The following is a 72,089-nucleotide window of genomic DNA, read 5'->3' on the forward strand; positions in this document are numbered from 1 at the left end:
AAGACTAAGACACCCCCACCCCCAAGAAACAGGTTTTAAACATAGGGAACAGTTAGTTAAAACTTTCAAAATGTAATGTGTTTTGGACTTTAAATATTTATCTATGGGTATATACACAAAGGCCAAAGCAAGTTGCCAAGTGGCCTCTGTCACTCTCAAAATACTTTGAGACAGGGGCTCATGATTTATTGGTTAAGCTGGAAGTCAGCAACCTTCAACAATCCTGCTCCCCTCAAAGCTGGGTTTACAGGAGCATGCTAGATAACCAGTTTATTGCCTAGGTGCTGATGTCTGCGCTACAGGGTAAGCACTCTTTTAATCTCTGAGCCCTCTTTTCAGATTATTTTTAGGTTTTTGAGACAAGGCGTCATGGAAACCTATGCTGGCCTTGAACTCAAGGAAATCCCCCTGCTTCAGTCTCAATACTTGATTACATGTGTGTACCAACACATACAACTAAAATGCAAAGTTTTAGTGTAACTCAAAATATTTATCCTAAAGCCTTAAGCACCACATTATAACTTAATATACTACAACCAATCATTTATTTTACTGTTTAAGAAGAAAGCAGTGGGCAGTGGTATTTCACAAGCCATCTTTTATTAATGCAATATATGTTCATAAACTCTAGACAGTATTTTAAAATATACAATCTCTCAAAAGAAATATTCCACTAAGGAGAACATAGATAACTTTAGGGTCATCAGAGGTTCACAGCACGATGCACAGAAATCTGCAGGTATCCTGGGGAACAGGGGCTTCACTCTTGAGCAAGTCGCTCAATGACACGCCGGTAGTCCTCCACCAGCTCCTGAAATCGCTCTTCCAGCTGCTCATGCTGCACACTTATTTCTATCTGGTTCATCTGATTTGTCAGCTCTTCTGGTCTCAGGCATTTCTTCATCTTGGCAAGATCCCTCTGCTTTTTCTAAGTAGGAAGCAATTATAATATTTTAGACAAAAAAAAAAAAGCACTTGTTCATATAGCTACAATTGAAATCTTTAAGTAGTAGGGGCTAGAGATGGTTCAGTAGTTAAAAGCACTAACTGTGCTTAGGAGGGCCTAGGTTCAAGAGGATCCATGCCAGCTCAGCTCACCTGTAACTCTAGTTCATTAACCCAGACACATAAACATAAAACAAATTAATTAAAAATATTAGTGATGCCAGGCAGTAGTGGCGCATGCCTTTAATCCCAGGATGCAGAGGCAGGTGGATCTCTGAGTTCTGCTCTACAGAATGAGTTCTGGGACTTGGAGAAGTTCAAGAGACAGTGAACTAAGAAGCTAAGATCCAATCTCAGACTAACAATCTAGTCTGGTTGGAATTCTGAACTGTTAGTCTGTTTAGTCTTTCAAAAGGCAGAACAACTCAAACTACATTAAGCCCATTCTAGAACTAATAAATGTTCCTTAAAGAGAACCCATTTATAATTTCTGACTACCAGGCAAATATGCAATACTCATTACTTTAAATCTATAATCATACATTCTAAGACAAAGTGGAATAAAGTACCAGAGGTAAGTATGTATAAACCATCCACCCACCCAACTGAGACAAGCTCTGTTTGGCTGAAGTTGAAGGTACGTAAGAACTCTGTTGGCTGGAACTGCCATCTACCACCTGCCTCAGCCTCCTCCCATGAGCTGGGATTAAAGGCACACATCACCATGCTCGACTTAAGAGATAAATAAGACTTTATCTCACCTCCCAAATCCCACACAAACACAACGAATTTGATGCTCAAATCAAACTGCCCTTTAATATTTTAAAATATACTAAAATTATTAAAAACAGCATTTTAATATTCTTTAAACCATGTATTCTACATTGTAAATGTATGTATGTATGTATATATATATATGAATGTTTCACAAATTAAGGTTTTGAGACTTAAGGTTTCAAAATTTCCGACCTCCTGTTTCTACTTGAGTGCTTAGATTGTTAAGTATGCACCACTGCTCACAAGCTATGAAGTGCTGCTGGTCAAACCTAGTGCTGCACGCTAGGCATGCACTCTACTAACTGAGCTACATCCCCAACCAGACTCTGAACTCTTGACCCACACTGCCTCTACTTCTTAAGTGCTGAAATCATAGGTACGTGCCACCTCTTTATAGCCCTGGCTGCCCTAGAACTTGCTCTGTAGACGAGGCTGGACCCCAACTCACAGAGCTCTGCCTATCTCCACCTCCTGAGTGCTGGCATTAAAGGTGTGCACCACCACCCAGCTTTGCTTCTCTCTCTCTGTTTTTGAAGTGTGTGTCTATGTGAGTATTTGTATTCAAAGATGCCCAAGGATAACATGGGCTATCCTCCTTAGAAATGCTGTCCACTTCCTTTGAGACAAGTCTCTCACTAGCCTAGAGCTCACTAATTAAGCTACAATGGTCAGCTAGTACGTCACAGGTACCTTGTCTCCAGATCCCTACCATCTTCTATTATTAAGCACATAGCACCACACTAGCATTTTTTCGTGGGTTCTGAAATTAATCATGCTTGCACAGCTTTACTGAATGAACCATTTCCTATCCTGTACAAATTAAAGTTTTAAAGAATGTGTTTAAAAAAAAAAACCTTCTAAATAGACTTTTAGGAAAATACATGCAAAAATATCTGACAAATTGAACAAGCAATGTAAGATAAACTAAGGATGTGTCTGGCCATTCAGATTTTTAAAGGATATATATATATAATTATATATACTTATATATTTTATTATATTTATATATTATTATATATTATTTATGTAGTTTTATATTATATCTTTCCTTTCGGAAAGTCCTAGCTTTCCTTTCTTAAACAGTGAATATAATATAGCCAAAGAACAAAATGGTTAAAAGCCTGGAGGGATGGCTCAGTAGTTAAAAGCACTGGATGCTATTGAGGACCAGACCCCATGTGAGCAGCCTACAATCTTCTGTTAACTACAGTTCAGGAGACCCAGCACTGCACTTCTAGTCTCTGTAGGCATCTGCAATCATGCTATTCATATCCCCCCAACACATACACACATAAAGAAATCGGTATGGAGAGATTATCGGTGGCAAAAAGCACTTGTTGCTCTTCCAGAAGACTCAGACTCAGTACTTAGCAGCCACATGGCAGCTCTCAACTGCCTGTAACTCCAGTTCCAGGTGATGCCCTATTCTTGTCTTTGCTGACACCAGGCATGCATGTAGTACACACACATGCTGTGACTCATAAATACACTCAATTTTCCAAGTCACACGAACACCAGGGGTACCAAAAGCGTCTCAAAGTCTGACCTTGTAAGGACTAATTAGTCTTCTTTTAATATCCAGTCTGTAGCTTCTGTATTGCTCAGCATCACTCATGTCAGTCACCAGCAGTCGAAGAATTTCATAAACCCTTCTAGCATGTTGCTAAACAAATGAAACAAGAAAAATATGAATACTTTCATGTTATAAAACAAGTTTTTCTAAAAGAACACATAATTTACTTAATATCTGTAATAGACAAAGAATTATGAAAACCAGCAGAGAAAAAAATAAAAGACAGTCTCTGCTCTCAAGAAATTAGTAGCCTTGAAGATAGTAACAAGTGACCAACAGCCGGGCGTGGTGGCGCACGCCTTTAATCCCAGCACTCGGGAGGCAGAGGCAGGCGGATTTCTGAGTTCGAGGCCAGCCTGGTCTACAAAGTGAGTGCCAGGACAGCCAGGGCTACACAGAGAAACCCTGTCTCGAAAAACCAAAAAAAAAAAAAAAAAAAAAAAAAGTGACCGAAGTGTTATAGGACACGGCGGTAGACAGCTTGGGACTGAGAAATGGCCGAAGAGGATTCTTGTGAGAATGAAAAGTAAAATCTGCCCTTGCTCAGTCTCTCTCCCTCTTTTGCATGCATTAATGCTTGTGTGCAGCTCAAGATCTAACCCAAGGACTAACATACCCTAGACAAGTGTTCTGTCAGTGAGCTATACCCCCAGCCTAAGCTGAATCTGAGAAGAAACATTATCCTACAAACGGGAAGGAAGGCACTACCTGTAAATTTTTGCACGTGCACATAGAACATAGCAGCTTGTTACTGCTGGAGCATTTGAAAACAAAAGCAATAGAAGGAAGACACTGGTGAAGACAGACAGGAGTGACAGACAGGGTTAAAGAACCAGCCTCCAACCTAGTCGCTATCAAGTTTTTCAATAGAAGCAAAAGTGATGTGCACAAATTTTTGCTCTAAGTAAATAATTTTTTTTTAGCTGCATACAAATGGTACAAAAAAGAGAAACCAATTAAGTCACTAGAAGCTGCTCAGTAGTGGACCACTAGCCCAGCAGTCTTAGGTCAAAGTAGGGAGGGGTGGAGGCAGAGAGGGAGGGGGAAGGAGGAGGAGCATAGAGGTGAGAGGGAGGAGGGAGAGAACAATTGCTTGCACAAACATTCAGCTAAGCTGTGAGACAGGGAAGTAACTCTTGAAGAACTATGATCAATTCCCAGCACCCACAGGGGCAGGCAAAACACTACCTATGATTCTAGTTTCAGAGAATTTGATGGCCTCTTCTGAACTCTGAAGGCTCCTACACACACAGCACACCTATGATCAGGCATACACATGCACATGCACACAAAAGAGAAATATTTTGAAAAAGCTACACTATTAAATAAAGCAACCTTCTCTTTCCCTTAAAAAAAAAAAGCAGTAAACACAATGAAGACATACACAGACACACACAACACACACACAAGAAGAACCTTAAAGGGACAGGGACTCTATAGAGATGCATAGTAAGTCGGGGAAACTATGAAATGATTGGATCTTTATAGAGCAGAGAACAGAGAACTTGGGTTTAAAGGTTGAAGATTTAAACAGGTATCTGCACCTGTAAAAGGTCCTATTGTGCCTGGGGACAGTTAAAAAGACTGAAGGGCTATGGCTGAAGTTAAGTGGTAATGTACCAATCTAGCATTTGATTCAATTCCCAGATGGCAGGGAAAATGGTTTGAGAGAGGGGGCGGGAGGAGGGAGGGAGGGAGGGAGGGGAGGAAGGAGAGGGAGGGAGGGAGGCAGAGAGATTGATTGGCAAGTTTTGGTATACTGAAGCCAAAGAAGTAGTGCTCCTTTTCTGTTTATTACTTCGATTGTGAATTTATTTTGATGGGAAGTAGGCTATAGGAAGGCTATTTTAACTTCTCAGAAGTGTTTTTGAGGGGAGTCTGAAAAACCGAATCCCATCTGGTCAGGGAAACAGAGGAAGTGTGCCTGACAAAAGGAATAATATTTATACAGGAATGCAGAAGTAGTACGATTTGGCATACTTGACAAACTGCAAGTTCAGCAAAGCCAAGTGCAAGCAGAAAGTTGGAAGAAAGCAGAAATTAGCCAAGTGGCAGATCCAGACACAATGGGCGCAGCATGCCCTACTTAGCAGTTTCCTTTTTGGTTAAACCATCAATTGTTGAAAAATATGTTCATATACACTTTGAAAGCTAAGCTATTAATTACTTAATAAATACAGGTTTACTATAGTAAATCGATATAAATTATTTCTAAATATATATTCTCTATTTTAGATAGGAAGACATTAAAGGGCAGAAGATAGGAAGTTTCAGTTCTTATTATATTGTTGAAAGTAATCAGCAGGTATTGGCCTATAGTTTTAAATGAAGCACATGTGGGAAAAAAATCTAGATTTGAAGATTTAGATGAAAATTATCAAGTAGAATGAGAAAAAAGTGAATATGAATTAGTCTGAAGAAGTTACATTTAAGAAGCATCTAAAGGAATAGAAGCTAAGGGAAATCTGCAATTAGGGCTGAAATGGCACATGGGAATCCAAGACCTGTGTAGCTCTCAAAGCCAAGATGGCCACCAGTGTCAAATGGCTTGTCCTTATCAGGAGCACTCTGAAGCCATGCATTTTCATAATCCAATTCCTACTCACTCTTCAGTTTTTATTAAAGGCTATCTTGGCAAGTTAGTTTTATTAAAGGCCAATTAGAAAAGAAGTGCAAATCACTGGGCAGTAGTGGTGTGCACCTTTAATCCCAGGACTCAGGAGACAAAGGTAGGTGGATCTCTGTGAGTTCAAGGCCAGCTGGTCCACAGAGAGTTCCTGGATAGGCAAGACTCTTAGAAAAACTCTCAGAGAAACTCTTAAAAAAAAAAAAAGAAAAGACAAAAAAGAAAATTTCATTAACTTTATTAGTTACAATAAAAAATTCACAAAAAAAAAATTCACATTAAAATTCATTTGAATGTGGGAAAAAAAAATCCACCACGATGTACCCTCTCATTCTTGAATGTGTACTAACATGTATAACTTCTTTGATATGCCAAGTTTTTGCCTATCCCTATCTTGGTTTTTTTTTTTTTTTTTTTTTTCTTTTCTAGACAGGGTTTCTCTGTATAGCCCTGGCTGTCCTGGAACTCACTCTGTAGACCAGGCTGGCCTTGAACTCAGAAATCCACCTGCCTCTGTCTCCTAAGTGCTGGGATTAAAGGTGTGCGCCACCACTGTTCGGCTCCTAACCCTATCTTAAGATATCTATGATTTTAAAATTTAAACAAATATACAAAGCATAAAGAATGAGGACTGGTGAAGTGGCTTAGTGGATGTTATGTGCAGTCAAGTATGAGTACCTGAATTTTGTAAGGAACCAAACAAAGCATTTTGAATAAAACTTCCATTTTGAATAGGGGTTAAATAAAGTTTAAATTCCCAAGACCTCTCTGAACTAACATCCTGCTTAGCAGAAAAAATCACATGTATGGGTAACTGACATTCTGGTTGGCAACTTCCCAACCAATGGGAACAGGCTAAGTGTACCACAAAGACATGATCTTAAGGAAGTCCCCTATCTCTAAATCCTGACTGGTGGGAAAATATAACTGTAATTTGGCACAGTTGTTGATAGATTCTAGGCTTATAAACTATGTGTGACATTCTGGCTTGTGGGGGGGGGGGGGAGGTCTCAGTTGAGCACCTGAGTGTGTTCTGGGACTCTAATCTACAGTAGCGACCTGAGTACAATAAGCTTTTGTCATCTGCTTGTGAATATTCAAAGACAGTCAGCTCCTAAGTCTGTGCTGCTATCCCTGACTAGTCAATTTTTACTACTCAATTCAAATCAAGATCTTGCTTTGTGACTGCTTGTGTTGTTTTGGATTTTCAGACCCCAACAATTTAGCCCCTGAAGTCCATGTGGTAGATAGGAGAAAACCAACTCTAGGGAATTGTCCTCTGACCCTCACACTCACACAGACACATATGTGTTCTTCAAGCCCCAAATGTTTAAAAAAAAACATTAATGCAGAAAATGAAGCTGGGTGGTGGTGGCATATACCTTGAATCTTAGCACTTGGGAGGCAGAGGCAGGTGGATCTCTCTGAGTTCAAGACCAGCCTGGTCTACAGAATGAGTTTCAGTACAGCCAGGCCACACAAAGAAATCCTGTTTTGAAAAAGCAAGCAAACAAACAAACAAAATGAAAGTTACATGTTTTCTTAGCACCTTTCTACCAATATGTCTCTAAAGACAGAACAATTTCACAGCTTAGTGCTATAGGGCTGGAGAGGCAGCTCAGAAGTTAAGAGCACTGGATACTCTTCTAGAAGACCTGGGTTCTATTCTCAGTACCAACATGGTGGCTCACAGCTATCTGTAACTTCAATTCCAGGGGATCAGATGCCTTCTTCTGATCTCCTCAGGTACCAGGCACTCACAGGGTGTAGAATACATGCAGGCAAAATACGCACACCCATCTATGGCCCACCCCAGCTTTATTTTTATTTTTAAAAGATCTTACTGCATTTCCTTATGGGTGGTAGTCTGAGGACAACCTTCTGAAGCTGGCTTTCTCTTTGACTATGTGGATCCTGGGGACTGAACTCAGATATCAGGCTTAGCACAAACTACCCACTAAGCCATTCTGCCAGCAGTTTATTTTTTAACTCATCTTTGATCTGCTTTTTATACTTAGTACAACATACGATGTACTCTCTTCTCATTTTATCAATAAGGAAAGTGAGCATGTACAGGATAGTATGTATTCCCTTGTTAGTCTATCAGTTAGGAAAGTAAGGTACAAAGCCACAAACTAAACTGCTACGGATGACAGAGACAAGTTCTAGACTTAGGCTTGAAGGCAGTCTTGACTTCAGAGCCTACACTCTAACTACTGTTGCTTCCACACATCTTAATGTCCTTACAATATAGTTACTTCAAGATTTTTTCAGTCTTTTTCTCCTACAAATAAAAATAAAAATACCTTATTTATTTTGAACATTTGCTGTGCCTGTATTGCCATATCTTCACTGAATCCTTGCAGTAATCTTTCCCGGGAGAAACTGGGCAAAAATTGACAAAACTTCACAAGCACAAAGTCTCTTAGTTTCAAATAGCTTCTGGATGGATCTTCCGCTAAAAAATGAAAAAACAGTAGTCTTTACCCAACACAATTTCTCCATCATTTGTAATCCCAGTAACATGCTTAAAAAATAACATTCCTAGCTGGGCGTGGTGGCGCACGCCTTTAATCCCAGCACTCGGGAGGCAGAGGCAGGCGGATTTCTGAGTTCGAGGCCAGCCTGGTCTACAAAGTGAGTTCCAGGACAGCCAGGGCTACACAGAGAAACCCTGTCTCGAAAAAACCAAAAAAAAAAAAAAAAAAAAAAAACCAACACATTCCTAACAACTATTATATCAACTAAAATTCACACTCACACTATTGATGAAAAGAGAGCTGCTCATTTTGCATATCATCTTTTGTTTTGTTTATTTTTTGAGACAGGGTTTCTCTGTGTTACAGTCCTGGTTATCCTGGAACTTTCTTATAAGGAAGACCAAGCAGGTCTCAGAGATCCATGCGCCTCTGCTTCCTGAATGCTGGGGTTAAAGTCATGTGCCAGGACCACCCAGCAGTATATCAACTTTTTTACTGGAATGTTACCACATGCATCTTCATTTTAGCTGCAGTCAATGTGGCCATATAAATGAAATGTTTAGATTCGGACAACAATTTCCAATGCATTCACTTTTTGGTAGCTAAGAACTCCAAGGTCAATTGTAACTTTTTAAGAGACTTTAATTTATTGCTTGATAACTTCATACACGCACATGTGTTTTAATCACATGTGCTTTAATCAACCCCCTCCCTCTTTGTTCTCCCCTCCAATTCATCCCATATTCCCCAAATGTAATAACTTCTTTAATCCAACAACTTTTATGGTCCTTTATAACACCTCCTGGGGAATATGATAAGGACATAATTTTGATCTTTCCTTAATCATTTCTGAATATCACAGATCTTTTATGTTTCCCTATAACTACACTAGGCTAAGTAGCAGCTGAATTAATATTGGAGCAAGAAGAGTAAAAATAATACTGAACAGAGTTGTTTCATTCATAGACATAGGATCATGGAGAAGTTATCCCACTTCTGTGTCTCCACTTCCTGACGAGTTGAAAAGTTAAAATAATCAATGCCAGGCTGAAGAAGTGGGGCTTCAGGTACAGGCACTTGTTACACAAGCCTGGCAACCTGGCCTCAGTTCCTAGATTCCATTTAAAGGTGGTCACAGTTATTAACTGTGACCAACACACATGTCCATGCATGCATTCACGATTAAAAAAAATGTGGGGTGTGTGTATGTGTGTTTGCTTCCATGCATGTCTGTGTACCATGTGCATCAGTGCCCAAAGAGGCCAGAAGAGGGAATTAGACCTACTGGACCCAGAGTTATAGATAACTGTGAGCCACCTTGTGGGTGATGGGAATCAATCCTGGGTCCTCTGGAAGAACAGACAATTTCAATGTTCTTCACTGCTGAGACATCTCTCTAGCCCCTCAAAAGACTTTCTGATGTCACTGGGCAGTGGTGGCACACACCTCTAATCCCAGCACTTGGGAGGCAGAGGCAGGAGGGCTTCTGAGTTTGAGGCCAGCCTGGTCTACAGATTGAGTTCCAGGAACAGCCAGGGCTACACAGAGAAACCCTGTCTCTGAAAAAAAGTCTTTCTGATGTCAATATTACCTCAAAGCTACAACAATTCAACAGTATAACACCAAAATAAGGACAATAAACAGCCTGATGAAGTGGAGAATCCAAAATAAACCTATATATGATGGCCATTTTCTGACAAATCTGTCAAGACAATTCAATACAGGAAGTCTACATCAGGGATCTCTACAAGCAAGGGCAGTAAAGCTGGATCTCATCTCCTCAAGCCAGTAAAACCTCTTAGAAGAGAGGTGTGCATAAAGCTTCATGACTCGTCCTTAGGCAATGATCTCTTAGATACAGGAACAAAACCACAAGTGAAAATAGGGAAGCTGCATCTTAGTGAAAGGCATTGCAAACAATACCATTAGGAGACAAGATCTTTAAAACACATAGGATAGGGACCATGTGTTCAGACCATTAAAGCTTTTTACTACTAGGTAAAAAGATAACCCTTCTATAAAAATGGGCATAGAACCAAAATAGTTATTTTTTAAGAAGACCCATAGACAGAATGGAAAAACACACATCATTAGCCACAGAGGAATGCCAATCAAAACAATGAGCTACCATTTACTATCGACCAGGATGAAGAGAACTAAAAAGTCAGTAACAAATCTGGTAAAATGCAGCGACTGAGACTCTCGCGCACGACTGACGTTACTGTAAAACACTGCAGTCGCTTTGGAACACAATCCAGTGATTTTTTTTTTAAAGGTTTGACACAAATGTTTTTCAAATTTTCCATCCTTAGAGATGTAAAACAGAAGTCCATATAAATGCACGTACACTTGCCAGGCATGGTAGCACACACCTCTAATCCCAGCACTGTGGGGTGAGTAGAGGTAGGTCTCTATGCATGAGACTAGCCTTGTTTACACAGTGAGTTCCAGGCCAGCTAGGACTACATAGGACTCTGTCTACAAATGGCAATTTAAAAAAAAAAAAAAAAACAAAAAAAACAAAACAACTTGGTCACAAATGTTCCCATCATTCTTATAAGCCAAAAAAATGGAAACAACTCAACACCCCTCCCCCAACTGATAAATAAAATATAATACATTCAAACCATAGAATATTACTTGGCAATAAAGAGAAATTAAGTACTGATCCTCATACTGTCAGAAACATCACAGAAAATGAACAGTACTTTCTTCTTTTCTGTAAATGAGCTACTTATATGGTAGGTCAATGAAGCTTATAAAAGTCAAAGGTGGGTAAATATAATATACTCAATCCATAGGGACAGAGTGCCTATGCTACTTGGTTATTAGCATCACACCCATGTAGGTAATAAGTAAATATTATTTGACTATGGCTTTAAAAAACATAACTGAGACCCCATCAATTTATTAGTCTGATGATAAGAATGAAGAAACTGTAGTCTTCCACTGCTGGAGCCCCCTGCCCCCATTCTTTGGAGTTTTCTCACTTTTCCCTAATAATCTACATCTGAGACACCTCCCAGTTCCCCTTCTCAAAAAGTTATTTTCAGTAGTTGACTCTGGAAGTTATATTTACCTTATAACTGCACTGCATTTCAGATTAATACTAAATTCTGAAATGAACCACTGTTTTCTTTCTCTTCTCCTTTGTGTTATTACTGTTTTGTCTTTGAAACAATCAAGTTTTCTTTGCCCTGTTTTGTTGTTTGCTTTGTTTGTTGAGGCAGGGTCTCTAGATGGCCCAAAACGTCCTCAAAGTTATGATCCTTCTGTCTCAACTTCCTGAGTGCTGTATTACAGGCATGCACCAAAACCTGGTTAGCTCTCTTAACCTCTTCACATCAACCTTTACTGCTATGTTCTTTTGTTCTATAGAACATTCCTAGGGCTTCTTATAAACCATGTCTGCTGGCAACAGACTTCCTTGGTCTTCATTTTATCTTTTTGTAGGCTGTTTTTTCTGAATATAGAAATTGTATCCTTTTAGATCAATTGTGAATAAAGTATAATCAGACCCAACGAACAGTCATGTTCTTGAAGCCCCAGAACTGGGAGGTAAGTAGTCTCTTTAAATGCCAATGCCTAGAGTTATGTTAAAGCAATAGAATATGGACCACGACAGCCACTTAACAAAAGACAAATTCCAAATTTGATCATGGCCATCTATATTACTCATTCATAATGATAAAAGACAAAGTACTTTCCTGGTTAGACTGGGAGCAAGGAATAGGTACTATCTGCCCCTATTTATAGTCAGATTTTTATTGGAAGAGTCTTAGCTATATAATAAGACAAACTAAGTAAGTAAATAATGCAGCTAAGGACAAAGAACTTTTATCTTTATATGTGGTTGACATGATCTTGTATATAAAACATACTAATCTAGAACCACTACTAGTAATGAATGAATTTATGAAGAAAAGATGCAAGCTATAGGATCACTTTACAGATCCAACTACAAGCCTTGAGTGACAGTGCAAACCTATACTCCCAACACTTGGGAGTATAGGCGGGGTGATCATGAATTTAATGTAATCCTTGACTAGTTACCAAGTTTGGCCTGGATTATGTGAGAACCTGCCTCAAAACACAAAAACAAACAACCAAACTCATTTACGTACACTAACCAAACAAAATAAAATTAAGACAATACCTTAAAAGAGAATAAAGTATTTACAATATAAGAAAAAGCAGACTTGAAAACTACAAAACTGTGGAGAAATACTTGGTGTGGGGCACTGGCTACTGAACCCAAGACTTTGTGAATGATGCATGTTCTATTATTTACTATAGCCACAACCTGCCTAAAAGAAATAATAAAACTCTAAATACAGACAGACCTTTCATGTGGACATTTGAGGACTCTCAGTATTAAAAATGGCCACTCTCAGCCGGGAGTGGTGGCACACGCCTTTAGTCCCAGCACTTGGGAGGCAGAGGCAGGTAGATTTCTGAGTTCGAGGCCAGCCTGGTCTACAGGGTGAGTTCTAGGACAGCCAGGGCTACACAGAGAAACCCTGTCTCAAAAACAACAAAAAAAAAAGGCCACTCTCTTTAAATTGGTTATTCAATGAAAGCCTTATTAAAACTGAAGAGCCTTATTTATGATTTCCAAAATTTGATTAATAGACTCTGTGGCTTTTATGGAAACATTGTATAAAGAACATTATATAAAGAAAACAATTTTAAGACACAACAAAGTTGGAGGACTTTTACTTCTTACTTCTAAACTCAATGTAAAGATCAAGGCGCTGATGTCGCTAGAAACTCTACACCTAAAGAAAGAGACCACAGTGGCAGGTGGTACCCACACTCCAAGGAACCCAACGAAGGTTGATAAACAGGCTAAGGGGAGGAATAAAGATGGTTGAATTGGGGCTGCAGGAGACCTTCCCCTCTCCTGAAGAACTCTAGCTTCAGACAAGAGTAAGAATATGGACATCTGCCAGCAAAGCTGTAAAGGTGTGAAGGGTTCAGCAGCACTGGCAACTACTTAGCACAACCAGAAAAGCTACTCATCTGGATCAGAGCGCTCAGAACTCGGAAGTGGGTACCACTGCAGCACTCACTCCTTCCTGCTGTCAGGAAAGTCACTTAGGGAAGCTAGGAGAAGCTAGGAGGAGGGGCAGAGATAGAAATCTGTAGACTATCTCACATATACTGAAGACTAAGTTTCAACTTTTGTTGTAGGATGATGAACTTCTGGTATAGAGTGCAGGTCTAGATGAGGAGCAGTTTCTGACAGGTCTGCTGCACAGTAGAGTGTGACTACTGGGATATGCTCCTGTCTGTGTTGACTGAATACTCAGCTCAGATATAACAAGATGATATGGTTCTAGCATTAAGGACAGTCATAGAAATTTTTACAGTATTTAATAAGCTATCATATTTATGATCAACCAGTTATCAACAAAGGCCACCACAGCAATTCAACAGGGAAAAACACCTGTCAATGAACAGTCCTAGAACAACTGGATATCTTGGTCAACACAATTTCTAGGCCAGCTAGGGCTTCAGTGAGAGTCCATCTCAAAAAAGAAAAGGAAAACAGACAAAAAAAATCAGAATAAAACAAAAAGAAAAAAAAAAATCTAGCCTTTGCCTTCAGATGAGAGTACCGTTATACTATACAAACAAAAAACAGAGGAAACAAAAAACCTCCAAACATATCTAAGACTTCAATGGTGTGAGGAGACTGACCACAAGAGACATGCGTTAGAGATGCCGGCAATATTCTAGCACAGGGTTATAATGATGGCTCAGACATGCTAGACAGCTTTAGTGAACTCAAACTGTATCTCAAAAAAAACCAAAACTGTTTTAGTTAGAAACTAAATTACAAGCATCTTAAGCATACTGTTGTACGTGGAGAGGGTTGAGATCCATTATTGGCTATAGCCCAAGATTGAAGGATTGACTGCTTCCCTTCCTTCCTTCCTATCAAAAAAAGATTTAAGACAGAGTGTATCTGTGTAGCCTTGACTGTCCTAAAACTCACTTTGTAGACCAGGTCGGCATCTAACTCAGAGATCAGCCTGCCTCTGCCTCCTGGGTATTAGGATTAACGGTATACCACCATGTTGGCAGCCCCAGCTCTTAATTTTTTTTTTTAATTTATGTGTACTGATGTTTTAGCTCACGTGTGTGTCTGTATCACGTTCATGCCTGGTACCCTAAGACACCAGAAGAGGCATTAAGATCTTCGAAACTGAAGTTACAGACAGCTGTGAGCTGCCGTGAGTGCTAGAAACTGAACCTGGATTCTCTGAAAAAGCATTCATTGCTCTTAACCACCGAGTGATCTTTCCAGCACTGCTAAACACTTTAAAAACAGAAAAAAGAACAAAACAAAACTGGGTATGGTAATGAAAGCCCATAATTTCAGCACAAAAGGCAGAGGTGAGAAGATGATAAATTTGAGTCCTGCCTGGGCTACACAGTAATTTCCAGGCCATGTAGGACAGAGGTGGATCCTGATTCCAAAAAGATTAAAAGACACACTATTAAATAAGTTTATCCAGTACCCAGTGGCTGTTTTCCAAGTCAATCCTAAACTGGTTTAAAATATCCTAAAACTAAAACTGCATTCCAACTATCAGTTTAAAATATATTTAGTATGAATAAAAACTTAAATAATGTATATTCTTTAGGAAAGTTTAGGGAAAAAATATCAGAGCAAAATCAATTAAGAAAAATTTTAAAACTCACCCTATAGCATCTAAAAATTTTCACTCACACAAAGAAAATCAAAAATTTCCAACTTGTTTTAACAAATGAGTACAAACTGATGTTTTGTTTGAAGCTTAATAATAAGGGTCACAACCTTTAAGCTCTGTAGCTACAAATATCAGCTGAAAATGTTCCTAAAAGCAGTACAACGGGCTGGGGTTTGCTCAATTGGTAGAGTGCTTGCCTGCCCAGCTTATGGTAGTACATGCTTATACTCTCACCATTTGTGAGGAAGAGGCAAGGGCATCAGGAATCTAAGGTCATCCTGGGCTACAAGTTTGAAGTCTTGTCTCAAAAACAGGGGTTTGGCGACTGGAGGGGTTTCTTTTTTTTCTTTTAATTATTATTATATGTAAGTACACTGTAGCTGACTTGAGATGCACCAGAATAGAGTGTCAGATCTCATTATGGGTGGTTGTGAGCTACCATGTGGTTGCTGGGATTTGAACTCAGGACCTTTGAAAGAGCAGTCACTGCTCTTACCCGCTGAGCCATCTTGCCAGCCCTTGGAGGAGTGTCTTAGTGGGAAAGAACTTGCTAAATAAAAATCTGAGTTCAGATCACATCCTGGGTGATGGCCACATGGCTCCTAGAACTCCAATGCTTTCGAAGGCAAAGGCAAAATGATCAGTGGGGCTTGCTAACTGTCAGTTTTGCTTCAGAGGTTTGGTAAGAGATTGTCTCAAGAGAATAAGATAAGCAATGATGAAACATGACATTCAACATCTTCCTGTCCTCTGAATGCATATGCAAAAGCACATGTACCCTCTGTATATACACGTGTATATAGCATACATACACAGACCAGATACACACACAACATATTTGAAGATAAAATTTGCTTGAATATAAGCCGGGCGGTGGCGGCGCACGCCTTTAATCCCAGCACTTGGGAGGCAGAGGCAGGCAGATTTCTGAGTTCGAGGCCAGCCTGATCTACAGAGTGAGTTTCAGGACAGCCAGGGCTACACAGAGAAACCCTGTCTTGGGAAAAAAAAAAAAAGCTTGTATATAAATCTATAGATATATGTAGGGTCAGCTTATAGCATTAAGTGTTCTATCATGTCTTAAAGTCTCTGTATAATTAGATACATTATTAAAAATATTTTAAAAAGATGAGATAATTCAAACCAACTAAGTATATAAAAATTAACATTAATATTTAAAAAAAATCTGTATAACATGATTTCAGAACAAGGGGCTTTAAAGAACAAATATATTAGCTGTTAATATACTATTGGTAGATTAATTAATAATGCTGATATATATATATATACACACAATATATATATATATATATATATATATATATATATATATACACACACACACACACACACACACAAACATACATACATACATATACACATACATACTCTAGCCAGAATCAATTTCTACTGTATAATGAAACAAATTGTTGACTCTATGTTCTGAGAAGTATTCAAATGTTATATGTCTAGAATCTGACAGGCTCAAGAAGTACATATAATAAGGCACTGTCTGTCAATAAATCTTAAGCTTAAAAAAAAAAAGGAAGTGGATTGAAGTTTAACACCAAACATGTACCCACTGAGAATAGAACCTAAGCTACCAATGATGAAGTATTAACTACAATTATTTCTGCCTGTATGTAAGGAAGCAAAGGCCACCTTAACTTTAACAGCCATGATTTCAAAGGGAGACCCAAAGCTTGCAAAAGAGCCATTAGGTTGATACATATAAAATAATGGAGAAGTAGACAACCAAAAAACTAAAAGTACAAAATCCAGTAAGATTTTTCTTTTTTTAAATGCTTTTAAAGACTGGGTATGAAAGCTAAGAGAAATATATTAATGAGAGCAGCTAATGAAGCATTTTTAGCATTTTGCTATGCCAAGAAACGTGAATGCTGAAAATAAAGGTCGATCCTCAGTTGTCAAATTCAGACGTCCTTTTAGCATGTTTAGCCTTTTCTCTTTCAAGACTTCAGGTTCTAATGAATCATAGCAATGAATAAAGGGTACTATTATTAATGACTCTTCACTGAGATTTAAGAAAGAAAATTCTTTATCTGCTAATTGGTGCTAAGTATCAAGGCCTTTATTGGCTAGAATAGACAGAGAGAAGTAGTTAAGAGGCTTCAGAGAAACAACCCTGCTGGCACATTACCCACGACAGCAGACAAAGACGACTTACGTGAACTCCAGATTCAAATCACCAAAAAATGTCCCCTCACGGAGCACCAAGCCCAAGCCGTCAGCGAACAGAGGCTGGCAACTTTGGCTCAGCTCAGAGCAGTGATGTAGCTGTGTCGTCTTGATGAGCATACAGGCCAGGAAAAGTAGTGAAAGTGTCTGTCTACTTACAACTAACTGCTGATAGAAAGTGAGTGAGTAATGCCTTATCTCTCAAGTTTCAACCCGTTTTAACAGCAGTGAGTCAGAGACAGGGGTAATTCAACACTATAAAAGTGGGATTCCCTGTCCTAAAACAGCTCAGTGGTAGAATGTTTGCCTAGCATGCCCAAGGCCCCAGGCATGATTCTCAGCACAGCACAAGCAAAACCCAAAACCCCAACATGCTTTTCCTCTCGTGTATTAAAGCACTTAAATGGCACCCACGTACTACTTCTCATGCAAAGCAGAATTCTCTACACCATAGTGGGGAAAAGGCATGTCTTTTTTTTTTTTTTTTTGGCTCTTCAAGACAGGGTTTCTCTGTGTGGCCTTGGCTGTCTTGGAACTCACTCTATAGACCAGGCTGACCTCAAACACAGAGATCCACCTGGCTCTGAGTTCAGAGTGTTGGGATTAAAGGTGTGTGTCACTACCTCCCAGCTGGTAAGTAGTTCTTAATAAAAGACAATTCACTATTCTGGAAGCTCTATTTTTTTCTTCTTGGGCAAATAAAATCAGCATATTATACAAAAAAGAAAATCTGCTCATCAGTGTATTTTATAAGCTTGTCATCCCATTGTCAGTAATGTTTTGTGGTCATTTCTTTAAATAATTTGATAAAATTCTAAAAAATCATTTTTAAAACAAATCAACAGTTTAGTACATATTAAATATTACTTTTAGAAACAAACTATGTCTAAGCCAGTTGTGATGGTACAGGTGTTTTTAATCTCAGCACTTGAGGTTGAGGTAGGAGGTTCTCAAATTCAAGGCCCACCTAGCTTACATGATAAGCTGGAGGACAATCTGGGTAATAAACAATCAGCTCAAATAATCCAAAATAGATATTCAAATTCTTTTATTTACTTATTTTGAGACATAGGGGATCAAATCATCCAGGCCTCCTCATGCATCTTAGCCAAGTGTATTATACTGTTGAACTCTACAAGACCCCAGCTCCACATTCAAGCCTTTGTAAAATAAATCTTAATATCTAACTTGGATGTATCTTGTACAGAGTGAGCAGCTTTAGCTGAAATGGGAGGACCAAAAATGTTTCAAATTTTCGAGGCTTATTTCATTAATGTTGTTTTGGAGTATTTTTATATACTTATCACTTGGAACCCTTAATTTAAATCTAAAATGCTTGAGAAATCTGAAATTTTAGTATCATGTTGGCACTCAAAAAAATCTTGAATTTTGAATTTAAAACCCAAACAAACATCTTGGGGGAGGAAGGCACTGGAGAAATGGCTAGTTGGTTAAGAGTAACTGCCACTCTTGTAAACAGTGAGTTCAGCCCCCACACTCATGTAAAGTGCTTATAACTACCTCTAACTCCAGCTCAAGGGACGCAAACACACACCCTCCAGTAGTCCTGAATCTGCACTGAGAGCCTCAGGTTGAGGATGTTCTACCCTATACACTAGACATGAGGGAAAAGTGGCTTTCAAGGTTGTTTTTTTTTTTTTTTTTTTTTTTTTTTTTTGGTTTTTCGAGACAGGGTTTCTCTGTGTAGCCCTGGAACTCACTTTGTAGACCAGGCTGGCCTCGAACTCAGAAATCCGCCTGCCTCTGCCTCCCGAGTGCTGGGATTAAAGGCGTGCGCCACCACGCCCGGCTCAAGGTTGTTTTTTAAGATCTATTTATTTTATGTATATGAGCACACTGTAGCACAGATGGCTGTGAGCCTCCATGTGGTTGGTGGGATTTGAACTTAGGACCTTCGGAAGAGCAGTCAGTGCTCTTACCTGCTGAGCCATCTCTCCAGCCCAATTTCTTTTTTTTTTTTTTTTTTTTTTTTTTAATTTTTGTTTTGAGACAGTCTCCCTATGTAGTCCAGGTTGACCTGAAACTCTCAATCCCCCTGCCTCAGCCTCTTGAGTGCTGGGAATAACTATAGGTATAAATGCCACTACACCTGGTAGTGACTTTCAGTTTAATTAACAACTTTATTAACTTTATTAATTTGAACATTACCCAGGGTAAGAAAATGACATTAATGTTCTTCAAGCACTGTTTTTGTTTTGGCAGTTTAGTCACATACTAAGAAAACACCTAGAATATCATCTAATAAGGTTTTTTTTTTCCTTTTTGTTGTTCATTTAGTTTTGCGAGACAGGGTTTCATCTGTGTAGCCCAGGCTGTCTTGTAACTCTCTCTGCAGTCCAAGCTGGCCTGAACTTCAGAGATCCACTCTATAGTCCAGACTTCTCCAGAGCTGACCATGTAATACCATGCTGGCCTGAAAATCATAGAAATCCCCCTGCCTCAGCTACCCCAGTGGCATGAATCCACACTCCACATATCCTTCTATTTCTAAACACTAGTTTCCTTTCTTCTGAGCATGCTACTACTTCTACAGCTGATTCATACTGGGAGAGGTTTCCACACATGACATTTCATCTTATCTACTACTGGGATGGCATGCTTATCAAAATATGAAAGACACTTTAGAGACTATGTCTTCTGGGCTGGAGGTCAAGTCAGCAGTCAAGTATGCATATTGCTCTTGAGAGGATCTGAGTTCAGCTCCCAGGGTCCAAGGCAGGCATCTCCCAATCTCTCACTAACTCCAGTTCAGGCAACCAGAGTCCCTCTTCTGTTTTCTGTGGGTGCCAGAACTCATATGCACACCCACATAGACACAAGCATTGTTACATAATTAAAAGAATAATCTTTTTAAAAGTATCTTCTATTAAGGAACTACTCTGCTCCCCCAACTATGGTTTAAAATTAACACATGGGTATCTTCTAAATGATGTAATCTTTGCCAAATAAGTTAAATAAGTTACAACATACTTATCACGTTAGGGATGCAGCCTGATCTCCATAAAAGCTTAGATCTAAAATGTACCCTAAAAGAAATCTTCAAACAGTCCTCTAAAGTCCCCAGATGAATGCTGACACTTAAGACAGAAATAAAACTAAGATATTTGAGGAAGGCTCTTCTAGTAACATAAAATTTTACATACCTGTAATATCAAGAACTGTAGGAAATGAAATGTAGTATCTATGAACTGTTTCAAGAAGTTGAGCACCGTGGCCCTGACCTTGAAACGGAGTCAGTATCAGCATCTGACTATAGTAAAAATAAATAAATAAATAAATAAATAAATAAATAAATAAATAAGTCTAAATTAAAACATCCTATCATGTCCAGTTGGAAATTGTCAAATTATTGTCGTATGAATGTTGGTGCTTTTTAAAAATCAAACTTGAAGAAACCAAAAAATTACCAACATACACAAAATTAGTCTACTCTGCCTCAGTTTCAAAGAGAATAAAATAAATCAGTACATAGCCAATGAATGGTGATTTAAAAACAAAAAACAAATCAACATTACTATAACAAGTATTGGAAACTTCAGCAGTTCCTTCTGAAATAAAAGACAAGGCACGTGTTATACTGCCAATTACCTTACACGTGGCCGGGTTTTGTCTGGGTACACATAGTAATTATAGACTGTCATGTAGCCTACGGTCGCAAAGAGCGTAGCTCCATCCTTATTATACTTCTCAAATCTGCAGATAAAACAGAAAGCCAAGCAGGTCAATTACAGTCGCGCTCCCATGCAGTGTCCATTTTCTTTTCCATTCTCTGACTGAATTTTCAGTGTCAGCAAGCTACTCTGTGAGGGCCCAATGGGTACACCTGCTATGTTCTGAATGTACAATTCACTTAATTGGTGTGCAGCAACTTGGATAAATCAGACCTCTTTACATCACTTCAGTGCACTTGCCTATTATAAAGATGAATAGGTGGCAAGTAAAAGAAAACACAGGCAAAGCTCATTTTACTGTTTAAGCCTACATTCAGGGCCTTAACGGACAACAGCATTTAATTCAGTTCTATTCTCAAGTTCCCCAAAGCATAATGAAGGCAAACTCAAGCCCCATAAACAATAGTTTTTCTTTCCTGGGAAAAATATCATTATACTGCCCCAATAATTGGGCTGCCACAATTAAAATGCTGGCTTTGTGGAGGTAATAAGGTCCACTGTTGCTTTAGAACTGTACTTACACTAGAAAGTAGTGCCATCTTTCATCATCCACGTCAATAAAGCTAGCAGTTTCAATAAACCACATCAAAAAGGTCTGAAGCCTTTCATGATATTCTCGAAAGCCTCTACATGTCATGTCAGCCTAGGGAAAAAGCCAGGAAAAGTCAGGTGAAACTCATCACAGAGGTAACTGAAAGTCTGTAGAACACAAAACTATCCTGTGGGAAAATGGTTAGAAGTCTCAGATTAAATATGTATACAAACAGACAGTCAAAACAGATCTGGTTTTAGTGTCAATAAAACCTTTTTATCTCACACTACATTTACAGACTATAAAATCCTATACAGGTTCCATGCAAAGGGAAAGATGTCTTTTTACCTTGTATATCTGGAAAGTAAAGGTCTCCCCTCCTGTCTGACTAGGAACTGTGTATGTATGGAGGAGGGCTCCAAAAGGCTTGAAATTAGTTTCCTTTTCCAGCAAAGAAAGAAAATCATTTGTGTTTGTGCAAAACCCAGGTGGAATGATTTGTCTGATTTTGCCTTCAACGTCATCTGCCTGAGGAATAGAGAACAAAGGATAAAAATTAATAAATTTAGTTTTTAGCTGTAAATATTTTCTTTTTTTTTTTTTTTTTAAGGTTTAGATGTAGTGATTAATCCCAGCACTCAGGAAGCAGAGTCAGGTGGATCTCTGTGAGTTTGAGGTCAGCCTGGTCTACATAACAAGTTCCAGGCCAGCTAGGGAGCGACCCCATGTTTGAAAACAAAACAAGATTCTTTAATGGACAAACCCAACAGGTATCACACGTTTTGTGATTCACAAATAAACTATGTAAGTAAACAATGCGGTGAAATGGGAAAGGATGTTTTATATAAACAAACTACTCTCGCACAAATTTGAGATGAACGTTAACAGGAAAACAAATTTAAGAGGCAGGTAGTCTAACATCAAGTACAAGAGTAATAGCTGTTCCACTGAGATTTCTACATCATATAGAAAATTATTATTACCTACCACCCTTCTGACAATCTTAATAAGCCAAAACAAAAGGCTGCTTGTTATTTTGCACGTGTCAAAGAAACCTTATTATTCAAGACATGAGAAGATAAGCAGCAGTAAGTAAGTGGTAATGCTAGATAGTCTGACCAAATGAGTAGCAAAGCAGACAGATGACACCTTCATGTGCTAAACTAAGATGGGAATTTTTATCTTCACTTAGGAAATAGGAAAATCATATGAATGGTTATATTATCCATTCATCTCCACAATGTGACAACTTTCATAGACTTGGATTTGTGATCGTATAAAAGAGAAAAGACTGGACAACAAAATTAAACTCACAGATTAAAATCACCCTTGTTAAACAAGCTCAATGAATGAAAACTATCAGCTGAGCAGACTTCATAATCCTTTTCAAAACCCCAAAGACCACTTGATTGAATACATTTACTACTTCTCTTTAACCATGAATATTTGATGAGGTCTTACAATAAAGTATTACTCCTTCTCACCAGGCAATAAAACTTAATGAATTGGTCTCAACTTAACAAAACCGTATCCTTCAATACAGCCCCTAAAAGCCTGACATTACATTCAACAAAATGAGCTTGCATTCTATTCAAACTTTTTCCTGAACAATGAGGCCAGGTTTTTACTTAATGGAGTTTGCCGTGAGTTCAGCTGTAATGTTTGTATTGTATCTATTTCCACAAGGACTGACACAAGAACACTTTGTGTTAACTTACTAAGCAGCTCTTTCATACCGTTTACATGCATGATGGGTATTAGTTCTAAACCAAGACCCTTGCTACTTAGCATTCAAAACAGGGAAATTAAGATGCTTAGGACAAAATACACTACAAAAGGCTAATACAACATGCTACTAATTCCTGTCCTTTCAACCATCTTTTAACTAAGTAGGAGCAATGCACCTGCAGATGAATAGTACTTTATTATCATTCAGTTACATTTTAGGATAGAGATAAGGATGGAGCCTATCACAAATGAGTTTTATTTCCAACATTTATATATGATTTATTTATGGTCATAAAAATAACCTATTACTTAAAATAATGCTTTTCAACATCCAGCCTGACTAGTTTTTCTAATGTGCATATCAGTACTTGCAAGTCATCCTCAATTGCAAATAAACTAAATTTAATAAATACTATTTGATAAATATTTTTTGCCTGAAACTGTGAATGTGGAGACATCCAGTTTTCAACAGCTGCACGAGGAAATAGATAATTGCAATAAATTTATATGTAGTGATTTAAAAAAAAAAGGTCATAGGTAAAATACCACAGTATAATTGTAATTCTGGTATTTTAAACCAAACCAAAACCTAAAAATTACTCCAGGGCAATCTCACCATCGTTATTTTAACCTTTAACTTTCCTTATGATCTATCTCCTAAGCAAGGAATATTGAAGCGTGATGAATCACTTTACCTGCCCATCTTGCATCTAGAAACTGACTTCAAAGGTCTCTGGAACTGCTAGGTTTCAAATGTCATTCTGTTGAAAGGCAAACCACTCTCAAATCTGAGTTTAAACAAACTGAAAGAATGTAACTTTTAATCTTCAAAGATATTTACTGTAATAAACCTTCCAAAAAAACCCTTTGCTCTGAGCAAATATATGTATTATTTTAAGAACTCTTATGAGGGAAAAGGGCTAAATTTAAAAGCAGAGAATTTGTATATATTTCTATTCATATTAAACTAAAAACAATCTTTAAAGCTCTTTAATGGGCTGAAGAGAAGGCTCAGTGGCACAGGCTGCTCTTCCAGAGGACCTGCATTCAATTCCTAGCAACCACATGGCAGCTCACAACCAATTTGTAACTCCAGTTCAGAGGATCTGAAAAAAGGCAGGCTCCTGACCTCCACGGGCATATATGCTACACATGTACATATAAACACATAGGCAAAACACTCATAAATATAAAAATAGGAACTTAAGCAATGCTGTGGGGGCACACGCCCAGAACTTGGGAGGCAGAGGCAAGCAAATCTCTGTGAGTTCAAGGCCAGTCTGGTCTACAGAATTAGTTCCAGGACAGCCAAAACTGCAGAGAAATCCTGTCTTGAAAAACAAATAAAATACAAAACAACAAAAAAGCCTTTTAAATCTACAACTTGAAATTCTGTTCCTTAAACAACATAGGTTGCCAAAGCCTGAGGAATAATAACACCTAAGGTTATTCTGTGACCTCATATCTATACCTAAATACACACACATGCGTGTGCATATTTATACACACAAATGTATACAATAATTACTTTATAAAGTACTCTATAAGGACTTGCCTACAGCTAGGCCTAGCAGTATAGGCCTATAACCCTAGTTACTCAGATAGCAGGAAGAATCCCACCATCAAGACCAGCCCAGTCTATATAATGAGTTCAAGGTAAGCCTGAGTCACTTATTAAGACCCTGTCACAAAAATAAAAATAAATACGTGGGGATATAGCTCAGTGGAAGAGGGCTTGTCCAGTGCATGTATGGCCCTAGACTCAACAATCAGGGCTGGATTAGAGGTTATTTTCCTATAAAGAAGTTAAAGATTCCAGAAAAAAATTATAGTTTCATCTGTCAAATTCAATCTTCATTAGGAAACAAGAATAAACTAATTGAAAATTCATAGATCACACAACTTGCCCATGCATCTCTCAATCAAATCTCTCCCAAAATACAACTAGGAAAATGAACAAACTTAGTTTATATACATCTTCATTAAAAAGCAATGAAATTACCCCAAGAAAAGGCAGAGGTATTAAAAAAACAAATATTAATGTAATAGGAGCAGTGAGATGGCTCAGCAGGTAAGGATGCCAAATACCAAGCAGAGCAATTGGGAGTCCAAATCCCAGGACCCACACCATAGAAGGAAAGAACTAACTCTCACCAAGTTTTTCTCTGGCTTCCAAGTTTTCTCTGGCTTTGGCACCCCTCACCCCATATACATACATACATACACACAGATGCACACACAAAGAAAATTTAACATTAATAGCAAAACTGCAATAAGGAAATTAACTTCTGTGATGTGCTACTCATGCCTTAACATAAAAAAAATGGTGTTTTTTTTTTTTTTTTTTTTTTTTTTTTTTTTGAAGACAGGGTCACACCATGTAACTCTGGCTAGCCTGAAAGTATATAAGCCAGGAAGGCCTTGAGAGACAGTTATTCCTGGTAGTATCAATATGTTTTAGGCAATGCATTTTTTTCCCCTCGTTTCTCTCCCTCAACCATCAAATCTACTTCAACCTAGAGAGTTAGCCAGCTGCAGCAAGCAGGAAAGCTAGGCCTGTCCCCTGCCTGGGCAAAGTGGGAGAGCAGATCCTGATGGTGCTGGCATAGGAGAGCTGAGAAGCTGAACAACTCAGCCACCACCCAAGACCCAGATCCAGGGCTTTGAGTCAGCCCACATCAACGTCCCCGATCTGTGAACTGCTGCAGCACATGAAGGGGCCGGTCCTGCAGACCCAACGCTACAGGATCTCATGATCCTCGCGACAATAGGATATCTGAGGAGTTCTGGTGAGGTCCCAGTATTGATAGTGTAGCAGAAGCCAGAGGCCTGGAACCAGACTAATGATTCACTGCAATGAACATTTACAAGTAAAGCTGGTTGGGCAAAAGGGAATAATACTGTGTGACGCACTGTGACACACTATGGTTTCTACACCAAGATTTTGTGTGTGTGTGTTTTGTTATTTTTATTTTGTTTTCTCTTGGGGGTAAAAAACAAAAAATCCATCTCCCACCTCCAGAATGCTGGAATTACAAGCATGCAGACATGCCAGCCTAGAATTAGCTTTTTAAAATGTGAATTATATTGTATTAACTCAGTACCTGCTTCAAATCTACAAAGGCTACGAATTCTTCTTGCTTCTTACCAATATCTTACCCTGGCACAGAAATCCCAAGGCTCTGTAAAATCTAGATTTGCCATTCTCTTCAACTATCCCAGCAAAATATTTTTAATGTCCTCTGGATTTTATTTATGGTAAATTCTACGAGAGCAAAGAATGTTTTATTTATTCTTAGCATCGAGAACACAGGAGGCAAGGCTTAAGAAAAGGCTTCAATGTTAAAAGCAGAGGACCCGAATTTAGTTCCCAGCACCCACACTGGGTAGGTAGTTCACAGCTACCTGTAACTCCAGCTCCAGGGGATCCAAAGCCCCCTTCTGGCCTCTTTAAATACCCATATTTGCATGTCATACCCACATACAGACATACTACTTAATACAAATAATTCATGAGCCTGGGGTTGGGGGGCTGTGAGAGGTTAGAGGAGATGGCTCACAGGAAGTCCTGGAGAATGAGCATTTATCAATTTATCACTGTAAACTAGAACAGAAGAGGCCAGCTTACCATGCCCACATCAACCACCATTCTTTTTTTTTTTTTTTTTTTTTTTTTTTTTTTCGTTTTTCGAGACAGGGTTTCTCTGTATAGCTCTGGCTGTCCTGGCACTCACTTTGTAGACCAGGCTGGCCTTGAACTCAGAAATCCGCCTGCCTCTGCCTCCCGAGTGCTGGGATTAAAGGCGTGCGCCACCACGCCCGGCATCAACCACCATTCTTAAAAAACAAAAATAAGGGCTGGAGAGATGGCTCAGCGGTTAAGAGCACTGACTGCTCTTCCGAAGGTCCTGAGTTCAAATCCCAGCAACCACATGGTGGCTCACAACCATCCATAATGACATCTCACGCCTTCTTCAGCTACAGTATACTTATATATTATAAATAAATAAACCTTAAAAGAAAACAAAAACAAAAGCCAAAAATAAAATAGAATAAAATAAAAATGAAAGACAAGGGAGAGGGAGATCTTTACTTAACACTAAGCAAATGAACTTTGACCATGAAGCAAGTAGTAACCTTACAAAAAAGATTGATTTCTTATACTTAACATAGTTCTTTTAAATGGAAAACTCTGATTTTCAGAAATGGACCAGTTAGAAGTTAGTGCAAATAGCTATTTTCACTACACACAGTACTTGAAAGATTTATCAATAACTAAGTCAATAGTTCCTTTGGAAGAAATCAATTCAGCACTATCAGCTGCAACATTAAATCATTCACACAGATTCACAGGCACACAGACACCTCAAATGGCAGCCAATTTTGTATTGTTCAAAGGAAAACATTAGCTGTTATTTGATATCAGAATATTCAGTATTAAATATTTGGATTCTGGAGAAATTTAACCATATCTAAATAAAAAAAAATCTACTGAAAACCTCTCCTTTAGTAATTTAGTCAATGCTGGTCTAGATGGAATTTAGTTGCAAATATCCACTTATACAACTATGGCATTATTCATAATTAGCTTTCTATCAGCAAAATTAAAAGAAAAATTTAAGAGATATAAACTGAGATAAGCCGGGTGGTGGTGGCGCAAGCCTTTAATACCAGCACTTAAGAGGCAGAGGCAGGCGGATTTCTGAGTTCGAGGCCAGCCTTGTCTACAAAGTTGAGTTCCCAGACAGCCAGGGCTATACAGAGAAACCCTGTCTCAAAAAAAAAAAAAAAAAAAAGAAGAGAAGTCCTCCTGATGATACTTAACTGAGTTAAAAATATAAAACATGGGAAAAAGAGAAAAACATAATACAATCAACAGGACAAAAATCATGTTAAAATATAAAAGCCTACAGAAAGCTGGTAACTTCTATGTCTACAAGAAAAGCAAGTTGGTACGTATTCTGATCATCAAAGTGAAGTTTTCATAGAGAAGGTTCACTCAGGAGATAAATAGACTCAGGATCGTGATCACAGGATTAGAGAAAAGACAGGCAAACACTTCCTCGTCCTGAAGCTACATTTCAGATTCCTTTTTAGAACTTTAACAATAAAAACTTCTCTTATAGCCGGGCGTGGTGGCGCATGCATCCAAGCACTCGGGAGGCAGAGGCAGGTGGATTTCTGAGTTCGAGGCCAGCCTGGTCTACAAAGTGAGTTCCAGGACAGCCAGGGCTACACAGAGAAACCCTGTCTCGAAAAACCAAAACCAAATCCAAAAAAAAAAAAAAACAACCAAAAACCCTTCTCTTATACTCAAGTAGAAAAGTTAATATACATTTCTTTCTATTCTTACCTCCACACAATCAAAGTTCTCATCAACTTTAGATGAATATTCAACACGGAACAGTGTTGACAGGCTACCAGCAATATAGTACAGCAAGATCTTCAGGCCCTTGTAACCGAAAGCAGTTTCACTGAGATAAAAAGCAAAAACAAAAAGCAGCCGAATAAATTTTTGCCAAGTCATTGAAAAGTATTAACTATAACATATAAACAAATTTAAAATCATACAGTTGCCTGTGAAGTTAAACTACATTCCAGGACATATTTAAGGTTATTTCTAGAGTCTGGAAAGATGGCTTAATAGGTAAGAGCACTTGCTATACAAGCTTAAGGAGCTGAGTTTAAATCGCAGCACCGGGCTGGAGAGATGGCTCAGCAGTTAAGAGCACGGGCTGCTCTTCCAAAAGACACAGGTTCAATTTGGGAATTGAACCTGTGTCAACCACATGGTGACTCACAACCATCTACAATGTGATCTGATGTCCTCTTCTGGCATGCAGGTGTACATGCAGAGCACTCACATATATTAAATAAATAAGTCTTTAAAAAAATGGATTTTAAATTGGGGCACACACATAAAAAGTCAGGTATCTGTGCATGTGCCCGTACTGCCAGTGCTGTGGGGAGTGGAGAAAGGAGACTAGCTGGAGCTTCTTGCCACTGGCCTAGCTCCAGGTTTAGTTAGAGACCCTTCTTATTCTCAAAGGAATAAGATGAAGTGTATAGGAGCAGGACATCAACATCCTCTGCTTTCTATGCACTATTACATACACAGGTGTGTGTGCACACACGTTTCTTGAATTGCTTTTTAAATCATTGAGTGAAACTTTCTACAGTTCAGGAGGTTATACTGCAAGTAGTATGACAAGAGGTAGAAAAACTAAAAAATAGTTATAATGACTATTAAGTCTAGATTGTGTGATCTGAATTCTAGCCACTTATATGTCCTTAGATAATTGTTCAAGTCTACCCATGCACAAAATAGAAATGCAATGGCTAATACTGCAGTCAAAATTCAAATATACATCTGTTGTTGTAAATAATAGGTATTATATACAAAGTGGTGCTCAATGCATAAACTATTTTTCTAATATACATTTTAAAAATCATCATGAAAAACAAGAGTTAAAAAAATAAAATCCGACTTTAAATCCTAAGAGAAAATATAGTATTGTTTTGTTTTGACCATATTAATTTAGCAAATATGTTACTTACTCATCCCCAAAGAGCTGATGGGTATATTCAGGAAAGAAAGTTCTAATGTCATTCTCAAGATCTTCAGGAAAACGAACTGTTCAAAAGAAGAAATATATAGCTAGACATTAGAGGTGACAGACATTTCTATTTCAAGAATTTCACTACAGTAGGATACTGCCAATATTCTCCTTACTCAAAATGTTTCTTCTCCTTACACTAAAGCTTCGGCATCAAAAGCCTACTTATTCTAAATCTGAGAAACTCAGTATGTGATTCAGTTTTTACTTTTCTACATTTCATACACAATGAAAGAGGAAACAACCCCAGAAAAGGACACTTTGAGATACAGCATCCATAAAACAAAACCAACAGTGTATAAACCATTCTTAACTGAGTGTGATGATGTACGGCCCTAACATGCCATCAGAGACATCGAATGTGTGTGTGTGGGTAGTGGTGGTCAGAGGACAACTATGCAGCTGGTTCTCTCCTGCTCGTTATCTAACTTGTGATGACTGAACTCAGATCAGGCTTGTTTAAGCCATCTCACCAGGCCCCATCTTGTTTTTTGACTTTGAGATGACATTTAATATTTTACTGTTGTTTTCCTTCTCTTAAAAATAATGCTGCTTGGGGACTGGAACGATGGCTCTGCATTTTAAGAATTACCGTTCTAAGAGAACCTAGGTTCAGTTCCCAAGAAAAACAAAGCAGCTTAGTCTGTTAACTCCAGCTCCAGGGGATCCTATGCCTTCTTCATCAACCAGGCATGCGTGTGATGCATATACATACACATGGGCAAACCATTCATACACATAAAACAAAAATAAAAAATTAATAATAAATTAATTAATTTATTTTAAATTTATTTAATTTAATTAAATAAAATTAAAAATAGCCAGGCATGGTGCCACACACCTTTATCCCAGCACTCAGGAGGCAGAGGCAGCTGGATCTCTGTGAGTTCAAGACCAACCTGGTCTACATAAATCAAGTTCCAAGATAGGCAGAGCTGTTACACAAAATCTGCTTCAGAGAATAAAATAAAAAGTTATGCTGCATGGCCTGAAGATACAGCTTAATGCCCAGCATGACCAAGAGATCCTGGGCTTAATCCCTATACTGCAAAACAAGCAAGCAAATAATGCTGGAATGATACTCATATTTATCTTGCTCTACTTTTATGATAAATATATAAGATGGGAACTATTTGGGAGTAAACTACCAGCACCAATTTTGTCTTTTTTGGTTTTTTTGAGACAGTTTCTCTATGTAGCTCTGGCTATCCTGGAACTGTCTCTGAAGACCATGCTGGCCTTGAACTCAAGAGATCCACCTGCCTCTGCCTCCTGAGTGCTGGGATTAAAGGTGTCACCACCACTGCCCAGCAACACTGTTTCTTATAAACACTGCTTAGATGTCTGGGAACACCAGCATCTACACTAAACTCCCATTTCCTACAATCTTGAGAATGCCCCTCAACTTCTATCTCAACCAATCAAAGATGGAAATGTGTTGCGTTATTTGTATAGATACTGTATAGATTTGTATAGTACAGATACTGATTTACTGGATACTTTCCTAATATATGCTATAAAAAAATTATCAAAAATACTAAACTGACTAGACTGACGACATGCCTCAATGGGTAAAGGCACTTGGCTGCCTACCCAGATAGCCTGAGTTCAATCCTAGAAAACTGCTTGGTGGAAAAAGGAAAGCCAACTCCCACAAGGTGTCCTCTAACTTTTTCACAAGTACCATGTTCTACTGCTGCTTCCAAAAAGAATTGTTTGAAATAAGAATGTAGTAATTTCTTTTTTTGGGGGGGGGGGGGGCAGAGTGGTTCAAGACAGAATTTCTCTGTGTAACCATGACCATCCTAGAACTCAATCTGTAGACTAGGCTGGCCTTGAACTCAAGAGATCTACCTGCCTCTGCCTCCTGAGTACTGGGATTAAAGACATGAGCCACCACTGCACAGCAAGCTGTAGTTTTTGAAAAAGGCCTTACACAACTGAAGAATGAAAAGATGAAGATTTCCACAGTTGTCATGGTCAGTGAAGTCATTCACTGCATGCAAAATATCACCAGAAGATCACCACTCTACAGAAGGTAAAAACGAGGTAACTTTCACTCTGGCATAAAACTCAACAGCGCACACTGTGGGAAAGACTAACATTCTGTGCTCACTGAGTTATTCAATGCAGTATGACGTCATCGACGATTCATGAAGCCTTCTTACCTTTTCCTAAACCTAATCAATTTTAAAATTTTTACAATTTTCAGGAAATAGAGAAAATTTAAGAAAATGTAAGACAAATAAATTCATAACATAGATTTGTCTAATAATTCTATACATTGACATTATTCTCTCAAACTAATGATCTAGAGAAACTGTATATAGGAAAGATTGACAGTTCTAAGTTAAAGGAGATTAAGAAAGAAATTACAACCCAATGGAGAACATGGGACTAGCTCAGGACTAGAGTGCTCACTACCAAGAGCAAGGTCTTAATTCAGTCCTCAGCATCACACACACACACACAAAATGCAAATAAATAAAGCAACCTTGAGTAGATCCTACTTTAAGAAAAATTTTTGACGTTTTGGTTATAAGCCCAGCCTTTAATAGCTAAGCCATCCCCTGACCCTACCACCACCACTTTTATTAGTAAAGGAACTTGAGGATGGCCAGAGGAACAAAGAAATTACTATTAGCTTTGATAATAGCATTATGTTTATGTGTACATATGAAGACAAGTTCATGAGAGAAGACATCTATGTACAGAAAGCTACTTTCAAATAATTTACCAAAATATACATTAAAGCAAATACAGCAAGTGTTAATTATTAAAGTTGTGTTATATTTTATATTTTCAATTTTTAGATGTTTGACATTTCTCACTCTAAAACTTGAAAGGAAAAAATAAAAAGAAGCCTAGTCAAATACTGCCCACTGTTAAATCTGAAAAGGGCTAGTGATACAGCTTAGACTTTATGAAGTTTAAGGTTGAGCATCACAATAATGCATATTTATGTGCAAACTCTCCTGGATAACAGGAACATTAATATTTTTAAGACTTTAAATGCAGCTGTAGCACCATGGCAAAAAGTAGATGCATGATAAAATGCCTAAATTACTATACAAAAGGAATTGCTTAGTGATGAACTATGGGTAACTTTTACTTTTGCTTTGTTCTGCCCTTTCTAAAAATTCAGCAGAACATATTACTCCAATAGACAGAAGAGTGAACAGATGTGGAAATAAGCCTAGTGTGGCAAGTATGTCTACAATCCCGGCACAGAGGAGACCAAGGCAGAAGTAGTGCAGATTCATGGACAGGCTGAGCCACACAATGAGCTCTAGGTCGGCCTAAGCTGTACCACATGACCTATCTCAAAGTTTAACAGAACAGGAAAAAAAACCTAACACCTTCTCTCATCTATCTCTCGACTGAGAAAAAAAAAAAAAATCACTAAAACTTTTCCTTCCATGAAACCTGTATCACTCATTATTTTAATGGTGCCTGATTGCTATAATACCGTATGGTCTACAATAAATCTTCCTTTTGAATAACATTTCTGTAATTTTTAGAAAAAACACAGAAGAAGATTAAGAGTTCAAGGCTAGACTTGGGTACATGAGTTTCAGGACAGTCTACCATGTGTCCTTATCTCAAAAGACTAAGACTAAGGAATTAACAAAATGTGAATTTAGGGGACTGGAGAGATGGTTCAGCGGTTAAGACTACTACTGGCTGCTCTTCCAGAGGTCCTGAGTTCAATTCCCAGCAACCACATGGTGGTTTACAACCATCTATAATGGGATCTGAGGACCTCTTCTGGCCTGCAGGTGCACATGCAGATAGGGCACTCATATACATAACATAAAAAATAAATCTTTAAAGAATGTGATTTTTAATCAACTTTTCAAGTTTAATAACTATGGTGGTTTGAATGGCCACCCGGGATCATTTACTTGAATGCTTGGTTCCCTAGTTGGTGGAACTGTTTTAGGAAGAACTAGAAGGCCTTGTTAGAAGATGTGTATCACTGGGGATGAGCTTTAAGGTTGAAGAAGCCTAAACCAGGCAATTTCACTCTCTCTACCTCTACCTTTTATGTAAGATATAAAGCTCTCAGCTACTGCTCCAGTACCATCCCTGCCTGCCATGATCATCATGGACTAATGCTCTGGAACTAAGCAAGCCTCCAATTACACGCATCCTTTTATAAATTGCCTTATTTGATAGTTTCCTGCTGAAAGACTACATTTCTCAGCTTCCCTTGTGGACTACAGAAGTCATTTCTGCCACTATAATGGCATTACTCTGTAGGCACTTTGGCAAACCATACATACTAAGCGACAAAGTGCCCCCTACAGTGAATAAACATAGTCCTGCCTAAGATCAAACCAAACCTTTGTATCTTTTTACAGCTGCCCTTTAATAATCTAACCTATGCTGCCAAAGACCCAGGATAGTAAATCTGAGTCTAAAAATGTCTCAAACCCACAGACAAACCTCCCTGAGTTTCATACAATCCCAGGCTAAGAGCAGGCCAGGTAGGCCCCCTCTTTTCTCCCTAGCAGCCTTTTATCTTCACTCTTTATCCTTTCTCTCTCTCCTTGACATATTCTGAACTATGTGGGGGAACCACACTACATTCAACACCCCCCCACCCACAACATAGTAAAATGCTGGGTCATGGTAATTATGGAGCTAACACAGAGGCACCAAGTTAGGCACTGGGGGGGGGGGGTGTCACTGGAGCTTAATTCACTGGCACTTTTGGTCAAAGGCTTCACTGCTGGAAGAAAGTTTGGCTTTAGAATTCTGAATTCTCCACTGACCTACCATTCAATCAGCTCAGCCAGACAAGAGCCAACAACCTTACACTTGCCCTGCCATGGCTTAATCCTGGAGCTGTATAGGCTGAAACATGACCTTACTTTCTAAGCACATTTGGTCATTTCCAGACTTGGAGGATTTTGTGAGCAACTAGACACTGAACCCTGTCTACACCTTGGTCCTGAGTCCATCCATGGGTTTCAAATTTTCTGTACCAAAAGAAACTCATTTGCCTGTTTGAGGGCTAACTTAAAGGGGACCCAATTAGAACTTAATCTTTCAATGCAAATCTGCCTTCAATATACACTGGAAAATGGCTACCATTCATAATTTTTGATTACCTAAAATGATAGGTAACTCTGTAAGATTGAATGGTAGCTTGGTCCAAGGCCCCTCCCCCATAGAATTCAGTTTACTTTAATCCTTCAAGACTCTAGTTTACAGCCACACCCAGAGTCAGAATGCCTAACACTATATCTGCTGGGCCGCCAAACTTGCATGTCCATAGACCTCTTTTGCTTTATGCTTTTGACCTATTGTGTTTCTGTCTCTCCAAACCTGGAAATTCCTGCTTATATCTCTGACAGCTAAGAGATAAGAGCATTTCAGGTTGTCTGTTTCCATCTTCAGTCGCACACAAACTGAATATGGATATGTACATCACTGGATTCAGCCTACAGTGCTTTACATGTCTTTTGGGTATGTATTGAAACATTGTTTCATGCTGTACTATTCTACTAAAAAAAAAAAAATGGGTTCTAAAACACAGTTTTTACTCACTGTTGAACCCAAAAGTTCAGAACACCCAAGATCCAATTCACAGACCATATGAAGCCTAAGAAGGAAGACCAAAATGTGGATGCTTCGGTGCTTTTTAGAAGGGGGAACAAAATACTCACAGAAGGAAATATGGAGACAACGTATGGAGCAGAGACTGAAGGAAAGGCCATCCAGAGACTGCCCCACCTGAGGATCTACCCCATATACAGCCACCAAACCCAGACACTATTGTGGATGCTGGGAAGTGCTTGCTGATAGAAGCCTGATATGGCTGTCTCCTGAGAGGCTCTATTAAGAGCCTGACAAAGACAGAGGTGGAAGCTCACAGCCAACTATTGGACTGAGCCTGGGGGTTGGAGAAAGAGTCCCCAATGGAGGAGTTAGAGAAGGGACTGAAGGAGCTGAGGGGTTTTGCTGCCCCATGGATGGAGCAACAGTGTTAACTGGCCAGACCTCCCCTTGGAACTCCCAGGGACTGGACCACCAACCAAAGAATACACAGGAAGCAACCCATGGTACTGGCCACATATGTGGCAGAGGATGGCCTTGTTGGACATCAGTGGGAGGAGAGACCCTTGGGCCTGAGGGGGTTTGATGCCCCAGTGTAGGTGAATGCCAGGGCAGGAGGACTGGAGTGGATGGGTCGGGGAGCACCCTCATAGAGCCAGGGGGAGGGGGAAATGGGCGAGGCGGTTTCCAAAGGGGAGACCTGGAAAGGGGAAAATATTTGAAATGTAAATAAAGATAATATCTAATCGAGAAGAGAAGAGAAGAGAAGAGAAGAGAAGAGAAGAGAAGAGAAGAGAAGAGAAGAGAAGAGAAGTTTGGTTCTAGATTTGGGGTTGGGCCCAAATTATCTTTAAAGCTTTTATAAAGCATTGCTAGTATTTTAAAATTTGTAAGTTCACCGAGTGATTTGGGGGTGGGGGGGGCGGTTTCAAGACAGGGTTTCTCTGTGTAGCCCTGGCTGTCCTGGAACTCACTCTGTAGAGCAGGCTGGCCTCGAACTCAGAAATCCGCCTGCCTCTGCCTCCCCAGTGCTGGGATTAAAGGCTTGTGCTGGGATTAAAGGCTTGTGCCACCACGCCCGGCCCGAGTGTGATTTTAAAAGGATGTATAATCTTCATTTGCTGTAACATATCATACATGTAACTTGGATTTAACACTTGTTTTCCTTAGGAAGAGGGTGCCAGATAGCCTCATCTTTGAACACCATGTGGCTGATAATCACATAACCAACCACCAGGTGCCTTGCTGCCATCTTGGTATCCACATGACTTCACCATCTTGGCTAAGCTGACCTTGTGGTAGAAATCAATGAGGCAGCACCCACTAAGCCCTCTGCTTAGCCTTGCAGCTCCCTCCCTTTTATTAGACTAGAGAGGCATCACCAGGCAAAAACCTCCTCTTTATATAAAGATTAATTACTTCTCATGTCTCACATGGACATCCCATTATTATTATGGGATGGATTATAGCTTAATGGATCTCACAGTGTACATCCACATCCTAAATGTCTCAAACAGAGAGGCAAATCACTCTGACCTCAATGTCTCTGGAAGTGACATATGAAGATGCCATGAACAGGAAAACCTTGTACATATAAGTCTCTCAACTGACTAGGATGGGACCTGCAAGCTAGTTTAGTTGGGCATGCCCTTTACCTTGGCATTCAATCCTTCCCCTTAGCAAAAGCTAATTCCCAGATCCATACCCTAACCACCCTGTTCCCTCATTGGTGGCGGATGCTAGATATTCTGTCATCAAACTCACAGCTTTGAAAAGTTATTTAGAATATCCAAGCAGTGTCTTTGACAGTTGGTTTTTGTATTTGTAGACTCACAAACAATTCTATTAAGTGATATCCCAGGCCTTTATACTCTTTAGGAGGGTAAGAATGAAGGCGATTCTCTCCAGCCTGGGCTCACTTGGGATTTTCTGAGACTATTATCTAGCCTGTATGCAGATAAAGAGCTCCAGGGCCAGTGCCTGAACTCCTACCTTAAAGCCCACAAGAAGTATACAAAGCTTTAGCAATGATGCTTGCAGATTATTTTCTAAGAAATTCCAAAAGCCAGTATGTGTTAAAGCTTAATTTGGTTATCTTGCTTTATAACTTATGTCTCTAAACAACCAATCTATTTTTAAACAGAATGATATTAAGAAATATGCTTACTTCCATCAGTACATGGGTAACCTAGAGATCTGACAAATTTGCAGGAGTTGTCTTTAGCCTTGTCAATTCAGTCTATGATTTACTACAGATCTGCTATGACAGCTTTCATCTTTCATCTGTTGGTTCAGTGTATTGAATAAAAATGTTGAGTTTTTTTAAAGGTTCTGTTAATAGAGTTAATTTTAGAGAACTTTGTAAAGTGAATCATTTATTCTCAACAGAGTAGACACTGTCTACTTCCTAAATTGAAAATTAAAAATAACTTTTTTTTTTTTGAGAAATAAAACTTACAATTACACTGTCTCTTGGAATATAGGTATAACAATTTGATGTTAACAAAAATAAGTATTGTCATGTTTTCAAATAGTAGATATGGTCATTTAAGTGAATAATCCCAATTTTACAAATACCTTATCAAATTGTTTCTAACCAAAAATTTTGTTTTACTCAAGATACTGTTTTTTTGTTTGTTAATAATAGCTGCTATTGTTAACATTTGAAATATACAAAGTATATTTGTGTATGTAAAAGCAAGTAGTATCACTTAGGCATTTTCTGTTCAGATTCATTCCTTGGATGTCAACTTTGGTTTTTCGAGACAGGGTTTCTCTGTGTAGCCTGGCTGACCTGGAACTCACTCGGTAGGCCAGGCTGGCCTCAAACTCAAAAATCTGCCTGCCTCTGCCTCCCGAGTGCTGGGATTAAAGGCGTGCGCCACTACTGCCAGGCTAAGTGACTTCTTTCACAAGCTCCCCGGTGCTTGTTCCTTAGGCAGGAGTCTGATGTAAACAAAGAGCTAATATCCTTCCACAGAACTCTTGGTTTGTGGTTCAGTCAGATCTACTATTGCATTTAACTCATTTTAATCTTGATATAAACGTTTTCCTCGTATAACTTTGTTTTGTGTCTCTTAATGTTCCCCACAAATTTATAGATATTCCTCCCTGACTTCTGTTATGGATAGTTGCCAACTTAACTTTTATTATGGCCCCTTGGATGGATCCTCTTCCACTGCTAGTTGTTGCTCCCCTCCCTCATCAACCTCTGGCAGCCTTGAGGAGTTACTGAGAGAGATGCCCCAAACCCCTAAGCAGTTTAGGGAACCTCTAAAAAGGGGAACTAATGGACCATGGGACATCCAACTCATCCCTTTTCTTGCTACTCTGGACATTGTTTTGGAACAAAAACAACTGGACTGAAGCCATTTCTGCATCAATGAACCTTTCTGTCTCACCAGCTCACATTAGCTTAACATCTTTCAGGACCAGCTCAATTCCTTGACTGCTGCAGTACTCCAAAATTAAAAAAGGACTATATCTGACTACTAGAATAGGATTTGTGCTTTCTTCTGTGAGCACACTGCTTCCAAGCTAACAAATCCTAACTAGTTTAAAATGGGGCCTACAGATAGGCACCAGAAACTTTTCAACAATAAGCTTCCTCCTATGTCTTAGGGTTTCTATTGCATATAAACACCATGACCAAAAAGCACGTCAGGGAGAAAAGATTTTATCCAGCTTATACTTCCACAGCATTGTTCATCATTGAAGGAAGTCATGGCAGGACTCAAATAGAGCAGGATCCTGAAGGCAAGAGCTGATGCAGAAGCCATGGAAGAGTGCCACTTAATGTCTTGCTACGCCTAGCTACTTCAACCTACTTTCTTATAGAGCCCATGACCACCAGCCCAGGGATGAAACCACCCACAATGGGCTGGACCCTCCCCCATCAATCACTAAGGAAGAAAATGCTTTACAGCCAAATATTATGGAGACATTTTCTCGGTTGAGGTTCCCTCCCTAACTCTAGTTTGTGTGTCAAGTTGACATGGGACTAACCAGCATATCCTATGTATGGGCTTTTGGTTCCCTCCCAATCTGGCTCATTCCTGTGATCATCTTTTCCTCCTTATCCTCACGCTTATGTTTTACCGTCTTCTAATTATTGTGCTTACTGACCTTCACTCTACCTAAGCAAAATGTTCCACACAAACTCTCCCAAGAGCTTGCCTACCATGACAGTTCCATTTTCTCCTGACACATCTTCAAAAAAGATCTTTTAGATATTGTGGAGAAACTCTGTTAAAAGGGATCTTCGTTGGGCTGGAGAGATGGCTCAGTGGTTAAGAAAACTGGCTGCTCTTCCAAAGGTCCTAAGTTCAATTCCCAGCAACCACACAGTGGCTTGCAACCATCCAATGCCCTCATCTAGTGTAGATGAAAACAGCAACAGTGTACTCATATACATAACTAAATAAATCTTTAACAAGAAAGGGACCTTCATCCCTTTTACCCCAGGCTAGCTACAATTCTATTATTCCTCTTCTTTCTACTGTCCCTTCCCTTTGATGTTCTATAGCTCTCTGCTACTTCAGCTACCTCATTTTGGTGCAACAGGCCTGGCAATGGGACGAGTCACTGTCAACCTAGATCAACTGTGCTCACTTGTCCCACCTCTGTCCCTCCTTACCCCTCAACTTTCCAGGGAGCTCTCAGCTCAACTCTGTAACCAAATCACCTGCTTACAGCCCTCTAATAATTACTTTCCAAGTCGCTTCATGAACACAGGATGGCGCCCATGATGTTAAGACCTGCTGCAACATGACCAGGTACCCCCTCTTTAATGGACCTAGACCTAACCCCTCCAGACAAAAAACATAAAACAAAAAACCCTGCGTTTTTAATATTCTCTCCAGAGTTAGAAATGATAGTTTCCTGCTGAAAGACTTTTATTTCCCAGCTTCCTTTACAGGCTACAGAAGTCATTTCCATTCCTATAAGGGATCACATCCCATCTTCCTCTGTAGACATCTTAGCCATCCACATACAAGGGTAACAAAGTGTCTCCTCACTATGAATAAGAGTCCCAGACTTAGCCTCTTTCCACTGTCTCTAATCATCTAACAGTAGTCATAGAAATCTCTTCACAGCAATAGAAAAGAAACTAAGCCTGAAGTTGGTAACAGGGACTGGAATAATTGCTGTGACAGTCCTAACCATGCTGCTCGTTGGAAGAACATGGACTCTAGGACTCTGACCTAGGAAAGCTGTTCAATGTTGTAAGCAGTACAAAATAGACCATCCTACAAGTGTGGAGAACAGCAGTGCTGAGAGCAATGTAGACTATGAAGGCCCAGCTCACAAGGTCTCAGGAGACCAACCTTAGCAACTTAGCTACAGACCATTCTTGTAATACTGATAAAGAAATATACCTGCATTTTGTCCTTGTCCTTAGAATATGCTGGAGGTAAAATTGAAGAGTTTTGGATTATGGTATTGGCAGAGATTAAGAGAGCCCAGTATTTGCTGTCACATGGTTATTAGTGATCACACAGATTTACAATGATGAAGAGAAAACAGGGCCAAAAAGAAAAATACAAAATGTACAGTTTGAGGAGAAAAAAAAGAGTACCAGGAAATTTAATGTTGGAGCCAAATCCTGTGCTCAAAGAGTTTAGGGGAAATGGATTAAATGGAGTGGTGTCCTGAGGCAAGACCCCACTCAGCTAAGCTTCCAATTTGTTATTCAACAGGGAAAGCATCAAATCAACACTTATGCAAATGTAATGCAGGAAGAGGAGCCAGGACTCAGTCCAAGCAGGCAGCAGACTTAACCACTTCAGTGAAGTGTTCTGACTTCAGCAAGGATACAGGAGTCAAGAAGTTGTGGAAAGGGGTTTTCTCCAAGGCCAAAGAAAGCAGCTGAGGCATGCAGGAGGAGAGTCCCTTCATGGAGGTTCAGAGAGGTCATTGTATGAAGTTACAAAAGTTTAGCTTGGAAGGTGTTGCAACCCTAAATATTGGAGATGCCAGAGCCATGCTGAGGAGAGCTGCGTGCAGGGTGTGGAACCAGTACAGAAATTTGTTGCAGTCAACAAAGCTGGAAAGAGTGGAGATCTGAAGATCCCTTTGACATCAGATGTGTTTTTGGGATTTGGAGTTTGCTCTGCTGGGTTTCAGTTTTGCTTTGGTCCAGTATCTCACTACACCCACCCCTCCTTTTGTAATGCATATTGTGCCACACAGTAAGCTGGGAATGCGTAATTTGCTTTGTTTTATTTTATATTTGCCTTGAGTCTCAGCAGAGACTTTGAACTTTGGCACTTATAAGTGTTAACTGTAAAGGAGGACTATGAGGACTGAATGCATTTTGCATTATGATATATATATATATATATATATATATATATATATATATATATATAATGTATACATATATATATATATATAGCTATATGGGGGTCAGGGAGTGGAGTGTGGTGGTTTGAATGGAAATGGTCCCCATAGGCTCATTTATTTGAATGTTTGGTTCCCAGCTCAAAGACTGTATAGGAAGGATTAGATGTGACCTTGTTGGAGTAGGTTATGTCACTGGGGGGTGGGCTTTGGGGTTTCAAAAGCTCATGCCAGACCTTGCTCTTGCTGACTCTTGCTTGTAGACCAGATAGATGTAAGCTCTCAGCTACTGCTGTAGTGCCATGCTTGCGCACCTGCTGCTATGGTCCCTAACATGATAGTCATGGACTCACCCTATAAAAGTGTAAGCAACCCCCCAATTAAATGCTTTCTCTTATAAACTGCCTTGGTCACAGCATTTCTTCACAGCATAAGAGCTGTAACTAAGACACTACCTAAGGCTAGTCAACTGACAAATGGAGTACTTTCTCCTCTTATATTCTCAAAGATATCAAATCTATAAATATCCCTTTCCTTCCCAGTAATTTTTCCTTGTCTGATATTCTTGGCATCAACAAATGAACATGTTGTCCACCCAGATGGCCCAGTGGTTAAAGTGCTTGCTGCTCTTGAGCACTCTGGCTCCCAGCACCTACACTAGGCTGCTTACAACTGCTTGTAAATTCAGCTCCAGGGACTCCCACACCCTCTTCTAGCCCCTCCATGTGCAGATAGAGACACACAGATACACAGAAACAAAAATATAAAGTGTTTAAAAAATTATCTTATAATAAGATTAGTATCTATCTTACTAGAGTAAGATAGATATAAATTAATAGATATTAATATAAAGCAAGATAAGAAGTTAATGAGGGGACAGAGATGAAGAGATGTTTTTATTACTGGAAAGAGGTGAAATACTTTATAACAAAGAGTTATAAATTCATGGTTGGGGACATTGCTCAGTTGGTAGACTACTTGCCTAAGATGCATGAGGCCCGAGGTTTGAGTCCTAGTACCACAGAAACTGGACATGCCTATAATGCCAGCACTCAAGAGGTGGAGAAAGATCAGGGTCATCCCGAGCTATTACATATCAAGTCTGAGGCCAGCCTACGATGAATAAAACCCATCTTAAAAACAAAATAAATTTTAAAAGTCAACTTTTTAAAAAAGACACAAGTCTTTAACGTCTATACTAGAGTATTTAGCTCAATAATAAATGCAAATTATTAAGAAGCTAACATAAGGCTGGAGAAATGGCTCAGTAACTGAGAACATTTGCTGCTCATGCAGAGGACCTAGGTTCAGTTCCCAGCACCCACATGGTAGCTCACAACCATTTATTTCAGGCAGTCTGACTCTCCTAACCACCAAGGGCACCAGACATACATGGAATGCACATATATGTAGGCAAAACACTCATACTATAAAATACAGAAATCTTAAGAGAAAGAAAATGAAGAAACAAATAAATCACTATAGTGAATTACATAAACAGTGATAACAACCTCTACTTGTTTATTTTTGAGACAGAGTCCCATTATGTAGCCCTCTGCCTCTAAAGTATGCCACCACATCTGACCTCACTTCTATTCAAATAAAGTTCTAGGAATAGGACTGGGCAATATTTTAGTGGTAAAGCATACAGTTAGCTTGTGGAGACCCTAGGTTGAACCCCCAGCACTCAAGGATGAATGTTTTAAAGTTGTAAAATAGGTAAAGCTAATGTGAGTAAAGCAGTCTCCAGCAGCAATCAGCTTTCAGAGGATAAGGCCCCCAGGGAATGCAACAAAGCTCTGCGGGCTATGACACACACTGTCACTATGTCAGAGCAACAAACAGAATGAGCTTATCTAGCACCCAAACCTTGGCCTCTAGATAGTATTCACTGAAAGAATCTAGGGCTCTTGGAAAAATGTTAATTCCAAGACTATGAGGATCCCTCAAAACAAACCAGGTGTGGTCTTGCATGTACTCGTAATCTCAGAGCTGTGGGGAATGGAGCTCTCCACAAGAAGGCCACTGGACTGGCAGTCAGTCTAGTAGAAAAAATAGAGCTCCATGCATAGGGAGAGATCCTGCCTCAAAGGAATAAGGTAAAACATTCAATAAACATCCTCCATCTGTACATACGCATGTGCATGCCACACACGCTTAAACCTCCCCTCACATTCTTCTACTGTAAATAAAAAATAACAAAAAAAAACCCATAGAGAAAAATCAAAATAAATGCTGACAAGGATATGGGGAAATTGAAATTTTGTGCCTTATTTGTAGGAATGAAAAATGGGTATAAAAAAGTAGCTATAGAAACTGTTGACAGTTCCTTTAAAAATTACAAATAGGTCTGTCTGGACATGTAACTCAGCTGGTAGGATGCTTGCCTAGCCTGCATGAGACCCACATGTTTGATCTGCAGCACCATATAACTGAGATGGGATGGTAATCACCTATAATTCCAACACACTGAAGATGGAGACACAAGGATCAGAACTTTTGGGTAGCTCAGCAGCATTTGGTGAGCATGCATAAAGCCTAAAGTTCAATAACTTCCAACCCCTCACACATTCCCTAAACTATAATGAACCAACAATTCCACCTCGGCGTACATAACCAAAATCCAAAGCTAGATTTTTGCAAAGAAGATATTCACACAACTATATTCATTCACAATAGCTGAAAGGTGGAAGCAGCCCAAAGTCTATCAACGGACTGACTAGACAAAGGATGGATGGATGGACACACAGACACACACAAAGATGAATGCTATTAATTCATCTTTAAAGGAATTATGTCATATACTACAATGTGAATAAAACTTGGTAGCATGTTAAATGAAAAATAGTCAAATACTATATGGTTGCACTTTTATGATGTTATCTCAGACAAATTCTAGAAACAGAAAATAAAATGGTAGAGGCTAGAGTCTGGGAGAAATGGATATTTAATAGGCACAGTGTCTTTGTTTGGGTTTTATTGCTATGAAGAGACACCATGACCACAGCAACTCTTATAAAGGAAAACCTTTAATTGGGGCTGGCTTATAGTTACAGTTTAGTCCATTAGAATCATGGCAGGAAGCATGGAAGGAGACAGACTGCACATAGCTTGAGCACAGGAGACCTCAAAGCCCACCCCCACAGTGACACACCTCCTCCAACAAGGCCACACCTCCTCATATTGCTACACATTATGGACAGGGGCCAATTACAGTCTGGCCCCCATAGACTGTTACTCTCCATTAGCATCACGGCAGGAAATATGGTAGTATACACTTTTTGGCTATTGTAAATAACTCACTTTTAAGCATTCATGTATAAATGAACATCTTCGCTTTCCTTGAATAGACACGTAATAAAACTGCTGGCTCATGTAGCTAATTTATGTTTGTTTTTTTAACTAGGGCTGGAGAGATGGCTCAGAGGTTAAGAGCACTGGTCTCTTCCAGAGGTCTTGAGTTCAATTCCCAGCAAACACATGGTGGGAATCTGATGTCCTCTTCTGGTATTCATGAAGATAGAGCACTTATGAACATAAAATACATTTAAAATATTTTCCAAACCAAAGTTGTTATATCATTTTAGATATAACACCAGCAACCCATGAATTTCCACATCCTAACCAACAGCTGTTATTATCATATTTGCAATTTTTAAAAAAAAGATTTATTTATTATATGTAAGTACACTGTAGCTGTCTTCAGACACACCAGAAGAGGGCATCCGATCTCATCATAGATGTTTGTGAGTCACCATGTAGTTTCTAGGATTTGAACTCAAGACCTCCTGAAGAGCAGTCAGTGCTCTTACCAGTCCTGCTCGCTCGGGCCTGAAGATTGATTGATTGACTGATTAATTATATGTAAGTATGAGCACCAGAAGAGAGCATCAGATCTCATTACAGATGGTTGTAAGCCACCATGTGGTTGCTGGGGTTTGAACTCAGGACCTCTGGAAAAACAGTCAGTGCTCTTAACCGCTGAGCCATCTCTCCGTCCCCCTGTTTGCAATTTTTCCCCCCGGAGACAGGTTTCTCTGTATAGCTCTGGCTGTCCCCGAACTCAGAAACCCGCCTGCCTCTGCCTCCCAAGTGCTGGGATTAAAGGCATGTGGCACCACTGCCTGGTGTATTTGCAATTTTTAAGATGAGATCACATATACTTACTGCCACACTATCTTTCCCCTACCCCTTCTACCGCATGAACTTAGAACTGCCTAAAAATCTCCATGTCCAGTCAATGCAGAAAGTACCTGTTACGTAATCGTCTTAACCTCAAGCTGTGTTTCCTATTTTAAAGGCTCTGTTAAATACAGGGCTGCACACACAGAACTCCTCTGAAAGGACATACGCACCTAGTTTCAGCTCGATTGCTGTGTTGGTGTTACACTTGTACTCTGCTAGTTTCTTCTCCACGGCACTCTTATACTCCACCAGAAATTTCTCCAAGGCTAGAAACGAATAAAGCACAGCAAGAGGATTCTACTACACACAGCACAGACGTTCCATTCTAAGTGACAAGTTGGGCAGTGTAAAAACGACTTTCTCAAAGGACATCTAAAAAAAATGATCTCAGGAATCCTGAAGGGTAAGGAGACCCAGAGTGTGCCCTGAACCAGGGCAGGACAGCACCGCGCTCGCTCAGAAGTTGGCTGGGAGGGAGGTGGGCAGGGCCCTGGAGAGGATCAGCTGGCGGGAACTGGACCTGATGGGTTACATTAGGGCGACAGTGAGCAAAGGGGAACGAGGGGGTGAAAGGCCCCGAGGCAGACCGCGCTCCACCAGACCAAACTGCGCGCCTTGCCTGAGCTCAAGGCCCGGGCTGCCCACGGGAGGCGCCGAGCGTCAGCACCGGGGGCGGGGGCGCCGAGCGCGGCCCACCGGGAGCCAGTCCCCGACCCTCAGTGCCTCGCGGAAGGGAGAGGCCTTCTGGAACCTCGGCTAGAGCCCGAAAGTTCCAGGCGGCCACTGTCACGGCCGCCTCCACGTTCTTCCCCAGAAGCACCCGCCTCCTCCCCTTGCTAAACTTTTCCCGGGAACTTACCCGCCATTTCCGAGCTCCGAGCGCCCGCAGCTGAGGAAGGACAAATCAACCCGCGCGCTCCCGGGCCGGAAGTGACCGCAAGGACTTACGCGTTTTCCCCGCCCATCCTCGGCGAGCCGCGAACCAATGAGAGGGAGAAGGTCCAGGCGCGCAGCGGCGGAAGTGCCTCAGGAGGCGGGGCTAGCACCGTGAGAAGGCGCCCGCGGTTGCCTAGCCACCGCACGTGAGGATACCCTCACCCCAAGTCTTTGGCGTCCTAGCCCTTGCTGGCCCCTAGAGACTTGCTTAGAAATTAATGTGAATTCTCAGACTGCTTAAGGCGATTGTACCTCCCATCTTTTGGCCCAAACTCAAGTTTTTCTGTGGGGGTTTCATTTCGAAGTTTTTAAACTTTTTGATTCAACTTTGCCATAACCCATTTTAAAAGGTTCCTCTGAATTTTATTCGTATTTTGGAGCTGGGTGTCCAACTTAGAGTCATACTTATGGTAGACAAAAGGCTCTGCCACTAACCCATTATATACTTTCTTTGTGCTCTCACATTGAAAAATAGTACCATATTAAAGAACTCAGGGACCCAAAATGGAAGACTCCCGAAAGCTGTGCTCTGATCACATGCTCGCGTGTACAACTATTAAAATTTAGAAATATACCTGCTTTTGCTCTTAAGTTTTCTGGACAACCATTTAGCTCACCAAAAGTGGTTACTAACACTACCTCAAGTGGCTTGATTTAGTTGGACTTTTATGAGGTCCTAGTGGCTTGAACTACATCATAGGATGCTACCCATTTTTAATCATGGACCTTATTATTTAGTTGCTGTTGGATTTTTTTTTTTTCTCCCAGAGGATAATTTGCTATTTACCTCTACGATGGTATTCAAACACCAGACTCCCTGGTGTCAACACATTTGCTGATACGCTTTAAAATGATGCATGCCGTCTGGAAAGTTGATCTTTGGTGTATCAGGGTTCTCTAGAAAAGAAGGAACCAATGGAATGAACATATATTAAAAGATGACTTACCACCTTGGCTTACATGGTACACTTGGAAAGGCCAGACAGTGTTTGTCTCACAGCAAATGCTGAAAACCTGGTGGTCAGTCCTCAAAGATAGGAGCCTCAGCCCAATCTGTCTGTGAAGACCTGAGGGATTCCTGGAGAACTGTTGGGTCTCTGCCTATCAAGGTTCTAATATCAGTGCTTGAGAAGGCTAGGCTGACTCCATGACAGGCTTCAAATTGGCAGTTAAAGAGGTTAGGCCTAAATCTCTTACCAAGACCTGGGCAAGTCCAGGCAAGTCCAGGCCTCAGAAGCCGGCCCGCCACCTGTCTGGCCACCTGTCTGGCCCAAGGCAAGGACAATGGGTCAGCAGCAGTTTCCAGGCCTCCCCCAACAAGTTTACAGCCTCCCTACCCAGGCAATGGAATGTCAGTAGAGATGGACCCAACAGATTATCATAGAGGTCACCTACCCCAGAACTCCCTCACGTGCTTTAAATCAGGCTTGTGAGCTCACTTGGGTGTCTCTCTACCTGGGTCATGGGAGACCCAGCTTGCTATACCTCTGCAGAATTCAACACTCTTTGTGGTTACATACTATTGGAGTCCAGGGTGACATTCTTCAGCAAATCATGGACCCTTACACACCAGAAAGGTCAATGAACTCTCCAGTGAGAATGAAGGTTAAGGAGGCAAGTTAGCAAATCTTTCTTTCTACCTTTTACCTGGGCCATTACCAGAAGGTGCTGCCCACACTTAGGGTGAGTCTTCTCTCATCAATTAAGGTGATCAAGACAATCCCCAGCAAACATGCTCACACTAATATATGTTTGTGTGTGTCATATATGTATGTGTTATGTAGTATATATGCATATATGTATATATATGTAATACATATATGCATGTATTTGTGTATATAAACATTTATATGTGTGTATTTTGTTCTATGCCATGGTGACAGTTAAAACTAACCATCACATGTGGTGAAATAGTCTAGAATTAATATGCTTTCTAGTATTAGAGATAAAAAAATATAGCTAGAGTGATAGATTGTGCCTAAACTCATTGCACCTGGGAGTCTGAGGCAGGAACAGCACTCATCAGTTTGTGGTTAACCTGAACTTTGATTGAGAAGAATCTGCCAAAAGAAGAGGTGGAAAGCGAAAGGGAAGAAGAGGATAAGGACCAACAGCACATACCTATAACACCCCAAACTCGGGGCATAGAGGCAGGAATTCAGGTTATTCTTGGCCACTGAAGGTTGAGGCCAGCTGGGCTATGTGAGATCTGTCGAGAGAGAGTGAGAGAGAGAGAGAGAGAGAGACAGAGAGACAGAGAGACAGAGAGACAGAGACAGAGACAGAGACAGAGAGGTGGTGGGGCTGGCAATTGAGGGAGGAAAAGAGAAAGGAGTCGGCCCAAGGTCAATTGCCAAGCTCATCTTCAGTTTACTCCAAAGTCTTGAAGAGCCCAATCCTCCAGATACTCAGGCCTGGTATTTATGTGTTAGCTATCTAAAAATGCCCTTTAAGATTAGAAGCCGGGCGTGGTGGCGCACGCCTTTAATCCCAGCCCTCGGGAGGCAGAGGCAGGTGGATTTCTGAGTTCGAGGCCAGCCTGGTCTACAAAGTGAGTTCCAGGACAGCCAGGGCTATACAGAGAAACCCTGTCTCGAAAAACCAAAAAAAAAAAAAAAAAAAAAAAAAAAAAGATTAGAATAGGCAGCAAGAACACTGAGGCCCTGCTCTTTAAACTCATACATATAGGATTACAGTCATAGTGTTCAGATAGGAATATGAAGTCAATGCTACTAATGATTGATCAGAAAGGGAAACAGGACCAGTGAGGTGGGTCAGAGGTGAAAGCACCTGCTGCCCAGCCTGACAACCTGAATTTGATGCCCAGGCCCCACATAGTGGAAAGAGAGAACTCATCCTCCTATAGGTTGTCCTCTGACCTCTTTATAAGTGCTGTAAAACACACTCTCTCTCTCTCTCTCTCTCTCACACACACAAATAAATACCCAATAAATAAAACACAAATAAATATAATTTTAAAAAATTGAAAGAAAAAATATTTGTTCAAAATGGCAAGGTTTATCATTTTCTTTTTTTTTAAGATTTATTTTTATTTTATGTATGTTAGTACACTATAGCTGTTGCTGTCTTCAGACATACCAGAAGAGGGCATCAGATTCCTTTACAGATGGTTGTGAGCCACCATGTGGTTGCTGGGAATTGAACTCAGGACCTCTGGAAGAGCAGCCAGTGCTCTTAACCACTGAGCCATCTCTCCAGCCCCAGCTTATCATTTTCCAGATGTCCTTATCTGTAGCTAAGCAATCATGACTCTTGTAAGAAGTACGATGAGCTTGTTTGATCTAGGGTGACGAGAATTACTATGAAGGACTGAGGAGCCGAGGCTACAGTTCTAACTGATCCTCATTGTCGAACTGTTTACCCACACTTTCTAAATGTCTCAGAATATGTGCTTAGATGCAGTTTATCTCAGAAACAAAAAACATCTTCTTTCAGGAAGGTGATAATAAAAATAATCAAACATGCTGGGCATAGTGGTACATGCCTTTAATTCCAGCACTCAAGCCCAAGGCAGTGCCTCTTTGTGAGTCTGAGGCCAGCCTGGTCTACAGAGTGAGTTCCAGGACAGCCAGGAGTTTCAAGAGAGAGCCTCTCTCTCTCTCTCTCTCTCTCTCTCTATATATATATATATATATATATATATATATATGCATATATATATATCAAAAATTTTAAAAGCATTTTCCTGTTTTATAGCGGAGTTTCCCCTTTTCCTTGGTATTCATATATTATCTTGTACTAAAGAGGATTTGAGAATGTGATTGGTACAACCGCAGAATGAGTTTTTACAAACGGCTTATGGTGTTCTGCTGTATGTGATTAAGACAGTAGAGCTATGTGGAATGTTCAATGCCCTACGAGTCCAGTTCTACTACTGTTTCATGGTTGACTTTGCCTTTTTTTACTCTGCAGAGATAATAACACCTTCCCAGGCATAAAACTGAGTTATTTGTAAAGATCAAATAAACATTGGCATGCTGTGTGCATAGGAACTGGTGACAAGATAGCAGGAAATCTAGCATGAAAGATCGGAAAAGGGCATTTCCTTCTTGCATGCATATGTATTGTGTGTGTGAAGTGTGTGTGTGTGTGTGTGTGTGTGTGTGTGTGTGTGTGAAGTGTGTGTGTGTGTGTGTGTGTGTGTAGGCATGCTCGTGCCATGGCTCACATGCAATGATCAGAAGGTAATTGTGGGTATTAGCCCTTGCTTTCTACCTTATTTTGAATAGAATCCCCCACTCTGTCTTTGTCTCTCTCCCTCACACTCTCATTCATACTGTGTACAGCAGGTTAGTTATCTCTGCCTCCCATTTCACCATAGGAACACTGAGATTACAGGCATCATAGGTACTGCACCCTACATTCCAGGGACATGAACTCAGATGCTTAAACTTGTCAGGCAAGTACTTTTACATACCCGAGAATTGCCCCAGCCCAAAGGCACTTCTGTCTTCAGAGTAAAAGGCCATATGACACTGTAAGGAATTAACTACCAACTATATATCTGCTACGGGTTGAGTGTATATAGACCAGTCAGATTCATCATCCTGTCTTGAAATCTGTAGAAAGAATTTTGTTGTTATGGTTGTTTGTTTTTCAAGATTGGTTTTCCCTGTGTAGACCTAGAAAGGGAGGCTTTATATCAAAATAAGGCTGTCCTGGAACTAGCTCTGTAGATCAGGCTGGCCTCAGACTCAAAGAGATTCACCTGCCTCTCTGCCTTCCAAGTGCTGGGATAAAGACATGCATCACTGCCCGGCAGAATTTGTAAATAGTTTAGTATAGAATATATGGTCAGAAGAGAGTGAGTATAGACTGGAGTGACAGCTCAGTAAAGTGCTTGCATTGGAAGCATCAGGATCTGAGTTCAATCCCATAGAACCAACACACACAAAGGCCAAGCTGTAATCCCAAAGCAGGGATGGCAGAAAGGCAGATTCCCTGGGACTCCATGCCAATCAGCCCAGCCTATCTGGGCCAATGAGAGACCCTATCTCCAAACCAAGGTGGATGGCAAACCCAATGTTGTCTTTTGGTATGGAAAGCCAAGGAAGTCTGGAGCAAATATGTAAAGAACAAATGAAATCCTGTAGTGTAGTGACATTAACAGGGCCACGTCAAGGACCAGAGCCTTGGACCCATAAGTAATTGGCAAAGCTTCTATACCTGCTATAAGACTAGCTAACCAGTTATGACTGTGCTATATACATAACAAACACAATGAGATTCTGGTGTGCAGTAGAAGTTGGTGCCACTCTGTCAGAGTACTCACTGCCCACCTGACCCCAGCTTTTCTGTATTTCTGTTTGTCCTTTCTTCATTCTCTTGATGGCCCTAGTCTGGTTTCTAGGACCAAGGCATGCTGGATGTAGCATTTTGGCCTTCATACTCAATGCATAGCCACATATGGGGACACACACATACTACAAAAAAGAAGGAAGATAGGCTGAGGCGATGACTCAATGGGTAATAATGTTTGCCATGCAATCATAAGGACTTGAGTTCGAATCTCCAGAGTCTGGGTTCTCAAGATAGAAGAAGTTGTTCTTCTATCTTGAGTATCTGTAATCCCAGCACTCTTACAATGATACAGGAAGAATACACAGGTCATTTTGGATGCTTGAGGGCCAGCTAGCCTGGTAATGCAGAGTAAAAACTATCTCATACAAGGTAGAGGGTGAGAACTGACACCAAAGTTGTCCTCTAATCCACACATTCACCCATATTCAGGCATACATATTACACACACACACACACACACACACACACACACACAAAGTGGGTGTAGGAAACCCTCAGATCTAACAATAGCTAATATTTTTGGAGATAATAATTAGATTTGCTTTAAGTTGGCAGTGCTATTGAGGGTTGGAGTTACAAGTCTCAGTTTGGGAACAATTATTCAGGAATCTCTTTCCACACAGATGACTTCTAAATGCAAGAGAAGAAAGAAAATAAAAACAGACTAGCTCCTATTGGAAACTATTGTGGGAGAAGAAAAGGAATATGAGTGTTAGAAAAAACTTAAAGGCATTGCAAACTGCTGACATGTGGATGTTCCGGTCCTTCCTTTTTTTGGTCTCATGGTCTACACAGGTGGACATGGCCTCCTAAGTATCCTTAGCGGGTCTGAAACCCACTATGTTGAGTGGGCTGGCCTCAAACTCACAGAACTCTGCCAGCCTCTGCCCTCCTCCTTTTTATGGTTCCTCTGCCTTAAGATTCAGCCACCTGGCATCAGTTAGTTCAGTGTTCTGTTCCCAAGTCTGTTCCTTAAATAGTGAACAGAAACTAACTTTTTTTTTTTGAAACAAGTTTTCATGTAGCCCAGGTTGGCTTAAAATTCACTATGTAGCCAAGGATAATCTTGAATGTTTTATCTTTCCGAGTCTATTTCCCAAGTGCAGAGATTATAAAAAACATGCACTACTGCGCCTGATTTAAATTAGTGGAAACAATAGGAATTCCTTCTGAAATTTAAAAATAATTAAGACTTAGCCGGGCATGGTGGTGCACGCCTTTAATCCCAGCACTCCGGAGGCAGAGGCAGGCAGATTTCTGAGTTTGAGGCCAGCCTGGTCTACAAAGTGAGTTCCAGGACAGCCAGGGCTATACAGAGAAACCCTGTCTCGAAAAACCAAAAAGCAAAATAAATTAATAACAATAATAATAATTAAGACTTATTTGAAGTGGAAACGTAAGGGTTCTCTGTAAGTTGGTTGGATGGTGTTTTGCTGGAGCAAACACAAGAAGGAAAGTTTTGTTAAAGTAGACACTGGTGAAAGGCTAAGGCAAACTCGTGAAGGAACGTTTCACTGAAGCAGACACAGGAGAAAGGATATTCTGCTAAAGCAAGCACGTGAAAGGACACATGATGAAGGATTCTTTGCTAACGACATGCATGTATTGGTCTGTCTTACATTTGTAGTTGAGCCTCATTTGTCAGGACTCCATAGTGAGAAACCACACCAAAATAAAAAAAAAAACAAAACAAAACAAAACAAAAAACAAAAAAACTTCTGTAGGTGTGCTGAAGTTTCTTGCTGCTTCTGCAGACTGGGCTTATTGGGAGAGTGATGTCATCTGAGACAGACTCTCATGCCAAGGCAAGACATGTGGACGACACATGATGTTTGGAGAGCGTATAAAAGACTCAATAGACAGTGATAGAGGCTGAGCTAGGCTTTCTGGTACAGCTAGCTATGCAAAGCTTGTAGGTCTCTGGTCTTTCATGATCTTTGCTTTTCTGACAGAGGCACAGCCTAGAACTTCTCCCTCTAGGTCCCTCCTGCTGACTCATGCTGAGGCTGATGCCTAGCTGTCTCTGCAAGGTAGTGCCGCCACCACTGCAGATTCATGTTTGCCATCCCTACCCTACTGAACTGGACTGCTGGTGTATCTGTGAAGTATTTGCGAGCGTACTGAGCTAGCCTGGGAGCTGAACTGCCGATTTCCAGACAACACAGAGTTGCTCCAAACAACCCTTCTAAACAGGTCCACTTCCCGTGTATCGTTTCTTCCCCGCTACCTCTGGTGGGGTGGGCTAAAAGGGAGGTTAAAGTGTTTAAGAACAGGCCGGGCAGTGGTGGTGTACACCTTTAATCCCAGCACTTGGGAGGCAGAGGCAGGTAAATTTCTGAGTTCAAGGCCAGCCTGGTCTACAGAGGGAGTTCCAGGACAGCCAGGGCTACACAGAGAAACCCTGTCTCGAAAAACAAACAAACAAACAAAAGTTAGTGTTTAAAACCATCATTAAAAATAGGTTTGAAAAATTAAAGTTACACCTATTTTTATGTGTATGAATGGTTTGCCTTCTTGTATGTACATGCACTGTGTGTATGTATACCTGATGTCTCCAGAAGCCAGAAGAGGGAGTCAGCTCCCCTGGAACTGGCATTAGTGGTGTTTGGGTAATTGGTACAGTGGGTTGAGGCCCTAAGGGAGTCAAGGAGTGGTGCTGGTACAATGGATCTTGGTACTACACACAGAGAGTCAAGGAACAATGGTGGTTGTGCAGTGGACCTAACAATCTTGTCCCCCTTATCTCTGGGTTCCTAACAGCAGGAATGAGACCATGTATCCCCATGTATCCACATTTCTCCGCAAATGGCATCAGCTGTGGTCATGCCGTTTCTCCACAGTTTTGTTTCCCCACGCTTGGCTTCACTGAGGCCAGCTCACTCTAGGACCCACTGCTCTGACTTATTAAGGGAAGTCTGCTTGTCACAGAAGAGTTCCCTCTCTTCCTGACTTGTCCTCAGGTTAACTGTGAATCAGGACCCTCTCTACTCTCAAGTTATATACTTTTTGTGTTAGTCAAAGTTCCCTAGAGGAATGGGACCGATAGAAATGGTATATAAGAGGGGACTGTGTTGGGCTGTTTTAGGTCAACTTGACAAAACTGAAGTCATCTAAGAGGAGAAATCTCAATTAAGAAAATACCTCTATAAGACTGAGCCATAGGCAAGCCTGTAGAGTATCTTCTTAATTAGTGATTGATGTATAAGGGCCTGGCCCATTGTGGGCTATGCCATCCCTGGGCAGGTGGTCCTAGGTTTTATAAGGAAGCAGGCTGAGCAAACCACTGGGAACAAACCAGTAAGCAGCACCCCTACATAGCCCCTGCATCAGCTCCTGTCTCCAGGTTCCTGCCCTATTTGAGTTCCTATACTGGTTTCCTTCAATGACGGACTATAGTACAGAAGTATAAGGCAAATAAACCCTTTCCTCCCCAGTTTGTTTGATGATGATGATTCATTCCAGCAACAGAAACCCTAACTAGACAGGAACTTACTGGGGTGGTATACTCAATAGGGAATGGAACGCCAACAATGGCCCTCTGTACTTTAGAGAAGCTGATAACCCAGATGTCCACGAAGCCGGAGGCCTTAGTAGTCCCGTTCTGGTGCTGAAAGACTGGATAATTTCTAAAGATCTACTTTTCTTTTCTTTTTTTTTTTTTTTTTTTTTTTTTTGGTTTTTCAAGACAGGGTTTCTCAGTAGCCCTGGCTGTCCTGGAACTCACTTTGTAGACCAGGCTGGCCTCGAACTCAGAAATCTGCCTGTCTCTGCCTCCCAAGTGCTGGGATTAAAGGCGTGCACCACCACGCCCGGTTTATTTTTCTTATTAGATATTTTCTCTATTTACATTTCAAATTACCTTTCCGGATTTCCCCTCTGAAGGCGCCCTCCCCCGCCACCTTCCCCCTGCTCACCAACCCACCCACTCCCGCTTCCTGGCCCTGGCATTCCCCTACACTCGGGCATAGAGCCTTCACAGGACCAAGGGCCTGTCCTCTTATTGATGTCTGACTATGCCATCCTCTGCTACATATGCAGCTGGAACCATGGGTCCCTCCATGTGTACTCTTTGGTTGGTGGTTTAGTCCCTGGGAGCTCTGGGGGTACTGGTTAGTTAATATTGTTGTTCCTCCTATGGGGCTGCAAACTCCTTCAACTCCTTGGGTCCTTTCTCTAGCTCCTTCATTGGGGACCCTGTGCTCAGTAGATCTACTAACCTTTAGTCTAGGTCAGAAAGATAAAGAACCTTTGGAGAATTTTTAACTTGTCAAGTTGTGCTAAATAAACACTCTGGAAAGAACATTTTACAAAGGAGACTTCTCATTCAAATGTTACAAAAGATACCATAAAACATTGGAATTGGAAGGGCTGGGGAGACATCTCCAAATGCTTGTTGCTTGAGCATGACAACCTGACTGATCCCTAGAGTTCATGTTAAAAAAAAAATAGCCATGCATTGATATAACCTCATTATTGGAGGGCAGAGATGGGCAGATAGCTGGAACTCACTGGCTAGCCAGCCTAGCCAAAATTTCAGGTTTAGTGAGAGATCCTGTCTCAAGTGAATAAGGGAGAGAAAGAGAGAGAGAAAAAGAGAGAGAGAGAGAGAACACTTAATACCCTCCTCTGGTTCCTGCAGGCACACACATTCCAACTCCCCCCCACCCCCCGCCAAACACCCACAGGTACACAACACACACACATACACATGTGCCCACACATATACAACCCATACATCCACACTGAGGGAACACTAGTCTGCCTCGTTGAAATACTAGAGTGTTAATTTTTGAAAAACAGTGAGCAATAACAACAAAACCCCAAACACCCACAATTTATATGTTCACAGAGGGTAGGCAAGAAGCCCTCATCCAATATAGGTTTACAAAGAGCAGTCATCAACTTAACTTACTTAAACATTAAATAAGTAAATAGCAGGAAGGAGTAAAATAGAGGGTTTGTTTAGCTGTCTGATTAGTGCTGACCTCACATGCAACTGTGATTCAGAGATAACTCAATTATCTGGACTCTGCTTTGTCCAAAAGATTCATATTAGTGTGTACACTTATACTTGCCATGAATATGTGATTTCAAATTTCTGATTCGTTATCATATAATAAACTAGGTGTAGCTTTTACTTTTCTGTGGCCAGGTTATTAAGAAATAAGCTGAAGCTGGATAGAGGTAGAACTCAGAAATTTTTTCTTTTTCTCCTGGAGATACTGTCTCAGCACTGAACTTTATACCTGGACCCCTTCCAGAAACACACCCTGTAGACTTCACAGTTTTCCAGTTTTTAAAGTTATTTAAACTCTAGCCAAGACTAATTTAAAACTTGGTTGTTTTGAAACATCTCCCATTGTTAAGAGTATTGGCTGCTCTTGAAGAGGAACCTGGTTCAATTCCCAGCACCACACAATCATCAGTAACTCTATTCCCGGGAGATCCCATGCCCTCTTCTGTTCTCCACAGGCAGGCAAAGCACTCATATACATTAAATAAAAACAAAACAAAACAAAACAAAAAAAACCCAAAACAACAACAACAAAAAAACAAAGAAAGAGCAAGTTTGTTGGGCAGGAGGGAGGCATGGAGGTGCTGGAGCAAGACCACAGGCTGGTGACGGAGGCTGCAGACCTTCCCTGTGCTTGCACTGTTCCTACAACAGAAGCAAGAAGTTTCTGAGTGCAAGCCAGCTGTTAACAATTGCTTTCTAACCCCACACACCCAGGAACCCAAGGCAGATCTCTGTGAAGTCAAGGCCAGCCTTGTCTACACAGTGAATTCCAGGACAGCAAGAGCTACAGAGCGTGCTGGATAGTTTTATATGTCAACTTGACACAAACTAGAGTCATCTGGGACGAGGAAAACGTCATAAGATCTGGTTGTAGGCAAGCCTAAAACATGTTTTCTTAATCAGTGATCAATGGAGGAGGGCCTAGCCTATTGTGGATACTGCCATCCCTGGTCCTGGGTTTTATAAGAAATCAGGCTGAGCAATCCATGGAGAGCAAGCCAGTAAGCAGCAACCCTCTATAGCCTCTGCATCAGCTCTTGTTTCCAGGTTCGGGCCCTGCTGAGTTCCTGTCCTGATTTCCTTTGTTGATGAAGTGCAAGCCAGATAAACCTTTTCCTTCCCTGGTTGCTTTGGTCATGGTGTTTCATCGCAGCAATAGAAATTCTAAGACAGTGAAACTTTGTCTCAAATGAAACAAACAAAAACAATTGCTTTCTAGTACATTCTCCTTGGCTTTGCTGGTAAATGAACCAACCAACAAACAAAACGCAAACAAATGGAAAAGGGCTTTGAAGATCTGTCCAGGTGTTTCTTTGAACCACAGTCCCCTCTCCCACTCTGCTATGCTGTGTTACAATTAGTGACATCTTTTGACAGATCTCATAAATCCACACTGCTGTACAGTCACAGGGCTCTCAAAGAATTACCACTTTGCTGAGGAAGGCTGCATTTCCCCTTTCTGTGTATTGATTTTTTTTTCCTACCTCTCAGATATTCTGTTCTTTTAGAGCTCTTGAGTTCAATTCCCAGCAACCACATGGTGGCTCACAACCATCTCTATAGGGTTAGGATGCTCTGTTCTCATGTGCAGGCATACCTGCAGACAAAGCATTCATATGCATAAACAAACATAGCCTTAAAAAAAAAAACATAAAAGGGCCAGGTGTATTGGTTTAATTTTAATTCCAGCACTTGAGAGGCAGAGGCAGGCAGATATCTATGAGCCTGGTTTACACAGTAAGTTCTAGGCCTGCTTGTCTCAAAAGCAAAACAAAACAAACTCTACTTGGGAAGTCTAGGGAGATGGCTCATCAGTTAAAAGATTGATGTTCTTGGGGCTGGAGAGATGGCTCAGTGATTAAGAGTGCCGACTGCTCTTCCAAAGGTCCTAAGTTCAAATCCCAGCAACCATATGGTGGCTCACAACCATCTGTAACGAAATCTGATGCTCTCTTCTGGAGTATCTGAAGACACACTACAGTATACTTACATATAATAAGTAAATAAATAAATAAATAAATATTTAAAAAAAAAAAAGATTGATGTTCTTGCAGACGACCCATGTTCACCTTCCAGCACCCACATCTAGCTGCTCACGATCACCTGTAACTCTAACTCCAGGACTGTCTTCGGGCTTCCAAGGACCCTATGCATGCACAAACGCACAGACACACATGCACATATCTTAAAAAAATTAAAAACCATATTTGACACAGGCTTTCACTATGCTGCTTTGGTTAGTCTAGAACTCAGAGATACACCATCCTCTGTCTCTCAAGTGCTGGGATTAAAGCTGTACACCGCCAAAAGCCTAGTTTAATAGAAACCTAAAAAAGAAAGAAGGAAGACAAAACTTGTTCACAGATTGTGGTGGTTTGAATGTGCTTGGCACATGGGAAGTGCAACTGTAAGGAGGCAAGGCCTTGTTGGAGGAAGTGCTTCAGTGTGTAGGCGGCTTTGAGGGCTCCCAGTGCTCAAGCTCCGCCCACCATAGAAGAGTCAGCTTTCTCCCAGCTGCCTTCCGATCAAGATGTAGAACTCTCAGCTTCTCCAGCACCACCTCTGCTTAGATGTTGCCATGCTTCATGACAATGGACAAAGCTTCTGAACTTGTGAGGCAGCCCCAATTAAATGTTGTAACTTATACGACTTGCCTTGGTTATGGTGTCTCTTTACAACAAAAGACCGCTAATCTAAGACTCAGATAACGCTGCACTGAAAGGTTGGGATGAGGACTTCCACGTGGGTAATAAGCCACAGTCTGCACGATGTGCTCTGACTTCTGACTTCCTGCCTTACTGTCACTCGCAGTGACAACAGAGCAGGATGGAGCAAGTGACTAGAACCGGTTCTCTGGAGCATCTTTTTCAAGCATCTAAAGTGAGGAATAAAACTCAGAACTCTGCGACTCTGGAACTTCAGGATGTACCAAGTTTGAGCCTGCTTGAAAGAGAAGCAGGTAGTATTAGATGCAGTTTCAAAATGCAGGCAATAACTGGTTTGAGCACAATTGTGTGAGTTGAGATGTATCCCCAGATCACAGGCATGCCATGGGACATTTGGTGGAGGGTTTGTCCCCACCCTTAGTTCATTTTCCCGTACATTTCTTATACGGTGCCATTGCCCTAAGATGGAATCATATTGTCAGGACAACTAGAAACAAAATATGGAGAGAGCAGCTTTGACTGAGACCTTAAATTCCAGTTAAGTTTGTCCTTTGTACTCAGCTTGCCTTCTTTCTGATTAAAAGAACATTAACCACTCCACAGACCTATCCACTTCTTCCCTTAACCTGCAGGGGCAACTACTGCTCGTCACCTGCTTCACCTGCTTCTCCAGAGCCTTCTAATTTCAATGCTCTTGCTATGATTCTGATCAGTACAATTTCTCCTTCTCCTTCTCCTTCTCCTTCTCCTTCTCCTTCTCCTTCTCCTTCTCCTTCTCCTTCTCCTCCTCCTCCTCCTCCTCCTCCTCCTCCTCCTCCTCCTCCTCCTCCTCCTCCTTCTCCTTCTCCTTCTTCTCCTCCTCTTCCTCCTCCTCCCCCTCCTTTTTCTCCTCCCCCTCCTTCTTCTTCTCCCCCTTCTCCCTTCTCCTTCCCCTTCCCTCTCCCTCTGTGCGTGTGTTTTGAAGTCCTACTGCCCCAGACTCTGGCCTTGGCCTTAAACTCATAATCTTTTTGGTTCAATTTCCAAAAAGTTAAGATTACAGGCACATGCTGTGCACCCTGCTTAATAGGAATTATATTATTGTTGTTCCAACATTTTGTTTGTTTGTTTGTTTGTTTGTTTAGACAGGATCTCAGGGTTCCCAGGCCGACCTTGAACTGATCCTCCTGTTCCTACCTCCCAAGTACTGGGATTACAGGCATACACCACAACACTGGATTCATTCACTTCTCCAGTGTCATACTTAAGAAAGAGTTTCTGGTCCTGTGAGATGTCTCAGCAGATAAAGGGGCTTGTGGCCAAACTCAACAACCTGAGTTGGATCCCTAGGACTCATGTGGTGGAAGCAGACAACTCCTGAGGGGTGTCCTCTAACTTCTACATAAACTTACACACAAACACACACACACTCACTCACACACACAAAAGTATTAATTTTTTAAGAAAGAATTCTTTGTGACATATTTATTCCTACTTCCTTTTCTCAAAGTTTGCCCCATTGCCCATGTGTGGAATGTGTGTGTGTGTGTGTACATGTACACGGGCTGGTTTTTTTAAATCAATTTGACACAAATTAAAGATACCTGGGAAGATGGCCCCTCAATTAAGGATTTGCTTCCATTAGATTGGCATGTCTTAGGCATTTTCTTCATTGTTAGTTGATAGAGGAAGGCCCTGCCCACTGTGGGTGGTGCCACCTAGGCAGGTGTTTCTGGATTGTATGAGAAAGATAGCTGACCGGGCTGAGTATGAGTTTGAGCCAGTAAGCAGGAGTCCTCTTTCTGTGTCACTGCATTTATCTCTCAACAGAGAAGCAAACAAAAACACCACCTCTCTTTCTGGTAAACTTTGGGGTTTCTCAGCACAAACCTGCCTCCCCTTTAAGAAACGTCTTACTCAAAGAAGTTGGTTTCATCTTATCGTCTTTCTCCTGGCTGAGCAATCCAAGGTCACCATGCCCCTTTGCAGAATCTTGCCTGAGTTTCTTTTTCTAGAATTACACCCTGGGTACAATCCAACAGGAGAGCTCCAATTTAGGCTTCAGACGACACGCCTGGTTCCTCCCGAGGTTATGCAAGTTAAGATTCTACAAGCTCGTTTCGGTTTTCCTGTGGGTCATGATTAGACTAAACACATACAGCTACCCAAACATTCCCGATGCCCAGCGGCAATTATTGTCTGAATCTGTGGGAAGGAAAACACCTCCCCTATGCAATATAATCTTCACAGATTCCCCTGCCCACAAGGGGCTGTGTGGCTTGCCAGGTAGTTAACAGTTTGATTTCCCTCCCCTCCAGCAGAGCAAGAGATCTGTCAGTGGTTAAGAAATAGATCTCGGAGCTAGAGACTACAGTCTGTGGTTAAGAGCACACACTACTCTTGCAGAGGACCTGAGTTCGCTTCCTAGCACCCACATTAAGCAGTTCACAACTTCTTCTAATTCCAGCTCTAGGGACCTCAGTGACCTCTTCTGGACTCAGAGGACAGCTGTATGCACACATGTACATACCCCCCCCCCATATATATACATAATTAAGGAATAAGGAATAAATATGAAAAAAAATAGGTCTCATTAGCATTTCCAGCTAAGCAGCAGGAGTTTGTTATGGCTGGTGATATACAGACTTGATACAATTTCCTGATGCTATTTTGGAAATTTTCAGAAAGTTGGAAAAGTGGAACAAGTATTTCAGTAAACTTCTATTTACCCTTTCTCTCTCTCTCTCTCTTTCTCCTCATTCATAAATATTCCTCGTGTCTTTGATACATTTTAAAATAAATTTAAGCCAGATGGAGTGGTGTATGCCTTCAATCCCATCACTTGGGAGGTAGAAGCAGATGGATTGCTGTGAGTTTGGAGCCAGCCTGGTCTACATAGTGTGTTCCACGTCAGCCAAGGCAATATAATGAGACCCTATCTCAATAAATAAATGTAAGACACATTTCATAGCATTGCTATGTTATAATTTAATATTTATTCAATTCTTTTCTCTTGAAATCTTTATGCACATTGTAATAATGTGTATAAGGCTTAAGTACATATTCTATGAGCGTTGACAAATGTACCTAAACCCTAGCATAAATAGTAGACTGCTGTCACCACTTCAGATACATCCTTCATGCCTCTTACCTGTCAAGCCTTCTTTGCTGGAAATCACAGTTCTGAATCACTTTCCCTCCATACTTTAGTTCTGATTGTCTTAGCACCTTAAATAAATGACACTATCTGGTGTTAGCTCTTATGTACGCTGTGATTCCATGTTAAGCATTTACCACCACCTGACACAATGGTTTATCCTCATCCATGTTGTCATGTGTATCAAAAACCTGCTTCCCTTTACAATTTTTAGAATAACCTTCCATTCTGCAAATGTACCATACTTGGACATTTGAGCTATTCCGGTTGTGGGTGATTATGAACATTCTTATTTATTTATTTATTTATTGGATGTAGATACACTGTAGCTGTCTTCAGACACACCAGAAGAGGGCATCAGATCCCTATTGCAGATGGTTGTGAGCTACCATCTGGTTGCTGGAAATTGAACTCAGGACCTCTGGAAGAGCAGTCAGTGCTCTTAACTGCTGAGCCATCTCTCCAGCCCAATTATGAACATTCTTATACAGCTGTTTTTATTTTTAATTTTTAAAAAAGATTTATTTTTTATTTATTTTATGTATGTTGAGTACATAAATGAGTTGTTCTCTTAAGACACACCAGAAGAGGGCATCAGAATCCATTGCAGATAGTTGTGAGCCACCATGTGGTTGCTGGGAATCGAACTCAGGTTCTCTGGAAGAACAGTCAGTGCTCTTAACCACTGAGCCATCTCTCCAGCCCTTTTGTTCAGGGTTTTAATTAATTAATTAATTTTTGAGATAGGATCTCACTTCACAGCTCATGCTGTCTTTGGATTTATTATACATGATGGCCTTAAAATCATAGTCTTCCTGGTCCAGACTTCAAAGTGCTGGGATTAGTCATGCATGAACCACCATCCCTGGCAGGCACAGGACATATATTTTTATTTTTATTGATTAAATAGAGAGAGATAAAAATAGCAAATCATAGGCTAGGTGCATGTTTAGTTGTGTTTTGTGATTTTGTTTTGTTTTGGTTTTTTGGTTTTTCAAGACAGGTTTTCTCTGTGTAGCTTTGGCTGTCCTAGAATTCACTCAATATACCACACTAGCCTCAAACTCACCAAGATACTCCTGCCTCTGCCTCCCAAGTGCTGGGATTGAAGGTGTGCTTTTAAGATTTTATTATTTATTTTTGTGGTTTTTTTTTTTTTTTTTTTGCCTATATATATGTCTGCGTGCCATGTACATGACTGGTATGTAGGGGGTCCAGAAAAGGGTGTTGGATCCTCTAGAATGGAAGTTACAGGTGGCTGTGAACTACTCCGAGCGTGCTGGAAATCCAACGCAGGCCCTCTGCAAGAGCAGCGGGTGCTCCTAACCACTGAGTCATCTCTCTGGCCCACACACAATTTTTAAAATGAGACTTTCTCTTTAGTTTGGATCAGTTCCAAACCATCTTCTACATTGGTCTCTTGGAAGAAGAGAGTAAAAACAGCATCGGAGTAAATTCGGAGGAGTAGGAGGGGCAGGCGGCAGAAGGATTTGGCAGGATGTTTGTTCTATCAGCTAGGCAGTTTCTTTCCTTACACTGAGAACATTTACCCCACTGCTTTCATCCCTAATCCAGACCCTAGCACCTGCTAACCCAGCACTCTGTCACAGCAACATCCTAGCCCTACCCCATTATTACCTTAAGCTGCTTTCCCATTTGACACCTGATGAAAGGTTTTTTAAAAAAATACTTTGGTTTTAAATTGTAGTGTGTGTGTGTGTGTGTGTGTGTGAGAGAGAGAGAGAGAGAGAGAGAGAGAGAGAGAGAGCAAGCAAGTAAGTGCTAAATGCCTGAGTGGTGCATCAGGCCCCTTGGAGTTAAGAGTTACAGGCAATTATGAGCCCCAGGCTGTGGGTTCTGGTAACAGAACACCAGGGTTCTACAAGTGCAGCAAAGACGAGCCCATGGGTCATCTCACCAGCTCTTTAAACTTTATTGTGACTGGAGGGATGGCTCAGTGGGTAAGATCACTTGCTGCTCTTCTAGAGGACCTGAGTTCAGTTCCAGCAAACATGTTGGGTGTTTAACAGCTACCTGTAACTCCAGTTCCAGAGGTTCAATGTGTACTTCTGGCCTCCTCAGACCCCGTGTTTAAAATCTATATAATATTTATGACTTAAAAGAAAAACTTCTAGCGGGGTGGCAGTGGCACATGCCTTTAATCCCAACACTCAGGAGACAGAAGCAAGCAAATCTCTGCGTTTGAAGCCAGGTTAGTCTATAGAGGGAGTTCCTGGATAGCCAGGGCTACACCAAAATAAAATAAAATAAAATAAAATAAAATAAAATAAAATAAAATATAAATAGAAAGAAAAGAAATACTTGTAAGTCACTGTAATTGGAACAGGAGAAATAGCTCGGCAGTTAAGAGGATTCGTTTCTCTGGCTGAGGACCCAGGTTGGTTTCTCACAGCCACACTGCTGCTCATGACTGCCAGTAACTTCAGGTCTAGGGAATCTCCTGCCCTCTTCTGATCTCTCTAGGTTTCTGAATGGATGTGGTGCACACACACTCCCCACAGGGCTGCTACATGCTGGGTGTTTAGCAGTTTAGGAGGGGTACTAGACAGGACATAAGACACAGTTGATGCCCTCCACAGAACTGCTATGATCTGTCAAATAGAAGAGTGGGTACAGTTACAATGTGATTATTTGTATATTTTGGGAATAGGACCAGAAGTGGGATCTAGATTATACATATACATTTTTAGTTATGTATATACATTTTTAGTTGCATATATAAAATTTAACATCTCTAGGAATCTTTGTGCTGGTTTCCATATGATTCTACTAAATAAGAATGTCCTCACCTCTATGCCCTTGCTGGTACTTGGTAGCATTTTTTTTTTCTTTTCTTGATGACAGTCTTTTTGGGGGGCTTGGGGTGACAGGTCACAGTATTTGCCCTTTCTCTGGTGATAAGCAATCTTGAGCTCCTTTTTTTGGATACCTATTGGCCATTTGTTTTGTTTTGTTTTTTTGAGACAGGGTTTCTCTGTGTAGCCCTGGCTGTCCTGCAACTCACTTTGTAGACCAGGCTGGCCTTGAACTCAGAAATCCGCCTGCCTCTGCCTCCCAAGTGCTGGGATTAAAGGCGTGCGCCACCATCACCCGGCCTTGACCATTTTTTATATCATTTTTAGAGCAATTGTCTCTTCAAATCTTTCATTCACTGATTAGAGGATATTTACTACTGTGTTGTATAAGTTTTCTCAATATGAATCTCAGATGTTAATAATTTAAAAATATTTTTTCCAACCTGTAGGCTGTCCTCTTCATTTTGTTCTTCACTTTGCTGCACAGAAACACTTTAGTTTGATGCAGTCTCACTTGTGACCCAAGCTATGGCTTTGGTGTGATTGTCAAGAAATTACTGCCCAAGGCAGTGTCAGTGAGCTCCCTGCATTTTCTTCTCGGAGTTTTATGGCTGTAGAGCTTATGTTTCCCCTTTAAAAATACATTTTGAGGGAAGTTTTTGTGCATGGCAAAAGATAAAGGCTCCGCAGTCACTCACATATGGGAACCTGGTTTTCCATCACTATTTACGCATCCCCCCCCCCACTTTTTTTAATTTAAAGGAGCATGTCTCACTTAAGAAAGAAAATAGGGGCTGGAGAGATGGCTCAGTGGCTAAGAGCACTGACTGCTCTTCCAGAGGTCCTGAGTTCAATTAGCAACAACATTATGGCTCACAACCATCTGTAATAGGATCCAATGCCCTTATCTGATATGTGTGAAGACAGCTACTGTACTCATATACATAAAATAAATAAGTAAAATCTTAAAAAAAAAAAGGAAAGAAAGAATATAGTAGTTGGATGTAATTATGCTCCCCTTAATCCCAACGTTCTGGATAGAGAGGCAAGGTGGGTCTCTGTGAGTTTGAGGGTACCCTGGCCCACAGAGCAAGTTCCAGGTCAGCCAGGGCTACACAGAGAAACCCTGTCTCAAAACAAACAAACAAACAAAAGGCAACCAACTAAACAATAACAACAACAAAAAAACCCAAATATGGTTGAGATCCTGGGTAAACACAATTGCTAAATGTCTGGCTTTTACTGGGCTCTAATATTTTCAAATAGCACATATTTATTGATAGATGCAAGTATTCATGGCATGTATATGATTTTATGAATTAAGTAGATTTAATTTTAATACTATAATGACAAGAAATCTCATCACTTGCTTCCCTCTCACAAAACCCATGTCAAGTGCACTAATGATCAGTTTTAAACAAGTCAACCACGTTTCTTTTAAAAAGACTTATCCCCTTGCCTGGTCTCAAAGATATTGAAAAGTGAGCACATGAAGCCTATAACTGGTGGGTGGGAATAAAGGCAATAAACTACTACAGGAGACATCATCAGCTTGTTACAAATTTTCTTGTAACAACCCAGGGATAATCAAATATTGCAACATTTAAGTATGATTGAGCCAAGGGGATATCTACAATATGTAGGATTGCTATTTAGTTTTATAACTTAAAATGGTCTATGATAATGGTGGCAAAGAAGGTCTTTGCAATAAATAACTACTTATACACATACTTCATATACATATATGTATATTTATATCCACACTTTACAAATAAGACCATGTCTAGCACATGGAGGATTTTAGTAAATATTTGGTTGAATATCAATATGCGACCTAATAGGATCTTTTCTCCCCTTCTTCTTCTTCTTCTTTTTTTTTTTTTAACAATTTTTAATTTTATTCACTAGAGTGCTTAGATGAAATGTGGAAAATAGGCGTTGATTATCTTTCTACCTTTAATGAGTTCTGAGGAGCCTCAGACTGAGCTATCACCTCGGATCCGCACCCCTCTTCCCCCCCCCCTTCCCCTTTCTTATTTCTCCTCTATTCCTTTCGGTTTTTTTTTTTTTCTTTGAAGTCGCGTTTTATGCATCCAGGCTGGCCTCTAACTCTTATGCAGCCGAGGATGACATTCTGATTGTCCTGCCTCCATTTTTCAAGCCTGGGGATTACAGTCGGATACTACTACATCAAGATAGAGTTTATGTGCTACTGGGGATAGAACCCCAGCATGTTAGTTAGGCACTCCAGCAACTTAAGCTACTTGCCTGGCCCTCACATATCTTAATGGCAAGCCTCAGTTTTAAAGACATTATTTTAGCTTAAGACAGGGCTGGGAATTCACAGAAGGATTGTTTCCTGTAGAAGAGAAAGCCAGCATAGTAAGTACCAGCTCCAAGATAAATAAAGTTGTTTTCTATATACATTGCACAAAGAATTTGGGTGGTTAAGAGAGTGAAGCGAATCTATTAATAAACTATTAGGGATATCCCAAGGAATGTTAATTCAGGAGCATATTTCTGAAGTTATGTTTACTTAGGTTTTCCCTTTAAAAAAGCTAACTAATCATTTTCCTTATCAGTATTTGTCACTGGTTGTCATAAACTCATTATTAATGGGACAGCTCTCATATGCTTCCAACCTTGCTCAATACAGGCCCCAAGTGTTCCTTTAAGCCCCAAGAGGGAACCGACTTTGGCTGAAGCCGGTGCCCAAAGCCACACCCACTGCCAGGCCTTGGGACTTGGGGCTGGCCCAGAGGAGCCTCTGCTCACACTGCGCGTTGGAATCCGGCGACCGGAGCTCTGGTGTGCCCCGCAAGAGGTGCGACTGCCCCGCCGGCCCGCTGATGGATCAACCAAGGCCACTTGGTGCGCACCACCGACGCGCTCTAGCTCATTTGCATATAGACGGGCGCGGCGCTGCGACAGGAGGGAGCGCGGGCGCGGCCCCGGGCCGTGGCGCGCGCGCGCCCTGACAGCTCGGCCCAGCTCGCTCACTCGCTCGTTCCCGGCTTCCGAGCACAGCATGGCGGTCAAGGTGACTCCAACTCTCTGCTGCTGCTTTTATTGCATAAGAGACGTTCCAAGGGCCCCGAGTGCAGCCCCCCGCCTCTTTCCGTTGCTTTCTTTGCCTGGTTCTTAGCCAGTGCGTCCCGGGGCTCTAGATTGCGGGTGGAGAGCTGTGCTGGGCTTGGACCGGAGCGAAGAGGATGCCCGGCTGGGGGAGGGGAAGGAGGAGGGATCGTGAGTTGGAGGGGCTCCCGAGGACCATGGTCGGGAGGAGGAAAAGAGTAGTGTTTTGTCCTAGATACATGGGATTGTGAGCACAGAGTTGGAGAGCATCAGAGAGGGACTGAGAGCCAGCGGGCAGGAGAACCGGGGATACCCAGGGCATCCGCGGTGGGGGAGGGGGTGGGTGTTGTCATTTGGGGCCACAATACAGTCCAGGGCACTGGTTGACATTTGCCTGGCAGGTTGTCGGATGTCGAAAGTATCCGTATTGTGGCAGCTCTCAAGGTTTAGGTCAGATGGAGAAAGGGTCGCCAAGATGACGATGTACTGTTTCTGCTTTCCACAAGAAAGGCTGCTAGGCCCCGCTATTAATTTGGCTGTTTTACATCTCCTGTTGCTCCTCTCTTGAGGCTCTCTGAATTTGTAGCTTGGTGGTTGCTACTGTATTGCTAGTAGTTGTGGAATAAAGTAAACGATTACATTGGTTTCCCTTTCCAGTTCACAGGAAGTACCGTCTGTAATTTGCTCTATCTTGCATTATTCACACCCTTTTCTCCCACCCCTTAGCCGTAGATCTCCGGTTTGACAGGTGTTATCAGCAATTAAGCTTTGGGTTTGTTTTTAGACTAAATGGCCTTATAAAAGATAAATGTGTTGTTAGCAGATGTAAACTATAATCTAAAGAGATTATGTGGTTTCTAGCTAAGCATTAACCAGTCATTCTCCCCCCCCCCCCCCCAGGTGCATACAACCAAACGAGGTGATCCTCATGAGCTGAGAAACATATTCCTCCAGGTAAGCTAAAGAATTTTACATCAGGGAAAGAATGGGAAGAACATGATCGTTATTCCTCTTTAAGCTCTCTAACTTTGAGAAATGCTCTTCTCACAAACATGAGTGGAGGATGTCGTTTGTACTTGGTTTGTTTTGTTTTTTTCGAGACAGATTTTCCTTGTGTAGCTCTGGCTGTCCTGGAACTTGCTTTGTAGACCAGGCTGTCCTGGAACTCGGAGGATCTACCTGTCTCTGCCTCCTGAGGGCTGCGATTGGCTCTATACCCGGCCGTTTGTACTCTTAGTAAGAACGGATTGGAAGATTTTTATTTCTATTGGGGATTGATACGAGGTTTTCCTGAGTTGCTCTTTTTGTTTGCATGACTTAGGATGACTTATAAAGTTTTCCTTCTCATAAATGTCTATGTCATTTGTTGCACAGAAATTATGACTATTGTAGTTGCGCTTTCCCCTCCCACTTATTGCAACCATAGATGGGGGTGCGGGTAGGGGTTGGTACAACATGTTTGCTTTAGATTCTTTTGTAAGGAGGCTGGTAAGATGGCTCAGTGGATAAAGGTGCTTTACCCAGAACCCATATAAATATTGAAGGAGAGAACTAGCTACATAAAGTTGTCCTCTGACTTTCATATATCTGTACATGTGCACCAGTGCTCACACATCTGCTCCTTATAATAATACATTATTTTTTTAAAAAGGGATGGGGAGAGATGGCTCTGCAGTTAAGAGCACTGTTCTAGAAGACTGGGTTGGATCCCCAGCACCCATATGGCAGCACTCAACCATCTGCAGTCCAGTTCCAGGGAATCTGTCATCTACTTCTAGCCTCTGAGAACATCACATCACATGCATGTGGTGCATAGACATACACACGTTAAAAAAGGGAAGTCTTGTAAGGATTGACTTTAAAATACCTTCCTTATGTTAAGCTTTTAGAATCAGTCACCTGACTACGCCTAGTTTTTTGCCTTTGCTTTCTTAAATTCCTAAGGTATTTTACTAAAAGTTATGTTTTTCTTGGAAGAGCTGTTTTTTAGAATCTTGTATTCTGGCTGTGGAGTCTCTGTAGACTGTTAACCTCGGGCAGACTCCTTCTGGGTATTATTTTCCACTGTAAAATGAAAGGTGACCTTCAAGGTTGCTTTCCATTCCAAAAGTCTGTGATTCTATCTTAGGAACAGATTCTAGCGTCTGCTAATGAGTCTAAGCTGGATAGCACTTCCATCCGAGACAGGTAGTTTCCTCAGGCCTGGTGAGGAGGAGGCTGCATAGGTGACCACACACAGTGTAGTTTATGAAAGAGAATTGGTAAAGGTCAGGGATAAAGTGTTTCTCTACCTTGCTTTAGCCCTGGATTTGAGTGTTAGCACCAAAAGAAAACAAAAGAGAATTAGAAAAATGAGAATTATTTTTAATTTTTATGTTTTAGACTAAGGCTTTTTAGGTAGCACAGCCTTTCTTTCTTTCTTTCTTTCTTTCTTTCTTTCTTTCTTTCTTTCTTTCTTTCTTTCTTTCTTTCTTGTGTCTTTGTTTATTGGAGACAGGGTGTTACCATGTAACTCTGGCTGGCCTGGAACTGTTACACTAGGCTGACCTCAACCTCACAGAGATCTGCTAGGGGTACCTTGAATTTGTTTGATCTTTCTGTCTCAAGCCTCCTGAGTCCTGGGATTATAAGTGTGTATACCTTGCTTCTTAGGAGCCTTGAGTTTTACAAAGTGTATTAAAAGGATCCTTTCTGGAACAAAACTAGTTATAATAGAGTCTCACCATTTGTGTGTTAAGACCTTTGTTCCTCACAAGTGTTCTTTGGGGTTCACAAAAACATATTAGTATAAGCCCTGTTATATGATTAGGGTCAGTTGTTTTGTGGAGAGTTTGTATACTATAGCTAATTTTATTTCCTGGTTAGGCATGGAAACAATAGCTGAGATGCTCTATGATGTAGTAAGAAGGGTCCAGGTATCAGGAACATGTGTGTTCCTCCCCCCATGTTCAAGGATGCCCCCAATGTAGACCAGGCTGGCGTTGAACTCACAGAGATCTGGATGCCTTTGCCTCTCAAATGATGGTATTAAAGATGTACATCACCACAGCTGGCTTTTTCTTCTTCTTCTTCTTAAGGAAGATGGGTTTAATTCACAGGCCTTGGTCTCTATAGCTCCCGATCCTTAAGCTAATTATTTAG

At 40.8% G+C, this 72,089-nt stretch overlaps 2 protein-coding genes across 2 annotated transcripts in view; one reads left to right on the top strand and one right to left on the bottom strand.

Moving 5' to 3' along the window:
- Positions 1 to 587: 587 nt before the first annotated feature.
- Hat1 (histone acetyltransferase 1) lies at positions 588 to 46,935 on the bottom strand. Its single transcript, XM_021155531.3, has 11 exons — positions 46,840 to 46,935; positions 46,151 to 46,246; positions 29,830 to 29,905; positions 28,625 to 28,745; positions 21,892 to 22,071; positions 21,533 to 21,654; positions 20,929 to 21,033; positions 20,484 to 20,590; positions 8,228 to 8,379; positions 3,269 to 3,385; positions 588 to 928 (listed from the first exon to the last, which is right to left on the bottom strand). Exons 1-11 carry the CDS (start codon positions 46,844 to 46,846, stop codon positions 761 to 763), a joined length of 1,251 nt encoding a protein of 416 aa, XP_021011190.1. The 5' UTR covers positions 46,847 to 46,935; the 3' UTR covers positions 588 to 760.
- A 21,737-nt stretch (positions 46,936 to 68,672) lies between these two features.
- Slc25a12 (solute carrier family 25 member 12) overlaps positions 68,673 to 72,089 on the top strand; it is a 95,659-nt gene continuing 92,242 nt past the window's right edge. The window contains exons 1-2 of the mRNA XM_021184208.3: positions 68,673 to 68,913; positions 69,849 to 69,902. Of these exons, the coding sequence (XP_021039867.1) occupies positions 68,902 to 68,913; positions 69,849 to 69,902 (66 nt within the window). The 5' untranslated portion in view covers positions 68,673 to 68,901. The remainder of the gene's footprint in view (positions 68,914 to 69,848; positions 69,903 to 72,089) is intronic.

The sequence above is a fragment of the Mus caroli genome, unplaced genomic scaffold, assembly GCF_978045245.1.
Source record: "Mus caroli unplaced genomic scaffold, Mus_caroli_1 scaffold_2, whole genome shotgun sequence".
NCBI lineage: Eukaryota > Metazoa > Chordata > Mammalia > Rodentia > Muridae > Mus > Mus caroli.

Excerpts from the sequence above, each read along its gene's own strand:
- Hat1 (XM_021155531.3), bottom strand. Across the intron at positions 29,906-46,150 it reads AGCAATCGAGCTGAAACTAG|TTCGTTTTCCTGAAGATCTT; the intron begins GTGCGTATGTCC and ends TCTTTTGAACAG. Across the intron at positions 28,746-29,829 it reads CATCAGCTCTTTGGGGATGA|TGAAACTGCTTTCGGTTACA; the intron begins GTAAGTAACATA and ends TTTTTATCTCAG.